This window comes from Mauremys mutica, chromosome 25 (genome assembly GCF_020497125.1).
Source record: "Mauremys mutica isolate MM-2020 ecotype Southern chromosome 25, ASM2049712v1, whole genome shotgun sequence".
Classification (NCBI taxonomy): Eukaryota; Metazoa; Chordata; order Testudines; family Geoemydidae; genus Mauremys; species Mauremys mutica.
Genome location: NC_059096.1, coordinates 13,255,325 through 13,309,351, shown reverse-complemented (window position 1 = coordinate 13,309,351; position 54,027 = coordinate 13,255,325). Strand labels below are relative to the sequence as shown.

General features: G+C 46.2%; 1 protein-coding gene across 4 annotated transcripts; it reads left to right on the top strand.

Moving 5' to 3' along the window:
- The first annotated feature begins 19,860 nt into the window (after positions 1 to 19,860).
- Positions 19,861 to 48,733, top strand: GJC1 (gap junction protein gamma 1). Of its 4 annotated transcripts, none has more exons than XM_044999161.1 (3): positions 19,861 to 19,997; positions 46,990 to 47,065; positions 47,195 to 48,733. In XM_044999161.1, exon 3 carries the CDS (start codon positions 47,214 to 47,216, stop codon positions 48,393 to 48,395), a length of 1,182 nt encoding a protein of 393 aa, XP_044855096.1. In that variant the 5' UTR covers positions 19,861 to 19,997; positions 46,990 to 47,065; positions 47,195 to 47,213; the 3' UTR covers positions 48,396 to 48,733. The 4 variants fall into 4 exon arrangements, with proteins under 4 accessions (XP_044855096.1, XP_044855097.1, XP_044855099.1 ...); XM_044999162.1 differs by lacking the exon at positions 19,861 to 19,997 and adding an exon at positions 22,451 to 23,059; XM_044999164.1 differs by lacking the exon at positions 19,861 to 19,997 and adding an exon at positions 24,931 to 25,112.
- The last annotated feature ends 5,294 nt before the right edge of the window (positions 48,734 to 54,027 follow it).

The window sequence follows — 54,027 nt, the reverse complement described above, 5'->3', positions numbered from 1 at the left end:
CAATATGGCGATTGACATTTTACAGATGGGGAAACTGAGGCACAGAGCGGGGCAGAGACTTGGGAAGCATCAGGGATAGGCTGTGCTTTGCCCTCATTCCAGGTAGGAGGGGCTGGGTGAAGAGCTTGGCACCTCTAGCATTGAGACTGCCATTTTCAAAGGGCTGATGGAAGCTAGCCATTCCGAGCCCATCGGAGTTGGTGCCTGAGCCTGAAGGTATTTAGGTGCCTGACTCCCACTGGGGAATCTGTGCCTGACTCCCTGAGCTGAGGGAGCGAATGGTTCTGTGACCAGACCCAGGGCCCCTCTGACCCCCTTACTCGCTGACTGGAGCCAGGCTGGGGTGGCTCTGGGAGGTCGCACCAGGCCCCGGATACTCTGCCCTGTTTCCAGAGAGGCTGTGAGATTCCCCCAGCGCTGAGCCCGCAATGCAAAGCAATGCAAAGGGAGGAGCGAGGCTTCGGAAGTTAACGGGGTGTCAGGAAGCCTTAAGATTAGCTGCCAAGCCTGGTTAGGATGCGGCATCGCAGGGACGGGGAAGGAGAGCGGAGGTCAAACCCTAGGACGCAGAGCCATTGTTAGACTCGAAGAAACCCAAAATGGTGACATGTCACTAACAAGGTCCAACGAGCATTTGTGTCATGCAGCCCGCAGGCTGCATTCATTACTGCTAATAAACCACCCTCGGAGCAGGGAGACGCTCTGAACAAAACGAGGAGGCGCCGAGGAAACTTGAAATCCCTCCAGCTTCCCCAAAGTGAGCCCGACAAGGCGCTAATGAGGGGACTGGGACACTGAAGTTAACAGGAGCGGAGCGTGAATTCACCTTGAACACAGAGCCTGTGTCCTTGGCGCTAGCTAGTGCTGCTGGATTTGTGCGAGATTCTTTGCTAACACCTGCTTGGATCCTGACCCACAGCCGTGCCCCTGGGAACCCAGCCTTACAAACGTCTGAAGGGGGAATGGCCGTTCATTGTCTGACACTCCCCTTTGAGTGGAGACAGCAGGATTTGGGGGGTGAAGAAGAATGGTCATTGGTGGCTATTCGCCTGATTTAAAAAGTCCCATCCACCCAATCAGAAAGCTGACGTGATACCAAGTGACACGTGACACACCGCAAACGGCCAAGGGTTCAGCCGAACAGCTCCAGGGATGGGAGCAGCTTGACGCCGGCCAAAGAAGGGAGCCGCCTGCAGAGCTCAGGGTGGATTTGTCAGCAGAAAGAAAAAGGCCACTGCGAGCACTAGTGCAGACCTGCCTGCGGCCCAGGCCGGCTCCACAACCACGGGGGCTGATCAGCGTTTGTCCAAGTGGAGGTTGGAGAATCGAGAACCCCCGTCACCCGACCAGCCTTCCCTCTTGTGCGGGTAAGAACTCGCTGAGGGCACCAGGATTGCTAGGTTGGGCTGCGCACTCACCACGCTGTAGATTCACAGAATTGAAGGCCGGGTGGATCCATTAGATCACCTGGTCAGAACTCCGGTAAATCACAATTCAGAGTTTCCCCCCATTACTGAGTCCGATAGCTTGTTTGGCCAAAGCATCTTCCCTAAAGCCTCCAGCCTGGCTCTGAAGACTCCCTTGGTGTTTGGCCCAGCAGTTGTTACTGGTGCCATTCTCAGCATCTGACTTGGGGCTCTGCCTGGCTATTCACCTTGAATATGACGGGGGTTGTTGCTACCTCAAGGTCACCCACGTGAGCCAGTGCAGAGCCCAGCTCCTGACCTGCGCTCCTACCGGCTGGTCTCAGCTCTGCCCGGGGCAGGCAGAATCGTTTGGAGCCCAGGATCTGGGCTGCTCCAGCCCCACACTCGGCCCATCTGCGTGATCCCAGGGCAGCAGTAGTGTTGCCTGGTGTCCGGTTTTCGACTGGCACAGAAGTGGCCAGTGGGTCCTGCTCCTAGATGGGGGCCACAGGTCTCCACAGGTCTCCACGCGCTGCTCCCACCCCGAGCACCGGCTCCACACTCCCATTGGCCGGGAACCACAGCCAATGGGAGCAGGGGAGGCGGAGCCTGTGGGCGAGAGCAGTACGCAGAGCCTCCTGTCCCCGCCCCCCCCAAGAGCGGGACCTGCCAGACTCTTCCAGGGCACAGTGCAGTGCCAGGACAAGTAGGGACTAGCCTGCCTTAGCCCTGCAGCTGCTGACCAGGAGCCGCCTGTGACGAGGCGGTTCTGGCGGGACCCAACTGAGAGTGCCAATTCAGGACCAATTGCTCATACAGGGCAGTCACAGCCCTAGGCTGGGGTTTTTCCACCTCTAAGGCAAACCAAACCAGCCAGACAAAAAGGACTTTGGTTTCACCCCACTGGCTAACCGCAAGTCACACAAGCAATTCCCTTAGACACTCCAGTCTCCCAGTATCACCACCAGTCCCACTCGTCCTGGGGATAAACGGTTATGAAAACCAACACCCCAGTAAAAGAAAACGGTTCTCTCGATCCCAAAGAATCAAGCCCCAGACCCAGGTCAATATACACATCAGATCTTACCCACAAATCACGCTGTTGCCAATCCTTTAGAATCTAAAATCTAAAGGTTTATTTACAAAGGGAAAAAGGTAGAGATGAGAGGTAGAATTGGTTAAATGGAATCAATTACATACAGTAATGGCAAAGTTCTTAGTTCAGGCTTGCAGCAGTGCTGGAGTAAACTGCAGGTTCAAATCAAGTCTCTGGAACATCCCCCGCTGGGATGGGTCATTCAGTCCTTTGTGCAGAGCTTCAGTTTCTAGCAAAGTCCCTCCAGAGGTCAGAAGCAGGATTGAAGACAAGATGGAGATGATGCATCAGCCTTATATAGGCTTTTCCAGGTGTAAGAACCTCTTTTTCCCCACTGTGGAAAATTACAGCAAAATGGAGTATGGAGTCACATGGGCCAGTCCCTGCATACTTCGCTGAGTCATAAGGCGTGCCTGCCTTCTCTCCATGGGTCAATTGTGTAGCTGATGGTCCTTAATGGGCCATCAAGCAGGCTAAGCAGAGCTAACACCAACTTGTCTGGGATATCACCCAGAAGCACATCACCAACTTGAAATACAGACAGTATAGAGCCAATATACATAACTTCAATTAAAAATGATACATGCACACAGACAGCATAATCATAACCAGCAACCCAGAACCTGGTCTTAGACACCTTAGATGACCCCCTTTACCTAAGATTTGGTGCCACTACAGGACCTTGGTTGCAACCCATGTTCTATATGGTCCCAATTTATATCAATAACGTCACACCGCCCGAGGTAAGCCCGCGCCCCACCCCTGAGCCCCAATCCCCTGCCCCAGCCCTGTGCCCCCTCCAAATCCAGAGCCCCCTCCTGCACCCCAAACCCCTCATCCCTGGCCCCATTCCAGAGCCCGCACCCCCAGCCCAGAGCCCGTACCTCTCCTGCACCCCAACCCCCTGCCTAAACCTGCAGCCCCCCCTCCTGCACCCCAAACCCCTCATCCCCGGCCAAATGCCAGAGCCCGCACCCCCAGGCCAGAGCCTGTACCCCTCCTGCACCCCAAACCCCTCATCCCCGGCCCCACCCCAGGGCCCACACCCCCAGCCGGAGCCCTCACCCTCTCCGGCACCCCAACTCCCTGCCCCAGCCCAGAGCCCCACTCTGAACCCCTCGTTTCTGGCCCCACCCCAGAGCCCGTACCCCCAGTTAGAGCCCTCACCCTCTCCCGCACCCCAACAACCTGCCCCAGCCCAGTGGAAGTGAGTGAGGGTGGGGGAGAGCAAGTCACTGAGGGAGGGGGAATGTAGTGGGCGGGCCTCGGGGAAGGGGCGGGGCCTCGGGGAAGGGGCGGGGCTAAGGTGTTCGGATTTGTGCCATTAGAAAGTTCCTAGGCAGCAGTAGGGCAAATGGTGCTGGGCCAAGGCACAGATTCCCGTCCCCAGATGGTCCCAGCGTGAGGGTCGTACTCATACCACTCCGTACGCTAGGGAACAAACCCCGCGGGGCCTGGGGTCATCCCGCTGGGGGTGTGAGGCGGGGCGGGGTTTAAGGACGGCAGGGCAGGCATTGGCCAGCATTCATCGAGATGCTGTGGGGAGTCCCCAGAGTAATGTGGACGCAGCTGTGAGGTGGATGGAGACAAAGGGAGAGGCCGGGCTGAAACCTGGGGCAGGAGGGGTAACATTTTACCCCAGTCCGGTCCCAGGCCAGAGCTGTGGCACAGACCCACGGGGCCCAGCCGCTGCAAGGATGGGCTCCTGGCTAAGGCAGAGGGTCTGTTCCCCTTCCTGTGTGACTGTGGGCAGGCCCCTCTGTGACCCACCTGCTATGCAGGGCAGGGCGTGAGCCTTGATGCATCAGGGCTTCCAAGGGCCAGGGAGATTCCCGGATGGAGAGTGCGGCATTGTGACCGTTACTGCGCTGGCTGGGTCAGTGTGTGGCACAGCCACGGCCAGTCCCTCCAGGTGTGGCTCTCCCTGGAGGGGAAGGGAAGGGCCCCTGGCCCAGGCCATGCCCCGAGAGGAAGCAGGGGGGAAGGTGCTTCCTGCCCGGAGACAGGGACAGTGTTTTGGTGTCAGCCCCGTGCGGGGAGCTGGCTCAGTCCCTCTGCCAGTAACAAACGCAGGTTGTGCTGTTTCTGTGTCGTCACGCAAGGGACTCTGCCCACATCTGCCAGCCCACCGTGAGGTCGCCCACGCTGTGGGTGTGAGGAAGCAGGGAGGCCGTCCCAGGAACCTCGGAGCCTTGATCTTCCAGCCCGGGCTGCGGGGAGGAGAATTAGGGCTTCCAGAGTCCAGGGAGCGGGAGCCTCGCACCCTGTGCCGCCTTCAGTCCCACAAAGGTGCACCTGCCAGGGCCCAGCGTGGTGTCCCTTCCCCTCGGAGCCAGCGCCGGGGCTATGGCCGGAGCCTGGCACTGCTGCAGGGAAGGGGTGCAGGGGGTGCTGCCTTTAGGGGCTGAGGGAGGGTGCCAGCCCTTGAGTGCACATTGCTCTGGATCAGAGCTTCCTTGTGGCCTCCACAGAAACCTTCCTCCGGCAATGAGCAAGGTCCTGGCGTCCCTGGCTCGGCTCTGCCGCCGCCCTGTGTTTCCACTCAGCACCTTGCACAAGACCCTGTGGCTGCAACTTCGGAGCCTCTGTCAGTGTCTCACTTTCAGCCAGTGACACCGGAAAGCAAGAGACCTGAGATGTGATCAGCAGCTGGGCAGGGGCGGGGCCTGTGGAGAGCAGGTGGCATCCTGGGGATTTTCTCTCTGGCCTGTGGGCAAGGGGCACGTAGATGGCCATCACCCACGAGAGGAAAGAAGAGTCGGGAGAGGCCAGGGCCCTTACACGTCTCTCCCTTGCCTCACTGCACTCAGTCGTGCAGCAGCTCACAGCTGGAGCATTGTGATCGTGGCAGGGAATCACCTCCGGGTTGGGAGCGTGTGTGACAGGGAGCTTTGCCTTGTTTGAGAATCCCCCTCCCAGCAATGCAGAGCGGGACGAGAGAAGACACAGATGCAAAAACTTATGCAATGGAGACACCAGCAGTGAGTCCTGACATGATGCCGCTGTCGGAGGAAGCCGAGCTGTGGGCCTTGCATCCAGGCCGCCTCTCCAACAGCCGCACCCTGGGCACAGACACACGCAGATGAGGAGCAGTGCCCATGTCCCCTCGCTAAACCTGCCCCCCCGCCAAGGATTTAATTGATTCCTTTTTGCTTTTGTTTTATTTAACAACTGGCTCTCCAGGCCATGCTGTCAGCTGGGAGTGTTCATGGCTGACCCTGCGTCTGCAGCCTGGCTGGAGCAATGGAAGCAGAGCTGATGGCAGCCTGGAGCTGGCAGCGCAAGCTGTGGCGCTGTGCTATATATAGACGGCTCGGAAATCACAGCCGAGGATGTAAAGACAGTGCTGTGTGTGTGTGTCATGGCGGCCGGCACTGCGCTTTTCCGTCGCTAGGCCTCCAGAGGGGCCTTCCTCCCCACACACCCTCATCAGCCTCACTCAGCGGACATGGAGATGCAGCTAAACCTGGCTGGGCTAGTCACACCTGCCTGTGGCTTTCTTCAGGGAGGGGAGTGTGGTCTAGAGCAGAAGTGGGCAAACTACGGCCCGCGGGCCACATCCGGCCTGCGGGACCGTCCTGCCCGGCCCTTGAGCTAGTCCCCGGCCCCTCCCCTGCAGCCTCAGCTCGCCAGCGCTCTGGGCAGCGGGGCTGTGAGCTCCGTCCGGGCGGCGCGGCGGCCAGACATGCTGCTCTGAGCGGCATGGTAAGGGGGCGAGGAGTGAGGGGGTTGGACAAGGGGCAGGGGTCTGGGGGGGCAGTCAGGGGACAGGGAGCAGGGGCGGTTGGATGGGCCAGAGGTTCTGGGGGGGCGCTCAGGGGACGGGGAACAAGGCGGGTTGGATATGTGTGGGAGTCCCGGGAGGGCTGTCAGGGGGCGGGGGTGTGGATAGGAGTTGGGGCAGTCAGGGGACAGGGAGCAGGGGGCGGTTGGAGGGGGCAGAGGTTCTGGGGGGGCGCTCAGGGGTCGGGGAACAAGGCGGGTTGGATATGGATGGGAATCCCGGGAGGGCTGTCAGGGGGCGGGGGTGTGGATAGGAGTTGGGGCAGTCTGGGGATAGGGAGCAGGGGCGGTTGAATAGGGGGTGAGGTCCCAGGGGGGCGGTTAGGGGCGGGTGGTCCCGGGAGGGGGTGGTCAGGGGACAAGGAGCAGGGGGGTTGGATGGGTCGAGAGTTCTTAGGGGGGCAGTCAGGTGCGGGAAGTGGGAAGGGGTGGATAAAGGGCGGGGGCCAGGCTGTTTGGGGAGGCACAGCCTTCCCTACCCAGCCCTCCATACAGTTTTGGAATCACGATGTGGCCCTTGGGCGAAAAAGTTTGCCCACCCAGGTCTGGAGCCAGTCAGGGAAGACAGGACTCAGGTTATAGTCCCAGTCTGGAGCAATGTGATCTCAGCAGGGCCTGGGGCTCCGGATTCCTGGGTTCTATTGCTGGGGAATAGGGAATGGTCTAATCGAGTGGTTACCGGTCTCAGGGTACCTCGGTTCTGTTGCTGGTTCTGGGAAGTATGGGAGAAACGTGGTCTATTACTTAGATCAGGGGACACGTTAGCATAAATGGTCCTGTTCTGCAGTTGGGGAAAAGCCAGATGACACGGTCACATCACATGGTGATGATGAAAAACTTTCCATTCCAGCAGTAATTTGGGAAGATGTTAAACAGCAGCTATTAAAGTTAGACATTTTTAAATCATCAGGTTTGGATAACTTGCAACCAAGAATTGTAAAAGAGCTGGCGTAGGAGCTTTCTGAACCATGAATGCTGATTTTCTACAATCCCGGAGCTGCGATTGCAGGGAGGGTCCCGCTAAGCCCCGGGCTGGGGCAGGCCCAGTGGGGATGGAATATTCGGGGAACTTAGCTGTTAAAATCTAAGAAGTCTCTGCTGAGCATTCGCTAACTGCTATTGTTCAAAGACTGATAACTTGCCCAAATCTGGGCAGATTTTCAAAGTGAGAGCGAAAAGCTCATCCCTGACACTAAAGCCAAATTACAAAGCCGCTACTCCAAAGCATGTGGGAACCAGAGGTTCTCAAAGGAAAGGCTGCCAGAATAGTTTTATACGCAATGTCTTTTTCCCTAGTCTTGTTCTTGGAAACAAACCCTTTTGGCTGAAATTTTCCAGAAACATTCTGTCCGAGCCAGACACCTGACATGGAAATTTTCAGCCCAAATGGTTAACGTTTGGCAATGTTATAAGCAACTGAAAACTGGGATTTAAAATGGTAAGTATCAGACAACCTTCATAATAGCCAGGGCTACAAGCTCCACCTATAGTAATTATCCTTATTTTACAGATGGGAAAACTGAGGCACTCTCCAGGGGAATGTGGTCTAGATCAAATCACTAAATGGGTTAAAAACGTTACTCCACACAGTTAATATTAACAACAAGGGGGAAGGAAGGCAAGCCAGAACAGGGGCAGAACAGGTTAAAGAATATTTAGATAAGTTGGATGTATCAAAGTCGTCAGGGCCTGATGAAATTTATCCTAGGAACTAGCTGAAGAAATCATGGAACGGTTAGCAGTTCTCTTTGAGAACTCATGGAGGCCAGGTGAGGTCCCAGAGGGCTGGAGACGGGAAAACACAGAACCTATCTTTAAGAGGAGGAACAAAGAGGACCAATCAGCTTAACTTGGATACCGAGAAAGATACTGGGGAAAATGATTAAACAATCAGTTTGTGAGCACCTAGAGGATTATTGGTTATAAGGAATAGCCAGCATGGATTTGTCAATAACAAATCAGGCCAAACCAACCTAATTTCCTTCTTTAACAGGGTTACTGGCCTAGTGGATAAGGAGGAACCAGTGGGCGTCATATATCTTGATTTTAGTCAGGCTTTGGACACAGTTCCACATGACATTCTCATTAGCAAACTAGGAGCACGTTGTCTAGAGGAAATCACTATAAGGTGGGTGCATAACCAGTTGAAAGTCTGTACTCAAAGAGTAGTTATCACTGGTTCGCTATGAAACTGGGAGGATGTATCTAGTGGGTTGCCAGAGGGGTCAGTCCTCAGGCCAGTAATATTCAGTGTTTTCATTAGTGACCTGGATAACGGAATGGAGAATATATTTATAAAATTTGCAAATGACACCGAGCTGACAGAGGATGCACACACTTTGGAGGACAGGATTAAAATTCAAAACAACCCTGACATATTGGAGGATTGGTCTAAAATCAACAAGATGAAATTCAATAGAGATAAGTGCAAAGTAGAATCATAGGACTGGAAGGGATCTCAGCGGGTCATCTACTCCAGTCCCCTGCACACAAAGCAGGACTATGTAATAACTAGGCCATTCCTGACAGATGTTTGTATAACCTGTTCTTAAAAACTTCCAATGATGGAGATTGTACCACCTCCCCAGGGAATTTGTTCAAGTACTTAAGTACTCTGACAGTAAGGAAGATTTTCCAAGCGTCCAACCTAAACCTCCCTTGCTGTAATTTAAACCCATTTCTTCTTGTCTGATCCTCCGAAGTTAATAAGAATAATTTACCGTACCTCCCGCATCCTTGTAATACTTTTTTGTGTACTGGACTCCTCATTTTGTGTTTTTAAACTGTTATGTCCCCACTCAGTCTTCTCTTCTCCTGACTAAACAAATCCATTTTTTTCCAATCTTCCCTCAGAGGCCATGTTTTCTAGACCTTTAATCATTGTTGTTGCTCTTCTCTGGACTTTCTTCAATTTGTCCACATCTTTCCTGAAATGTAGCACCCAGAACTGGACACAATACTCCAGTTGAGGCCTAATCAGTGCGGAGTAGAGCGGAAGAACTACTCCTTGTGTCTTACTTACAACATTCCTGCTGATAGGCACCAACTTCTCCAGGCGCCAGTGGGTGCTCGTGCCCCCCACCCCCAGGAGCGGCGCCAGGGTTTCTGGCGCCCTAGGCAGAATTCGGGAGGCAGCATTTTGTGCGCTCCCCACGGGGCGCGCGGGAGCTTCCGGTTCCACTCCCATCGCGCCGCCGAAGAAGGACCCTCCGCTGAAATGCCGCAGGCAACAGCGGCCGTCATTGAGCTGCTCAATTGCCTGCCGCTGTTTTCTGCGGCACGTCGGCAGAAGGTCCTTCTTCGGCGGCGCGACGGGAGCGGAACTGGAAGCTCCCGTGCGCCCCATGGAGAGCGCACAAAATGCCGCCCCCCAAATCCTGGTGCCCTAGGCGACCGCCTAGGGTTGCCTAATGGAAATGCTGGGCCTGCCCACCACCAGCTCTGCCCCGACTCCACCCCCGCCCTGCCCCATTCCAACCTTTCCCCCAAATACCCTGCCCCAGCTCCGCCCCCTCCCTGCCCCTATTGGACTCCTTCCCCCAGCCCCGTCTCCTCCCCTGTGTGTGCCGCGTTCCCGCTCCTCCCCCCTCCCTCCCACAGCTTGTTACGCTGCAAACAAACGCTAACCCCAAATGCTTTTTGTTTTGCTTGTAACCTTTAAGCTGGACCTCAAGAACGTTATTCCTGATGTTTAATTTTTGTAAGTGAGTTTTTTAAATCTAGCAAAAGCCGAAGTTCCAGATGTATTTTCTTGCTTTTTGCTTTTAATAAAATTTACCTTTTTTAAGAACAGGATTGGATTTTCGGTGTCCTAAGAGGTTTGTACATATGTTGTTTAATTAGCTGGGGGCAACAGCTAATTTCTTTTGTTTTCTTTTTCGTGTGTGTGTGTGTGTGTGTGTGTGTGTGTGTGTGTGTGTGTTGAGGGTAACCCATAGGAAGGAATTTGAAGTGCGCCTTCCTGGATTCCAAGGGGTTTTGCATTTGGGTGGTGGCAGCATCTGCCCATCCAAGGTCAGGGAAAAGCTGTAACCTTGGGAGTTAAATACCAGCCTGGAGTGACCAGTATTAATTTTTAGAATCCTTGCGGGCCCCACCTTCTGCACTCGGAGTGCCAGAGTGGGGAATCAGCCTTGACAGGTACTGAAGTTCAGCTGACTGGTCTGTAATTCTTCAGATTGTCCTTATTCCCCTTTTTATAGATGGACACGATATTTGTCCTCTTCCATCCTCTGGAATCTCTCCCGTCTTCCATGACTTTCTGCAGATAATCACTAATGGCATCTTTCCAGTCAGCTCCTTGGGTATTTAGGATGTATTTCATCAGGCCCTAGTGACTTGAAGACATCTAACTTATCTAAGTAATTTTTAACTTGTTATTTCCCTATTTTAGCCTCTGATCCTACCTCATTTTCACTGGGGTTCACTATGTAAAATGTCTGATCACTACTAATCTTTTTGGTGAAAACTGAAACAAAAAAATCATTTAGCACTTCGGCCATTTCCACATTTTCTGTTATTGTCTTTCCTCCCTCATTGAGTAACGGGCCTACTCTGTCCTTGGTCTTCCTCTTGCTTCTTAGGAAGGAAAAACTGAATGCACAACTACAAACTGGGGAACAACTGGTGAGGTGATCGTACTGCTGGAAAGGATCTGGGGGTTATATTGGATCACAAATTAAATATAAGCCAACAATTTGATGCCGTTGCAAAAAGGCAAATATCATTGACAGGGGTGTCATATGTAAGACGGGAAGTAACCAATGTTCCCTCTAATTTTTTCCATCCATGTGCGGAATGAATTTTGTTATGTGCACCGATATCGAGGTGATGTGCGGATGTGCGCCACCCGTAGAAACAAAAAACCTAGATATAAATCACCCTCACATATTATAGAGTATAGTTTGGCCCAACTGGTTTTTTTCATTCAGGGTAAGGCAGCAATTTAAACTAGGGCCAAAGTCTGTGCTCCTCACTTGAGCAGAAAGCCCCTTTGGGCTTTGCTTAATTACCGATGGCAGAATTTGGCTCTGGAGATGAATACACCTCTACCCCGATATAACGCTGTCCTGGGGAGCCAAAAAATCTTATCGTGTTATAGGTGAAACCGCGTTATATCGAATTTGCTTTGATCCGCCGGAGTGCGCAGTCCTGCCCCCCCCTCCCCCCCGAGCACTGCTTTACTGCATTGTATCCGAATTCGTGTTAGATCGGGTCACATTATATCGAGGTAGAGGTGTACTTTCAAAAATCTACAATCAGCAGCATATTTAAACCTGGATTGTCACCTTCAAATTCAACACATTTAAAAATTCAGTCACCCGCTGTCTGGCAACATCAAATGTTCAATCTGTCAGTTTGAAAACAAAACATCTGGCATATAATTGTGCAGTGAAGTATTTGGACACGGTATTCTACTAATGCGAAATCTGAAAACAAAATTCAAATCTTTATGTACAAGCTTCCTAGCTGCGACCTGCTAGCAATGCGTGCAAGCTGAACATTAGAATCCCTGTTAGTGTTCTTCAAAGCGAGTGCCACACACAGAGCATCCGTTTGAAAGGTAATTACTCCAGTACAGGACTAACAGCAGTACATGCACTGTTAATGTGTTCTCTTCATATTAAAAAATACATAGTACCCTTATAATCCAAAGGAGAAAATTACCTGATTCTAACACGGTGGATTGTGAAACTACATGGAGCGTATAGAAACATAGTATTGATTGTTACATTAGCTCAGTGGGTTGCTATTTCTACATATTAAGCTGATGGTCAATATTTGCCAACGTATTCAGCATATCAGAGCTCATGGGAGTTTTTGCAACAGGAGCAGGAGTTAGCATACAATGAAGACCCAAATAGATTAATACCAAACCCATTTATTTAGGAAGTGTTTTGAGCAAAGTTTAAAGAGTCAAAATCAAACAACGTACGTACCACAAAGATCCAGCTTTCCCTGCAAAAATTCAGAAGAAGCCACTTTCTTTGGATGTGCAAGTTGTTTATCTAGACCAGGGGCGGCCAAACTCTGGCTCATGAGTCCTTTTTCAGTTGAAGTGTGGCTCTCTGAGCTCCCCATGTCCCCCCCACCACGATTCTCTGCCTACCAGACAGTTTTGGGGAGCTCAGGAGCAAGGGGGGGCTAGGGGCTTCAGCCTGAGACCTCCCAACCCAGCAGAAGCCCCTAACCCCGCCACAGGGCTGAAGCCCCGAGCCCTGGCAGGCGTGGGCCGGCTCTCGAACTTCTGAAGATTGTTGTATGTGGCTCAGAGGGTCAGTACGTTTGGCCACCCCTGCTCTAGACTCTTGAAGATTATCTTCAGGTAGCCCTTAGCTAGCTTCCCAGGGGAAACTTGCAGCTATACAGAAAAGGGCACCTTCCCTTTCTTTTGTTTCATTTAATTCTTCATCTTTTTTTTTGTAAACCCTAGTTACATGATTTTTAAAAAGCACAGACTTGAATCCTTCTTTTTTTTTTAGACTATGTTGCAGGCGAATTCCTGATAGAGTGGATTGATTGATTGATTTATAGCAACTTTTTTTTAAAGTACTTGATAACTACTCTCTAAGGAATTGCATGAGCTTTAACAGAAAGAAAGAAAGAAAGAAAGAAAGAAAGAAAGAAAGAAAGAAAGAAAGAAAGAAAGAAAGAAAGAGGTAGGGGGTCGAGGGAGCAAAGCAATGTCCAGAGATGAAGAGCAATTAAAATTTTGCTTTAAAAAAAATCATCCCCAGCTGTTTCAGTCCCCTCCCTCCACTTCTGCAGAGTGCAAACAGCATTGGTAGCCCAGAATCAGACCCACGGCTTTGTGCCCAGAGAAGTCGCCCACTCTCTCCCCAGATCCAATATCCCCAAGCCCAGGATTCCCAGTTCGGGTTCCCTCGTATGTCCCAATCACGTGCCTGGACGGTGTTTTGAAGCAGACCCAGAAGTCGCTGGTGCTACTTGTGACATTCTATCCCTTGGGGGAGACGGAGTCCTGGAACCCCATATTCCTCATTTTTGTATAATCATGATCTCAGATATAAAGCAGGCCTTGTAAGGTGTCAGGGGAAAGGTTATGACCCGCTGAAAGTCATTTCTCTATCCATAGAAGTGTATCATTAATGCATGTGATAATATGAGAATTGTGTTGTATGGTGGTCAGTAAAACATGCTGGAAGTTGTGGAATCAGCCAGACATTAGCTCTCCACAGGCAATAGCAAGGAAAGTAACCAACGCCCGGGCGGGTGTCAAACAACCATCACCAGCCATTGTCCAGCAAGGGAGCTATGATGCAGCGACTCACCTGCATGAGGCCACACCAGGGGAATTGCTCAACCTTGTCCGGAGACTCAGCAATGCCCCCCGGACATGCCTGGATTTGTGTTTACCAAGCACATGAACTGAGGGTATAAAACAGACACAATGGCCACATGCTGGGCCTTTCTCCTTCACCCACTACGCTGCAAGCAACAAGGACACTCTGAAGCCAACTGAGGGGACTGGCCCAGATTTCAAGGGTGAAATCTGTATACTATGGACTGCAACATCCAATGGGGTGAGAAAAACTGCTTAGTCTAGATGTTGCCCAGTCTAATAGGGTTGAGAGTTTAGACTGTGGGCTTATATTTTATTCTTTTGGTAACTAACTCTGACTTTTTGCCTATCACTTAATATCTCTCTTTTGTAGTCAATACCTTTGTTTTACTGTTTATCTTCACCAGTGAGCTTATATGAAGTGTGTGGCAAATCTGTCCAGGTTTTGCAAAGGCTGGTGTATCCACTTTCCATTGATGATGTGGTGAACCAATTAAAAAATCTGCATTGCTCGTCTTGAGCAGTGCACGATGGTATATTCCTGAGGTACAAGGCTGGGAGCTGGAGGGGATTTGGCTCTGGTGACTTTCTCTGTGAGATTCATGAGTGGGTCTGGGAGCATTCATGCAACAGAACTGGGTGTGGGGCTCCGCATGCTGTGGTGCTGAGCAGGGGCTTGCCTGCGGGAGGTCCCCGGTCCCGCGGATTCAGCGGCAAGCCTGCGGGAGGTCCGCCGAAGCTGCGGGACCAGCAGACCCTCCGCAGGCATGCCGCCGAAGACAACCTGCCTGCCGCCCTCATGGCGACTGGCAGAGCGCCCCCCGTGGCTTGCCGCCCCAGGCACGCGCTTGGCCTGGTGCTGAGTGATCACCGCACCTGGAGGGGGTTGCTGCTTGTCACTAGCAAAACAGAGACAGCCCAGGCTGGAGGGTTAAGGGGGCACTGTGTTCCCACAGTCCCAGGCTGCACCCCAGGGATCCCATCACACCTAACCCACTTGGGGTTGCAGCTGCGCTAAGCACGGCCCGGGCAGCTCAGCCGCTTGTCTCCTGGTCCCTCTGTTACTACCCTGAACTCCCAGCCACTTCGCAGCCATTCACAACTTCAAGCCTCTGCTCTCGCTGGTTCCTTCTCAGCGAGGGGGCCGGGAGAGATCATACCCATCCCGGCAATGCAGCACCGCCCGGGTGAGGAGGATGGGAGGATGTTATGCAAAAATCAGAGGGCAGGGTGCGGTGCAGCGGCCCCGCGAGTCCTGGGGTGGGGTGGGAGGGGGGCCTGCCTGGGGCTGAGCCCTACCTGCTGCGGAGAGAGGTGCCCCACCGCTGCCACCTCGCCATGAGCTGGGGTGGTCGGTGCTCCCCGCCGCGCAGTTCCCCTCCAGATGCTCAGCCCCGGCTGGCCCCCTACCGCCCCCTCCACGGCAGCTGTTCTCCGGTCCTGCCCCGCTCCCGCCATCGCTGAGGATATGCACTTTAGGAAAGATGTGGACAAATCGGAGAGATTCCAGAGAAGAGCAACAAAACCGCTAAAAGGTTTGGAAATCCTGAGCTATGAGGAAAGTAAAAAATTGGACATGTGTTTTCTTGAGAAAAGAAGACAGGGGAGCTGATAACAGTCTTCAGATACGCTAAGGGCTGATATAAAGTGGACGAGGATCAAGTCATCGCTGAAGGTAGGACAAAAAGTAATAGGCTTAATCTACAGCAAGGGAGATTTAGGTTAAATATTAGGAAAAGCTTTCTGACTATTAGGGTAGCTAAGCCCTGGAATAGGCTGTTACCTGGAGTGCCTGGGGCAGCCCTGGCTGAAAATACGAAAGTCAGCGCAGGCTGCAAAAGGGAGAGCAGACACTTCCAGAACTGGTGGTTAACAGTAAAGATAAACTCACCGATCAGTCACAAACTGTGCTCCTGACTCCCCACACTGGTTATCAAGGAGCTGGAAAAGGAATCCTACAGCCCCCTACGTGGCATTCCCGTTCTCTGGCTCCCAATTAGCACATGGGTCCGGTAAAGTAAGTTGTTATTTAAAACTCTGTTCACTTATACAAAATGTTCATTACCAGGTCAGTATTAGTTTGGATCTTACCCAAAATACCACGCTGGCAGCTGGTCCTTAAATGATAAAGTGCTCAGATACATACAGAGACTTCAGAGTCCACATAGCAGGTTCTGAGCAGTACTGGTGAGTTTGCTGACTTGAAAGTCCCTCTGGAACAGATCCCCAGCTTGGATGGGTCGTTCAGTCCTTTGTTCAGAGCTTCGTTTGTAGAAAAGTTACTCCAGAGGGAAGAAGCAGGAATGGAGACAAAATGGAGAAGATGCAGCTGCCCTTTATATTCCTTTTGCCATGCGGCGGGTACTTCCTTTGTCCCAAACACAAGCTGCCCAGCACGTGGCATGGAAAAGCCTTAGAGTTCTCTGTCCACCAGCCTGCCCCACGTGCCTTGCTGGCTCCTAAGCTGTATCCCCTAGTTCCTTTCAATGGGGTCACTGTCGGGCTGATGACCCGTGATGGGCCATCGAACAGGCTCGGCAGTGCTGATGCCAGTCTGTCTGGGGGTGTCACCCAGAACCACAGCACAAGTCTGGAAATACAGATACACCCTACAGACCTATAACGCACAGTACAAAGGCGATACAAACATATAAACAAGATTATCATACTTGACAAATCCTAACATTTTCACAGATACCTTACATGGCCTATCTGGTCAGATTCCCTGCAGTTTTATAATATCAGTATCACTAATATTATAAATGGTCTCCCCTCTTCCATACAGCGTCACATAGGCTTCCAAGGGAGGTATCTGTATATCCGATCTTTGGGTTACACCAATACCTGTCTGGGATGGTCTTAGTTTACTTGGTCCTGCCTTGGTGCAGGTGGCTGCACTCGATGACCTCTTGAGGCCTCTTCCAGCCCAACGTTTCTATGATTCCGTCTTTCACAGAATTAGAGCTGAGAACTGAACCCCAGAGTCCTGCCACCAGAAGTCCTAATTTAAACACAAGAGGTGACATCCTGGCCCCATTGAAGTTTTGTCTCCCGATGGGAGTTTTGTCTCTGGGTTCAATGGAGCCGGGAATTCACCAAGAAAGCACTGCACCTTCTTATACATCACCATACATTGATTAAAATGTCATGTTATTTATTTGAGGGAACAGTTCCGGGATATGACAAATGCTTATTTATAGATGTGAGGACAGATCCTCAGCTGGTGTAAACTGTCCTAACTCCACTGAAGTCAATGGACCTGTGAAAATGTACGCCTGTGGAGGATCTGCTTGTTCCCTGTATTGTAAAGCATTGCAAGGAATGCTACTTAAGAGCAGAATGGGGAATACGAAATGTGGATTCTATTTCCAACTCAGATCCTGACTCCCTGTGAGATGTTGTGCCTCAGGTTCTTCATCTGTGAAATGGGATTAATGATACTCCCCTACCTTTGTAAAGTGCTTTAAGATCCTCGGATAAGGATCTTTCTAGATGCATAATTTTTAATATTACAAATTGACTGACTATTTAAAAATTGCCTTGAAATTAATTTGAAATGAACGAGACTGACTTTATAAATGAGACTTGTATCTTATACTGATGTAATAAGCATTTTGAAAAAAGTGGGTACCAATATTACTCTGGTGTTCTGGCAGAATTCTGACGTAGGTCCTACATTCTGCCCTCTCACACTGTGCCTGTAATTTCAATTGGATATAGAATTCTTCTGCATTTCCTGCCCTGAAGTGTGGTATTCTCTGCTCAACAGCTGCCTCCGTCCTCTGCAGAAATGGCTGTATTTCTGTGTGGGCATGCTTCCAGATGAAAGGAACTATACATAAGGTACTAGTCCTGGTTTTTTTATTATTATTGCTGTTTCATATACGGTTTTCAAAATGGCATAAGTAGAAAGATGCAGTGTAGTTGTAGCCATGGGGGTCCCAGGATCTTAGAGAGCTAAGATGGGGGTGATAATATCTCTTATTGGATCAACTTCTGTTGGTGAGAGAGACAAGCTGTGTGTGGCTGGAAAACTAGTATCTCTCACTAACAGAAGTTGGTCCAATAAAAGATATTACCTCCCCACACCTTGTCTCTCTGATAAGTAGAGAGGAGTAGTATAGAATAATTACTTTTTAAAATGTTTTATATCATTTGGAGCGGGGGAACCCATTATTTTAAAATGTTGTTTTAAATAAATTGCTTTCAGGAGAAGATCTGGGATGCCAGGATTGCCAGCATCTAACCAGAAATGAATGTTCAAAGCAGAACAGACCCTGTTGCATTCAGTTCTGAGCCCTTATTACCAGAAAGATATTGACAAACTGGATGGAGTTGGGAGAAGAGTAATTCAGAAGTAGCCAGGGAGCTGGGGAAAATGATTTAGAACAGTGGTTTTCTGGTCCACACACTATGTCTAAGATTTCCAAAGGGGTCCACATCTCCATTTAAAATTTTTTAGGAGTCTGAAAATGAAAATAAAGTTGAAAACCATTGATTTAGAAGATCGAAAGAGCTAACTATGTATAGCTTGGTGAAGGGATGACTAAGGGAATGTGATACATGTCTCAGCATCGAGAAAGGATGTTTTGGACACCCTTCAAGGCTGGGGAATAGCTGTAATGGGGTGTGCCAGGGGTATAAGAGAAACGGGATGAAATTAACAGAGAGAAACACCTTACAATCTAACTAGCATCAGGCAAACAACTTGCAATATGCAGCTGGTATCAGTGTGTAACTGGCGTCAGCCAGGAGCTTACAATGTGCAGATGACCCATATACCAGGGGTAGGCAACCTATGGCACGGGTGCCGAAGGCGGCACGTGAGCTGATTTTCAGTGGCACTCTCACTCCCCGGGTCCTGGCCACTGGTCCGGGGGGCTCAGCATTTTAATTTAATTTTAAATGAAGCTTCTTAAACATTTTAAAAACCTTATTTACTTTACATACAATAGTTTAGTTATATATTATAGACTTATATAAAGAGACCTTCTGAAAAGGTTAAAATGTATTACTGGCACGCGAAACCTTACATTAGAGCAAATAAATGAAGATTCGGCACAGCACTGCTGAAAGGTTGCCAACCCCTGCCATATACAAAAACACATGCGTCAGGCATCCTGTATGCAACCACCCTGTGGTATGCAACTGGCATTGTGTGTGCAAACACCTTGCACTGTGTGTGCAAATGACACTGCATGTGCAAACGCCACCTTGCCCAGGGCCACTTGCATCGCATTTGCAATCGCCCTGCACTGGGCAACTGGCATCGCATGAGCAAACGCCTTGTGCTGTGCGTTCAAATGACATTGCGTGTGCACACACCACCTTACACTGTGCAACCGGCATTGCGTGTGCACACACCACCTTACACTGTGCAACCGGCATCGCGTGTGCACACACCACCTTACACTGTACAACTGGCATCGCGTGTGCAAACACCACCTTACACTGTGCAACCGGCATCGCGTGTGCAAACACCGCCTTACACTGTACAACTGGCATCGTGTGTGCACACACCGCCTTATACTGTGCAACTGGCATCGCGTGTGCACACACCGCCTTACACTGTACAACTGGCATTGCGTGTGCACACACCACCTTACACTGTGCAACCGGCATCGCATGTGCACACACCACCTTACACTGTACAACTGGCATCGCGTGTGCAAACACCACTTTACACTGTACAACCGGCATCGCGTGTGCACACACCACCTTACACTGTGCAACCGGCATCGCATGTGCAAACACCACCTTACACTGTACAACTGGCATAGTGTGTGCACACACCGCCTTACACTGTACAACTGGCATTGCGTGTGCACACACCGCCTTACACTGTGCAACCGGCATCGCGTGTGCAAACACCACCTTACACTGTACAACTGGCATAGTGTGTGCACACACCGCCTTACACTGTACAACTGGCATTGCGTGTGCACACACCACCTTACACTGTGCAACCGGCATTGCGTGTGCACACACCACCTCACACCGTGCAACCGGCATCGCGTGTGCAAACACCACCTCACACCGTGCAACCGGCATCGCGTGTGCCAACGCCTTGCACTGTGTGCAAATGACATCGCGCGTGCCAACACCACCTAGCACAGGGCAACCGGCACCGCGTGTGCAAGCCACTGCACCCGGCCACCGCTGCGCGCCCCGCGCCGTGCACCGCCCGCGTGTGCCCGGAGCGCAGCCCGCCCCCCCGCAGACCGAAGCGGCCGGTGGGGAGCTGCGCATGCGCCCCGCTGCCCTCGCCTGGCGGGGGGCGGCCCCGGGAGGCTCCGAGCGCTGGGTCCGGCCGGCCGAGGGCAGCGATGCGGGGCGGCTCCCGGCCCCCTCCCCGGGCACGGACCGGCCAGAGACCCCGCCCGGGCCGCGCCCTGGAGCCGCCGGCCGAGTGAGTGAGCGAGCGGGGGACCCCGCCGGGGCCGGCTGGGGGGCAGTGGGGCTGGTAGCGGTAGTGGGGGTGCGGGGGCTGGTGGGGGTAGTGGGGGCACTGGGGCTGGCAGGGTTGGGGGGCAGTGGGGTGGGGGGGGTTGGCTGGGGCAGTGGGGCTGGCAGGGTTGGGGGGCAGTGGGGTGGGGGGGGTTGGCTGGGGCAGTGGGGCTGGCAGGGTTGGGGGGCAGTGGGGTGGGGGGGGTTGGCTGGGGCAGTGGGGCTGGCAGGGTTGGGGGGCAGTGGGGTGGGGGGGGGTTGGCTGGGGCAGTGGGGGTGGCAGACGGTTGGGAGTACTGGGGCTGGCAGGGTTGGCTGGGGCAGTGGGGCTGGTGGGGGTACTGGGAGCACTGGGGGGGGAAGGGTTGGGTGGCAGTGGGGCTGGCAGGGTTGGCTGGGGTAGTGGGGCTGGGGGGGTTGGCTGGGGCAGTGGGGCTGGCAGACGGTTGGGGGTACTGGGGCTGGCAGCGTTGGCTGGGGCAGTGGGGCTGGCAGGGTTGGGGGGGTTGGCTGGGGCAGTGAGGCTGACAGATGGTTTGGGGTACTGGGGCTGGCAGGGTTGGGGAGCACTGGGGCTGGCAGGGTTGGCTGGGGCAGTGGGGCTGGCAGACAGTTGGGGGTACTGGGGCTGGCAGGGTTGGCTGGGGCAGTGGGGCTGGCAGACAGTTGGGGGTACTGGGGCTGGCAGGGTTGGGGGGCAGTGGGTCTGGTTGGGTGGCAGTGGGGCTGGCAGGGTTGGGGGGGTTGGCTGGGACAGTGGGGCTGGCAGACGGTTGGGGGTACTGGGGCTGGCAGGGTTGGGGGGCAGTGGGTCTGGTTGGGGAGCACTGGGGCTGGCAGGGTTGGGTGGCAGTGGGGCTGGTTGGGTGGCAGTGGGGCTGGCAGGGTTGGGGGGGTTGGCTGGGGCAGTGGGGCTGGCAGGGTTGGCTGGGGCAGTGGGGTTGGGGGGGTTGGCTGGGGCAGTGGGGGTGGCAGACGGTTGGGGGTACTGGGGCTGGCAGGGTTGGGGGGCAGTGGGGGTAGTGGGGGTACTGGGGCTGGCAGGGTTGGGGGGTAGTGGGGGTACTGGGGCTGGCAGGGTTGGCTGGGGCAGTGAAACTGGTGGGGGTGGGGAGGGGACATCAAGTGTGTGTCAGGGACTCTGGGTGGTTTACAAGCTGCCTCCGTCCTGTGAGTTTTGAAGCATTAAACTTCCCAGCGGTTCCCTGGTCGCTGCGGGTCCAGTGGGGATGCGGCTCAGCAGGGCCAGTGCCAGGCGGGAGCAGACCAGGCAAGTGCCTGCGTCCCCATTAACTATTAGTCTGTTTTATTGGGGGGAGGAAATATTCCTGTTTACGCCCCCCAGTGGGCTAGTGCTGTCACTGCAGTTACAGGGTGGACAGAGACCCCCAGGTGACCGCAGGGGTAGGGCCCTGTATGGCATGGAAATACCCTGCTGACCATAGGGATGAGCTTCATGCAGGGAGTTGGCCCTTGTCAGAGACAGAACTGAAGAGAGGGAGGGAAAAGAGGGGACCCTCTTGTCTCTTATAAATGTGTATAGTTTGGAAACGAGCCCAAATCCAACACAGTTCCAAACCTTTTCAGAGCATTTCTTAGGAACCCTATAGCAACCGAGGGTTATAGGTAAAGTGTAGGGCTACGAACAGTCTTCAGCTAGTTAATGCAAAAGAGGGGGAAGGAATGTAAGGCTATGTCTACACCAGCAACTGAACGAGAAAATTTTTGTCTTTCAGGGGTGTTAAAACACACACACACACACACTCTCCCGAAAGACAAAAGTTTTGCCGATGACACGCGCTGGTGTGAAAAGCTCTTTTGTTGGCAGGAGCACTCTAACGCTAACAGCACTCGTTGGCGGTGGAAGTTTTAGGAGAGATGACAAACAGCGACTACACCGCGCTGCTTTTAGTGACACCGCTGTAGCGACATAACCCTGTCGCTAAAAGCGGCGTTGTGTAGACAAAGCCAAAGTAGCAAATTTGGAAGAACTTTCTGAGAGCAGTAGAGAGCCAAGCTGGAGTTAGTGTATCCAGAATGAGCATGGCAGAAGTACAGATGATGTGATGATGGAGCAAGCCATCTCCTTAGGAAACCAGTTTTTCCTTGTGGGTACTCCCCATTATTTTCTGGGGTTCACAATCAGTCCTTTCAGCTAGGATCCTGTCCCCCTTTTGTTTTCACGCTCAAGCCCCAGTGAGACCAGGTGAAGTGAGTGCAAGTTTGTTTTGGTTTCTTTTTTTGTTTTGGTTGCTTTTAGGATAATAAAAATGTTAACGATTTAAATTCTTGTTTGAATTGGAGAGGAGGGATTGTGCTTAAAAGAAACCTATCAAGCCACCTGCAGTTGCAAAGAGATTGTGCTTTTGGGTGAGGGTTGAATTTGTTAGGGTGTGGTGGTGCTGGTGGGTTGGCGTGGTTTGGTGATAGATCGGCAGTATTTTTTTCAACGGCTTTGTTTCAGTGTCTCTGCCATGGTTGCATTTTGCTTCCCAGTAGCTATGCCTGCACACATGGAGTCTGAGATATCTGCCATAATTAGAGGGGAGGGAAAAGATTAATGAAATATTATTGCCTAAACTACTTCGCTGAAATAATTGGCTGGGAGAGGATAGAGCTAGAAAGAGACTGGAGTTTGCGTTTCTCATCATTACTGATTATTGTCATAAAGGTTTTCAGGCTCCAGTATGAGAGGAAAACCCATGGTATCCCCCTGGAGTTGTTCTGACTTGCATTGCAATTTGTCTGCACAATATAGGGGGAGGAGGAAGGGGGCTGTGCTAGGAGGTTCTCAAACAATAACAGTGTTGGAAAATGACTTTCTTGTGTTTCAGCTTCTTCTGTCAATTTTTTTTTCAAGAGCACTTTAATATTCACCCTAGCTGAAATAGATGCTTACAGATTATTATTTCTCCACATTCAACAATATAATTTTGAGTATCTTGTCTTTGTCCTTTTGGTACAACACTTGACGTCTCCTCGCATTGAGTCTAATATTTTTTCCACTAGGAACCAGTGAACCATGTGAGTAAATTTTAGCAATAATTCTGTGCTGCTTCTGTCTTTCCCCTCTTTCTGTTAAAAAATCCAATCCGCTTTTCTTACTTTGTGAAATTTTGGTTTCAAGTGTGCTGCAATTTCAACAACAGCCTATTGTGATCACAGAGGTAAAAGGGAAGCTTTAATGATATGTATCTAGTGAAATCAGCCCTGTCAAAGCTATTTTTTATAGATCATGCTCTTTTGTAGCAGAGTTCAAAAGGCAGGCTGGAATTTGCTGTTTTGAATTTGTTCTTCATAATTATTATTTAAAAGGAAGTTTTAAAAGTAACCTTAGCTGATGAGTGTGGGCCAGATACAATACTACAATAGTTTTTCTAGTTTGAAAACTTTCCAAAGTGAACCAAAGAGCCCTACTTAGCTGTTGTTGATGTAACTTGATCATTTGAATTGTCAACAACTTAGAGGTTATTTTACCAAATTAATTCTCTGGGCTATTAAAAATTAACTATTAACATTTACAAAAAATTGGAAGTTGCAGGGGGTAACGAATAATGTATACTAGATTTAGGGAAGATTTCAGAGGCACCTAACCAGTGAAAATCAATAGGAATTAAGTGGCTAACTGCCATTTGAAAATCTTTCCTTTAGGTTTTAAACATGAAAAAGGCTTGCTTAGTGAGCAGAGAGAAAGGATTGCATGGAAAACCTAAGCAGCTGACACACATTAAGACTAAACGTGGATATATTCCTGAGCCAAAAAGTGCAGGAGTCTAGAAAATTTAATTGTGAAATGTCTTTTGTTATCAGAGCTGTTTTTTACTAAGAACCAAGACTGTAAATCTTTCCAAGTAGCTATTCCATAGATGTGGGCTGTTTTTGTTGTGCAAAGCTATAGTTTTATAGATGAAAAAGGATTTTAGATATTCTTTTTTAAACTAAATAGGATATTTGGCCATCATGGGAGGTGAAACTTCTGTATTAGCATTAAGTATTTGTATCCGATTATGGGGGGGCAGTGGATTGGTGCTCGGGATGTGTCCCCCATAATTACTCAGCTGCAGTTTGTATGGGGAAGCAGACAATCCAACTAGCAGTGCATAGGCCAAAAAATATCAGATTATGGGCATATAGACTTTAAGCCTTGAATATCTCTGAATTGGTTGTAATGCAATCTCTTCCTTTTCTAAGTAGAACAACATTTACTTACATAGATATGTTTTGACATTGGAGGGAATATGTTATATCCTGGTAGTGTAAGGATTGGGTAATATTAACACAGCCTTCAGCATTAGCACTTGCTTTTTTGCTTGGTAGAGAATATTGGCCCCAAATCACAGGGTTACTTTCTCTTGGTTTCAAGACGTACCAAGAAGTCTATAATGTCCATCGGAACAGTGATAAGCAGACGGACCTTTAATACTCTTTCATGCAAGGATGCACTTCTACAAGCACATCTGTGTTGCTTCTCCCCATCCCCACCTCTGCCCTCCAAAATAGCCTGCAAGCATTTGGTGCAAATACAGATCCCAGTGTGGGAACTTGATCTCATGATCTTTTGGCCCCAAATTTTAAAATTCTACCAACAGCACCAAAATCAGGTTGCAAATAGCTACCTTAAATCACCTTATCTTACTACATTTATGTAAAACTGTTAAAATGGTGATAGGCTAAGATAGTGGTTCTCAAACGTTTGTACTGGTGTCCCCTTTCCCATAGCACGCCTCTGAGTGTGACCCCCCCCCTTATACATTAAAAACACTTTTTATATATTTAACACCGTTATAAATGCTGGAGGCAAAGCGGGGTTTGGGGTGGAGGCTCACGACCCCCCACGTAATAACCTTGTAACCCCCTGAAGGGTCCCGACCCGCAGGTTGAGAACCCCTGTTCTAAGAAGAGAAGAGACTATTCCCAACCTGGGTTTAGCCACAGAGGCGCCGTCTGACTTCTCTGTGTGCCTAGACAGGAAATGTGGAAGTACACAGCTGCGTACTCTCTGCTCTGAGATGCAACCTCCTGAAGGACTGGTGTACGTACAGTCTGTCCTGTTCTCCCCAAAATGCATTGAACTGAGGTAGGTATTTGATCTGACTTGTATAAAGCTTAGTGGAGTAATTTAAAATGCAAGCTGGGAAAAGTTGTGTTTCTGTATATATAGCACATAGGGGGCTGGCCAGGCGGTGTAGATTTGGGGTGAACAACTTTTTTTTTGGTTTCCTTGTAATGAAGCTATGTGCTGTACCCATGAGAGCTATGTATTCTGTGGTCCAGTTGCAAGGATGGGTGTGTGTGTCGGGGGGAGATGAAAGAAGGATATAAATATGCTAGCAGCTATTTTAAGACTTTGAAACATCACTAGCAGCAAGTTTTGCTTGGGCAGATCAGAATGGGTTTAAGCCAGCTATGGCCTGACAGTCTTTGGAACTGAGTGCTAAAGGCTCTAAAGTCGTGGTTCTCAATCAGGGGTATGCAGGAGACAGCAAAGGTGCAGGTGCTGTTCATGAACCAAGTCAGCTGTACATTCAGACTGATCACCATTTTAGAGCCTTTTGGCTGAATTACATCAAGATTAGGAATGTGTCTTTTACAAATATATCTACAACTCCTGTGAAAGGAATTTTTTTCAGTTTTCAGTATCTCTCTTTTCTATTTGAGTAGCTGTAATTTGACTGTAACATTTTGCTCTGAATTGAAATGTCGCATGCAAAGTCTTGGTCCAACAATGAACTTCTTTTGATAGGTTTGGGAAGTTTTTTTATTTGATTATAGAGAAATCTGTTTTAAGAGACCATCAAAGATTCCAAACATGTTGCATGTAATTTTGATACTAGATCTACTTCTGCTAAGCCACCCGTTTCTGTCAGTCTTGTGAGTGGTCTCTTAGGATGGTTTTCGCTGTGTTTCAAACCAATCCAACTTTTCAAAACTTATGAAGAGGAATTCTTTCTTGGACAAAGACTGTGTATGCCTGATAAGGATTGAATTATTGCACAAGTGTTGCTAAGTTGTGGTGTGTGTTCTGGGTGGGGGCTAGAGAGCATGTGGATCTAGGTGAGAGTTTGTCTTTTTGACTTTCAGAAGTCTTTTGAGGTTCAGAAAAACATTAAATGAATCATGAAATCAGCTATTGCAAATACTCTAAATTTAATCACAAAATGAAAAATAAGGGCAAAGGACCACAAAGTCTTTATGAACTATTTTAAATTACCATGCTGCCAAGTGTGTGTTGGTAATAGAGCACAGTGACATTCTAATGAAGTGATATTTTCAGAAGTAAAACTTTTTGGAGGGAGGATTATGTGTGCAATTTAAAGTTCAGAGCTTTTCTGCAGCAAGATACAATACTTACCATTGCACAGTAGCAAAAAAATCAACTGCATTTTACCTGCTGAAAATGTATATTGCTTAGTTAAAGGCTAGTTATAAAACATATTGGACTATGGACTATTTTTTAAGTAGTGGTGATGTTTAAATTAACATCTCAGGATTTATGTGATAAAATGAATTAGAAGCTTCTTTTTTAACCCTATAAATAAAAAGATCTTTTTGAAATAATGAATAGTGTATTTATGGTCATAGCTGTATTAAGGGAAATTCAATGAAAAATTTGAGTTAGCTGAGCTGATGTTTGAGGCATTTCCCTATGGAATCATTGGATTGAAAAATGTTTTATATGCTTAAACTTGAACAGATGCTTCTCAAAACAGACACACAATCTAGTCCAGGGCAAGTTTAACATTAGCAGTTCCATTTACACGACTGGGATTAACTTGTGAATACTTCCATTTTCGATACCTATTTTCAGTGCCTTTTAGTTCACCTCCAAGGCCCAAAGTCAGAAAGGTCTTTAAGCACGTGTCTAGCTAATTAGTCCAATTGATGTCGGTAGCTTAAAGTTAGGCATGTGCTTAAGTGACTTGCTGAATTGGGATCTAAATTTCCACACAGGAAATGAGGATAAATCCTGCATTCCTTTCTTAACAGAAGTTTTGCCTAAATAAGGACATGGGATTGGTCTTCAACTATAACAGAAATTAGTTCCACCTTTTTAGATACAGGTTTGTCAGACAACCGAATTATAACAGCAGCTTATGGTACTTGTCTGGGCTCCAGTACTCAAAAGGAAATGTAAACTTCATAACAGGCAATCAGCAAGTCTTACACACCAAACTCTTTTATGCAAACACCACATATTTGGTGCTGCTGAACAGATGATACATTGCATGTTATTGTTCACCTTTGCCCCAAGTCTCACCTGTACTCTAAACACTAATCCTTGCCCCCTAGGACTATTTTAAAACTTCTCAACAGCTTCAAACAGTTGCCATTTCTCATTCAAGAAACAGCCTATTGGGGAGTAAAGAAGACTCAATACTCCAAGTGTGGAAATTTGTACTGGTAAGAGGAGCAGAACTGGTGACATTCAGTGATAGGGTCTAACTTGATCGCCATATTTGGGGTTGGGAAGGAATTTCTCCCTGGGTCAGATTGGCCAACACACTAGGGGATTTTCGCCTTCCTCTGCAGCATAGAATCATAGAATATCAGGGTTGGAAGGGACCTCAGGAGGTATCTAGTCCAACCCCCTGCTCAAAGCAGGACCAATTCCCAACTAAATCATCCCAGACAGGGCTTTGTCAAGCCTGACCTTAAAAACCTCTAAGGAAGGAGATTCCACCACCTCTCTACGTAATAGATATAATGAGTCATGAGTCAAGCATAGGTCATGAGTCATGTTTAAACTAAAAGCAGCAAAGAATCCTGTGGCACCTTATAGACTAACAGACGTTTTGCAGCATGAGCTTTCGTGGGTGAATACCCACTTCGTCGGATGTAAGCATCCGACGAAGTGGGTATTCACCCACGAAAGCTCATGCTGCAAAACATCCGACGAAGTGGGTATTCACCCACGAAAGTTCATGCTGCAAAACGTCTGTTAGTCTATAAGGTGCCACAGGATTCTTTGCTGCTTTTACAGAACCAGACTAACACGGCTACCCCTCTGATGTTTAAACTAGTATAGGTGGTGAATTATGATTTGAGGATTTCAGTAACTCAGCCAGAGGTTATGGGCCTGTTTCAGGAATGGGTGAGGTTTGGTGGCCTACAATATGCAGGAGATCAGACTAGATGGTCACCGATGGTCCCTTCTGACCTTAAAGTCCATGAGTCTAATATAGTTCAATGGCTGATGAAGGGCTGGACTTGGGCACTTATTTGAAAGGTTCCTGGAAACTCCTGAGACATTAGACTTTAGTAGTATGATACTATGTTAGGAAGATCAATTTTAGGTCGCCTTTTTAGAGGATTCTTAAATTTATTACATGTCTTTTCCCTCTGTCTGGCAGTTGGATTGATGTTACTAAAAGACCTGGGCTTTACAGGTGAAGGGATGTGAAAAATAATTATGCTTTTTTTTAAAAGAAAAATTAAACTGTGAAGTATTTCTAAAATATGGGGCATCTACAGAATACATGATAGTACCGTTTGGCGTAATGGCTTTATTGGCACTCATTTGGGGAGCTCTGAATAACTCACCCATGACTTGGCCACTTGTGAATAATGTGGCCATTGCTGACTCGTTGATGAAGCATCTGTGTATCTAATCACCATTTATAAAGTGCTTTACATCACACCACCCTGCATTCTCATTCCCTCTCTTACCGTAACTCATGGTATGTATTTATATAACAGTGTGCCATCCAAAGGACCTGAATGATGCATTGAATTTCTGGTGTGTGTGTACTTTTTATTTTAAGGGTTAATGGTGACTCCTGAAAACCTTACTCGTGCAAGTAGTCAGCACTATTCAGGTGAGTAAGGATAGTAGGATCAGGCCATTTAATTGGAAGAGGCACTTTTAAGAGGTCAGGGTGACGATGCCACTCCCTCCCCAGTTAAACAGTTGTATTAGTTTGAAAGGATGAGTACAAAGTTAACACTGACCAGGGTTTACAGACATGGAATACATTTGTCTTCAGGGCTGTGCTCTCTTGTATAAAACAACTTCCTTTTTGATTGTATTAAAGTAAAAATAATCTCCCAGTTCTCACTTCAAACATTTTTCAAGTATTTTTAAAAATACGTGTACACATTTGGTTAAAAGCAGACATCTATTTAAAACAGATACCCAGGCTAATGCAAAGATACTGAGGTTAAAACACGTTCAGAAGTGGAAATACTCTTACAACTGAAAACTTCAACAGAACCCAAATAAAAATACTTTATTAAAAAATAAATTCAAGTGTACAAAAAAACTGTGTGCAAGTATCTTCACTTTCACTCCATCAGTCTAAAAATTATCTTCCCTAGTCCTGCTCCCAAATCAAGTCTTTTTCCATGTTCCTGCTGCTCCCTTCGCTGGAACTTTCCATCTCTTCAGCTCAACATTTCCGTGCTGCAATTCAGCTTGTTTTACGGAATGGCCTGATCCTACTCCCGTTGCAGTCCATGGCAGAATTCTTACTGACCTCAGTGTCAGCAAAATGTGGCTATTTTCACTGACGTTCAGGGCTGTGTATATATTACCTTGAACGAATCCCTGTGCTACATTCTGGAAGAGGAGGGAAGTGAAATTCAGCCGCTAAGCAAACTAATCCAATAAGTGTGACTCGTCTACCAGTGGCACGATTGTTTTTAACTTTATTATTGTCTTACTCCAGCTGATTGGTTTGCGTATGTTGTTTTTATGTCTAGCACATGCATACTGAGGAGGTGCTGTCTTTTGTGATCTACTTGTGACTTGTCCCATGTGCACTAGGAAATTAACCCATTGCTGATCATGGTTATCAGCAAGGGGTCCCCCTGAAATGGTGGTCAAAACAGCTGCCCTGGTAGCAGAGATGAAGTGATGGGAAGGAGCCTGTTTTCAGCACCCTTATACAATTGAGACCTGATTCCACCAAGTCAGGCAAGGGGAAATTTCCTAGTGTAGATGGTGCCTTAGAGATGATAAACCAACAGATGATCAGTGCTTCCTTGTTCCCACATCCTGCTGGCAGCCATTATGGATGAAGAGCTCTCGTCTGTCTTCTCTTTCAGAGTGAATGAGGCAGAAAATGTGGCCGGGGCTCAGATCGTCTTTGTATTAAGCAGGGTTGCTGATGTCTCAATCAGAAAACAGTTACATCAGTTTGGACAGACCAATGCTGCTCCTCTTCCAAATTATTGTGTTACTGTACTGTGTTACAACAAATAGCATGGATAGATATTGAAGCATTTAGAACAAAAACTAGCTTGTCTAGAATGTTTTAACATTTTTCTCTATCTTTACAATCTCCTCTTAAATTTTTATTGTTGTAAAGCAAGTGGGAGATTATTGGGATCCATATTTCATAGTGTAAACCTGCCCAGTCTTGGAAAGAAGTGTCTGGTCTGACTGAGGACAACCTGGATCTCAAACTTGGTTGTCTGACAAGAGAATGTACGTTTGCCACTATTTTTTTAAATATCCAAATTGAGTTTTTAAAAGATTTCCCTGTGTTCTGGGTTGTGTGTTTGTGAAGTCCCTCTTGTAAGGACAAACTGCTAATCTGATCTGGCCAGCAGTTAAAATTCTGTGTCCCTGACTCCACAGTGTGTCTGTGCTGAGGCTGAAGTTGGATAATAATCTTACTAAGCAGTAATTCTGTTCCATGTGGCGTTGAAGTATAGTGTATATAGACAAGCAAAAACTTAATTTAGGGAGTGTTAAGCTTGTATCCGGATACACCCTACTCACCCAAAATCTTGAAAGCATGGAAATAAGAAATTAAAGAAGTCTCTTGGCTTCCGTGACATTTTCACATTACCTACAGTGCTGTTGGGAACACACTCCGGCATAAAGCATTCACTTCCCTCTCCTAAAAGCAATGTGTCCCCCAGCTTGCACTGTGCTGCAAAACCTTAGCAGTGACTTCATATGCTCTTGTATCAGCAAATCAATGCATCTAACTGTCTCACATTCTGTGCAGTTGGGAAGTTAATATGCTTTAAGGTTTTGGAGGTTGCTGGTAGGTTTCATGGCCTTACTTAATAATAAGGTTGGTGAAATACATGGCAATATAAACAGCAGTTAATAGAGGCAAGGTTTGAACTCACACAATCTAGGCTCCTACCTTACTGTAGTTTTCTCCAGGCTACAAGGTATGGTCCATGAAGGTCTTTTTCCTTCTTCCCGTTCTAACTACAACTGATTACCCTGTGGCGCATTTCTTTTCAGCTATTTTAAAAAGTGAAAAATCATTAGATGAACAAATACAGCCAAAGCAAAACCGATATTGTAGTAATTAGCACACGAAGAACAATATATGGTGTAGAGCTTAGGATTTCAGATTTGTTGTAAAAGGGGTCCAGAAAAGATCAGATGCTCAATCAGATTTTTAGAAAGTGGTAATTTTGAAATTTTTGTTCTTAGTCTCCACCCATTTTTCATCAACCTACCATAAAAATTCAAATATTACTCAATGCTTGCATTCCATATTTGTGGGTTTTTTGAGTATTTTTAGAAAATGAAGGTTTTAAAATTCCTGTTAAATTGAAATGTGTGTCCCAGCATTGACTATACTCCAGCAACAGCTCCAGCTTACTATATTTGCTTTTCCCAAAACAAAGCAAGTGGAGGTGAAGTGTCAGTTAATTCTAGTATTTAATAGCATTTACTTGGAAACTGAGGTAGCAGGCTAATATTTTTGCAGAAGGAATGGATGATTTGCTTGCCCAACCTGCTGTTTTGCTAACCCCATCTTGTTCCACTAAATTATTTGCACCTGTACTGAACTTTGGAAAGGGTGCCCAATCCATGGCTAAACACACGTTGTCCATATAGTGCTGTATGGCCTCCACCGGTTATGTGTGCAGGATACAGTGTGGTTTAGAAAACTCTGCTGATGGTTTGGTAGGACAGCGTAGTCATCTTTTACCCTTGAGCACAGATGACCCCTCCCTTCAAATGCTGCTCATAAGTCATTTTGATATACAAACAACCTGCAGGCGATGAAGCAGTTGTGAAGAAGGCCATTCAGCTCCTCTCACTGGTGGCAGCCATCCTGCTCAGAGTTCAGTGCTTGCTGTAGAAGGAGTCTTGCAGTCCTGTGCTGTGCTAGAGGTGTCAAAAGTTTTCCTTTCCTGCAAAGTCTAGACCAGCAGGGATTTCAAAGTGCTGGGTAGCCTGTTAAATCCAGGCTGGCTGCTCAGATGCAGTCAAACTTCTCTACTAAAATTTGCAGGTAAATTGCACCTTTTTAGCACCCGATTGGCTGTCTTTGTGGGAGCGGGATCTGCTGTAGGAGCATCAGTGATCTGTATGCTCTGTATAACCTGTATGCTCAAAAGGTCTGTTACACTCCCCTCTCCCCCTGCCCCGTCTCCTCTCCCTCTCTGAATACCTGTGAAGTGGCTTCCCTCTCCCCCTCCCTCCTGCAATGCTTGTGGGATGGATGGGCTGGTTGAACAGCTGGAAGATCAGAAGAGCTCCTAGTTAGACAAGATGTCTGGGACTCTAATTAGGCAGCACTCACACACCCAGTGCATGGACACTGCCCGAGGTGGAGTGTGATCAACCAGATGCGGCCAAGTCATCTCTAGTCGCAGGCCATGAGGAGCAGGTCCTTAAAAAGGGGAAGGGGCCATGTGCTCAGGAGTGCACTCACAAGCTTGTACTTCCCGTGAAGGCCCTTCGCCCGGACTGCCTGGCCAGTGGTTTGCTGCGTTGCATTCCATCGTGCCTCGGGAAGACTTACCTTCATCGCACCGTCCATCGCTGTGCTGTGGGACACTTATTTTGAAGGATCCTGACATCTCCAGTGCCGTGCCTGTCCTGGGAGCATGAGTATGCGAGTGTGAAGGTGACTCCCCTCCCTTCTTTTGAGCTTCGCTATCAGTATAATAAACGTGTTGCTTTCTGCCAAACTCTGGTGGGTTATTAGTCCTCCCTAAGCTCACTAGCTGGCCCGATTTTGGGTAACAGGATCAGGCTAAGAAAGCACTCGTATGTCAAAGCAATGAGTGTGGTATAAATGCTGCAACCTGATAGAAGCCTTGTGTGACGAGTTGGATCACAGAAACCCCCTTGGGAACTGCCAACTGATGTGCCAAGACTACTTCCGCCCATGCTTTCCCTGCCAGCCTGGGACCCCAGCACCTGGTCTTGTTGAGCCAGGGTCTGAACCATGTGCCCCAAAGCTGCAAACTTAACTGAAAGCAACTTACAGAAATGTTCCTGTCTTTAACACTCAGATGCCCAACTCCCAATGGGGTCCAACCCCCAAATAAATCCATTTTATCCTGTATAAACTTTATACAGGGTAAACTCATCAATTGTTCGCCCTCTATAACACTGATAGATATGCACAGCTGTGTGCTCCCCCCCCCCCCAGGTATTAATACACACACTGAGTTAATAAGTAAAAAGTGATTTTATTACATACAGAAAGTAGGAGTTAAGTGGTTCCAAGTAGTGACAGACAGAACAAAGTGAATTAGCAAGTAAAATAAAACACACCAGTCTGTATCTAAGAAAACTGAATACAAATAAAGACTCACCAGTTCCAGTGAGCTTCCTTTTACAGACGAGTCTCCTGCTAGTCTGGGTCCAGCAATCACTCACACCCCCTGTAGTTACTGTCCTTTGTTCCAGTTTCTTTCAGGTATCCTTGGGGGTGCAGAGGCTCTCTCATTAGCCAGCTGAAGACAAAATGGAGGGGTCTCCCATGGGTTTAAATAGACTTTCTCTTGTGTGTGGGGGGGACCCCCTTCTTTCTCCTATGCAAAGTCCAGCTCCAAGATGGAGTATTGGAGTTACATGGGCAAGTCACGTGTCCATCATGAATGAGTTTCTTACCAGCCAAGCCACATTCCTGGGAAAGCTCCGATGTGGATTGGTGTCTTCGAGTTCATTGTTGGCTTAAGTGGTTCTTGATTGGGCATTTCATTTGCATATTCCTTTTTCAATAGAAATTCAGCAAGTATACAGCCAGTATTCCTAACTTCAAGTGCAAAAATGATACATGCATACAAATAGGAGGAATATATTCCGTAGATCATAACCTTTACATAGATATGTTACATGGCATATGTAGCAGAAAACATATTCCAGTTAGATCATATATATAGTCATAAGTATATTCCCATGAAGACTTATGGGGTACACCATCACACCTTGTGCTTCATGGCCGGAGGGATATGGGGTCTACAACTCATGGATATTCATACAGAGGGTATCTGCTTCCCTCACCTGAGCAATCCCAAGGGCTCTGCTCAGGGAATCACTGCTTGAATTTGGCAGTTCTGTCACTTATCTGTCAGGTGTTCCCTTTGTGGGGAAGGTGGTTGAGAACAGTGTGGTGAAGCAGCTCTGGTCTCTTGATTTTTCTCAACACACCATTCTTGCCAATCAGGCTTCAGGCCTGTGTGTGGTTCATAGACTGATTTATTTGACCATTGTAAACTGGTGAGAGATGGGTCAGGTTTCATGGCAATTGAGTCTTCTCTACAGTTGACCATGAGGTGCTGGTGACTTGTCTGCCGATTGGCAAGAATGGACAGAGTTGCTCTTCTGCGGCTTCTTTCCCTCTAGTGAAATGTCCCTGGGGGTGATATTTGGCTCAGCTGCCTCGTGGGGTGGATTTCTGCAGGCCTGTATCATCACCCGTACTTAACACACAGGAGGGTCCCCTTTGGGGAGATAATGAGAGGGGCTTGGGGCTGCAGTGCACTCGGTGTGCTGCGGTCATTGGGCTCTGTCTTTCATCACATCCAGCCCGTGCAGTCTCCTTTTCCTGGTGCATGACTGAGACAGGGCATGGGTGCAGGTTAGCTGACTCAAGCTTACTCTGGGGAGATGGAGATGAAGCTGCTGGGGAGGAGGAAGCCTTTGGTGGATTTCTCAGGTGCTCTCAGTTCTCTCTGCTGAGAGCATGTGGCCGTCAGAGAGATTTACAGTCTAGGCATTCTTTTGAACTCTTCTCCCCTCCTCGATTGCCAGGTAGCAGAGCTTTTTCCTGTTTTTGCTTGGCTGGAAGAATTTAACTTTTTCGGGTGCAGATGTCACCATGGTTCTCTGTGCCTCTGCCACCTCTAGACTGGACTGTGGCAACTTGCGATCCTTGCATCTACCCTCAAAGACCACCCAGAAGGTTCAGCTAATACACAACTCTGCAAGCTGTTTTCTGAGTGTGCAGACTTTTTTCTGAGTTCATGACAGTTGTGCTTCACTGGCTCGCTGTTCACTTCTGAATGCAATTGGCGGTGGCTTGTATAAAGCCTGACGACTTAAATGATATCACCTTTTGTCCCTGTGTAACTTCTGACGTTTGGGATCTTCTATGGTGCTGACAACTGTTTTGGAGACTGGAGGCAGGGGGTTGTCCATGTAGGTTCCTTCAGATTGGAACTTGCATGCTTTGTCGGTTAGTGGGAGCTGCTTGCTGACTAGCAGGCATCTTCCTGAGATGTTCTGGATGTGAAGAACTTGTTGCTAAGAGCTTGGTTGGGGACATTCATCCAAATGTGTCCAGAGACTGCGCTGTGAGCTCATGTTGCCACAATCAAAATACGAATGAATGAATGAATAAAGTAAATTACTGTGGGATAGCAATTACAAGGAAACTGAGGGGAAAGATCACCTTCTGTTTTCTGCCTCAAGTCAGATTTGCCAGATAGACAGTAAATATACCCAGAAGTTTTAGGTGCTGGCAGGCACCAATACTTCATCTTCACCATGGGTTTTCTTCTCCCAAGCTGCTGGAGAATTGGATTCTTCCTAGCTTAATAGCTAGATGTGAACAGGTTTCTGTAGAGCTTGTTCCTGTGCTGTTGAAATGTGCTTGTTGTGTGGGTCTGTTTTGGGAAACTTGGATTCTGTGTGTGTGTGTGTATAGCCCTGTGATAGGCACCTTAGAGAGCGGGAGTGGGGGGTTTCTTCTCATGTGGGGAGCCCACAGCGGTTAGATTGGGTGGAGGAACAAAAAGAACTGATTCTCTCTCTCTCTCTCTCTCTCTCTCTCTCTCACACACACACACACACACACACACACACACACACACACACACACACACACACACACACACACACACACACACACACACACACAATCAGAATTAATTGCATCATGATGGACAGGAGTCTTAGATATTCAATTTCTTTTTGTTACTGGGAGTTGTTATTCTTCCTCACACATTGCACTGGAAACCACCTTTTTGGACATAATGAAGTAGGTAATGCTTCCATGTGAACTGTGTTACCTGAGCTATAGGGGAGCATTCCTAAATTGAAGACCATTTTTTCATCCATGTTAGTTCACTTATAGGGCACAGCAGGCTACTTGGAGGTTCATTCCGTAGCTGTAAATGTAGGTTTGTGTTCTAATCTGATTTATATAATGTGGATTGTTCAAAAAGGAAAGACGTGTTCTCGACCTTTATTTTTTTGACATTACAAGTATTTCATGGTTCTATCTAGGCCTGGCAGAATTCGATATTTACTTATTTTTTTAAAAGTTTTGACAGATAATATAGATGTTTATTGTAAAGCATTTTTCCCTATTTTTTGTCAATTTACATTGTCACAGTTGCAGCAAATTATGGAGGGTCAGACACTGTGGAGAGTCAGACAGTTATTGAATGACAGTAGAGAGTAGCCAAGTGAAAAGTTTTAGAAAAGTTAAAGCAGAAATTGTCACCATCACATGTCAAAATATACAAAGTAAATATGCTTAAATCAAACTCTGATAAGTTCTCAATCAACATTTTTCTGTCTGTCTTTAAATTTCCATTATTATTGTTGGAAATATTTTTTATCTCTTGGTGCATGTACAGTGAAATTGAGGTTTACAAACATTTATTCATAAAAAGCTATTCCTTGCAAAACCCATTTATATCCCATTTTAAAGTCTTATGGGATGGGATCTAAGGTCTCATAATTTAACATACAACTTTAAACTGTGGGGAAATGATGTAGGGAATCAACAGAACCTTGTTAAAATGCCCCAAATATGAGGGCAGAATAAGTCTAGTTGTCAAATGTTTGTTCAGGAATCTTCTCCAAATAGACATTGACAGTGTGGCTTTTTCTGAACCCTTTTCTGTTTTTTGCATGTCACATGAGACTTGCAAGATAGACTGAATAGCCCAGCTATTTGAAAAACAGGGTTGTTTTCTTTAAAAAAGTAGCTGAATCCTCTGTCAGAAATGTTATATAAGCACACAGAAACAAAGAATTTTTTTCCACTGGTTTAGCAACTGGTTTTACATTAATCTATTTCAGCTGTGTAAAATCATAAACTTTAATTAACAACTCTGGGATAGGTGGCGCCAGGGATTATGGAGAGTTGGGATCAAATCCCATTTCATGTCACAAGTTTCACTAGGAGGGTGGTGAAGCACTGGAATGGGTTACCTAGGGAGGTGGTGGAATCTCCTTCCTTAGAGGTTTTTAAGGCCCAGCTTGACAAAGCCCTGGCTGGGATGATTTAGTTGGGGATTGGTCCTGCTTTGAGCAGGGGGTTGGACTAGATGACCTCCTGAGGTCCCTTCCAACCCTAATAGTCTCTGATTTTAAGTGAAGGAAGCTTAATAATATTACATTGTCTCATCCCTGTCTCCGTTTGTCAGCATTGCAAAACTCCTACACAGTTCCGCTTGTCTAATTCAGGAGGGACCCAGCACTGAATTGCAGGTCAAGATAGATGCCTGTTGGCCGCGCTGTGTTGGGGAAGCTTGCACCGTGCCTGTATTGTGTTCAGCACAAGCCAATGACTTTTATTCCCTCTCTTCATGAGCAATAAGATCTTACTAATTTTTAAATGAAAGAAAAGGAAGCTACTTCCCTTCCTCTCAAGCACTTGTACATCTTGTGATCTCTGATGTTTGAATAGAAATGAGATTTGAATGAATAGTCATGATTAGTCATTTTAATTGGCCTTTGGGGGCAATTAGATTTCATTCTGCATTTCTTGGAAGCTCAATTGGTTACCAATGAACTTACCAAATGTTAACTCCCACGTTCTTCTCAGCACACAGCTGCTAAATTGTTTGAAAGCAAAATGAAGTGAATATGATTTGAAGAACATGAATGGACCTAATTTAATTGGAGAAGATGTGATAAGATGTGGGTGATGAAGGAATCCCCTTAGTTGAGTGCCTTCCTCCTAAATGATTGCTTGTTCGCGATGCAAATGAGCACACACCCATACTTACTATTTAAGGCTGAACTTTTCAAAGTAGTACAGAGAGTTAAGTGCTCATATTCTATTAAAATTCAGTGGGAGTTGGCAGCCGAACTCCCTTAGGCTCCTCTGGAAAGTCCAGCCATAATACACAGGGAGATCCACCAGCCCTTTTGGTCAGGTAGGCCTCTTGGTCACATATGGCTTAGAAATCAGGGGACGGGAGGCTGGATCTGGTGAGGTCCACACGAGGGCCATACCTGTGTCTGCCCAGGTCCATGGGCCTTCTGTACTCCATATACAGGGAAGATATAACCGTATAGGTCTGTTGGCTGGACTCCGTACATAGGGGCATGCGTGGAGCAGCTCTGCTTCTACTCCATAGCCTGGGAACTGGGTCGATTCCATTCCCTGCCCAGTTGCTGCAGGACTCCTTTGTTCCAAGCCCATTTAGTCAGGCTTGGGCAGGGCCGTGGATTTGACCCATAGAGTGTTGACTCCTGACCAATTTCTCCAAGATCCTACTTCTTCAGCAAACTCTGTGAATAATGGAGCCAATGTTATACATCACTGCAAACAGCCAATGAGTGTTACAGTAATTCATCCCATGACCTGAGCCAGTGTTTATGCCAAGTCCATTTTTCAGTTCCTCTTTAGAGTGCCATCTGAAAGCAGGTAGGCAAAATTTGATTAATAAAGGTGTGGTCAGGACCAACGTGCAGCCAGAGAAAAAGATTGTGCTGTTTGTATCGTCTACTCTGCTGCTCTGCGCAGCTCTAAGTGGTGTTATGAACTTATGACAAATATAAGGAGTGAAGGTCTCTCTCAAATGCCTTGCGTGGCATGACGTAAATTAGTTGAAATTGCTGACAATTTGCCTTTTTCAGATGGGTGTCACTGTCCATAAGTCTTTGTTTCAAACAATAGAGAATTATTAAGTTAAATGTTCCCAGAACAGCAAATCTGGGAAGTATTAAGTGTACATTGTGTATGTGAAGGTTACTGTTATAGCTGAGTCCTGCAGTATACATATTGTAAAGGCAGAGACATGTATTCTGTAGCTGCAGCCAGTTTCATAAGGCTATTAAAGGAGACTGTCAACTTAAAAATCACATTTCTATTTGTAATTTTTTTCATCTCTTGTTGTTTGTCACAACTATGATCACTGTATTTGACAGATCATAGAGAGAGAGAAATTTTCATTGTGCTTACATTTAAAAGCACTGTGTGCAATTAGTCTGTTTCCCATGTTATTTATGTTTTGGCACACAGCAAGATGAGAATTTTTTTTTAAAATGTGTTGTAAAATCACAAAAAAAATTGGCTGTGGGGTAGTAAAAGCAACTGAAGGGACTTTTAACTAACATAAACTTGCTAGATTTCACGACAAATGTCTTCTAAAACTAATGATCCAATTTCCTCTGTTATACTGTTAGCTGGTCTGTTTTAAAAGTTGGCTTCTCTGTTTTCAGCTCTTGGGAACTTGGAATGAACATTGATGCAGTCTGGAAATTAAGGGCCAAATTCTGCTTGTACTCCACATTTACACTGGTGTAGCTTCATTGAATTCATTTCAGATGTATATTGTGGCTACTTAAAGTAAATTTAGGGCCAAATTTTGCTCTGAGTTGAGATGTCATCAATTTAAAAAAAAAAAAAAAGCAAGTACATTTTGTGGCTCACTGGCCAACTACCAAGATACTAACTAGCATCATACATGGTCCGTCTGTACAGTCAGAATTCTCAGGTAACTAGATTTGTATGGTTTAAAGCCAGAAGGGACAATTAGATCATCTACTCTGGCCTCCTGCATGTCCCGAGCCATTACATTTCAGTGTTACCCTGTGTTGAGCCCAATAACTAGTTTTTGACTAAAGCATATCTTCCAGATAGGCCTCTAGTCTTGATTTGAAGACATTAAGAGATGGATAATTCAGCACTTCCCTTGGTAATTTGTTCCAGTGGTTAATCACCCTCACTGTTATAAAACTGTGCCTTATTTCTAATTTGAATTTGTGTGGCTTCAGCTTTCAGCCACTGGTTCTTGTTATGCTCTTCTCTGCTAGATTAAAGAGCTCTTTGGTAAGCCTGTATTTTCTCCCCATTTACTGCATATTCATTGTAATCAAGTCACCTCTCAGTCTTCTTTTTGCGAGTCTAAATAGATTGAGCTCTTTGAAGTTTCTCGGTTGTAAGACATTTTCTCCAACCCTTAAACCATTTGTTTGGCTTTTTTTCTGCACTCTCGCCAACTTTTCAGCAGTGTCATATGCAGAGGTAAAATCTCCTCTGTAATCCTCCTCATTGGTCCTCTGTATATACATCCCAGGATTGCTGTAGCCCTGTTTGCCACAGCATTGCACTGGGACCTGCTGTTGAGTTGCTCGCCTGCTATAACCTCTAAATCCTTTACAGAGTTCCTGCTTTCCAGGATACAGTCCCCCACTCTGTAGGTGTAGCCTGCATTTCTTGCGCCTACATGTAGAGCTTTGCATTTGGCTATATTAAAGCTAGAACTGGGTGAACATATTTTGAGAAACGGTAAATTTGCCCCAAAAATGCATTCGCAGATTCAGATCAGATTTGGAAATAAAAAAAGGAAAAAACATTTTGAAAAAGTTGAAATGGTTCATTTTGACCATTTCAAAACTAAATGTTTTGACTTTGCATTTTGAAGTGTTTGTTTTTGACTATTTTGAAATGAAATGGGGTTTCATTTTGAAATATAGCTGATTAAACAAGGGTAAAAAAACACCTGAAAACTACCTGAAAAAAAAATATATAGTTTTGTGTCAAATGATGCATTCTGTTTGACCCGAAACAGAATTTTTCCGTTTGTTTGTCTGTTTCAGAAAAGGGGGGGGGGGCAGGGAATCCATTTTGGTCAAAGCCGATTTGAGAGGTTGGAGGAGAGGTTAGGCTTGGCCCCTGAACCAAAAAATCAATTATTCACTCTAATTAAAATGTATTTTGTTTGAATGGACCCACTGACCATGCGATCCATGCCCTGTCCTCATCATTATTTACTCTTCTGCCAATCTTTGTGTCATCTGCAAATTTTAATTTGATGAAAATGTTGAAAAGCATAGTACTGATTCCAGTGGAACCCAATTAGAAACACCCCAGTTGATGAAGATTCCCCATTGGTGACTGCGTTTTGAGATCTGTTACTTAGCCAGTTCTTAATCCATCTAACATGCACTCTCTTGGTGTTGTATAGTGCTAATATTTTAACCATAATGCCATGCAGTATAAAGTCAAATGCCTTACAGATGTCTTAAGTATATTCCATCTACACAGTTACCTTTATCAACCAAACTTGAAATTTCAACAAAGAATGAAATTAGGTTTGTCTGACCTGACCTTTTCCCATAAAACCATATTGACTAGCATTAATTATATTCATATCTTTTAATTATTTATGAGTTGCATCCTGTATCAATTTTTTCCATTATTTTGCCCAGGATTTGTGTCAGACTAGCTGGTCTCCAGTTACCTGGGTCATCAGCTTGTCCTATTTGAATATTGGCAGAACATTATCATTCTTTCAGTCTCCTGGAATTTCCCCAGTATTTCAAGATTTATTAAAAATTAACATCAGCAGGGCAGAGATCTCCTCAGTCAACACTTGTAGGACTTTTGGGTGCGGATTATATGGGTCTGCTAATTTAAATGTGTTTATTCTCAATAGATGTAGTTTAACATCCTTGGTTATCTAAAGAATAGTTCTGTGTAGCTTGATGAAAGCTTGTCTCTTACACCAACAGAAATTGGTCCAGTAAAAGATATTACCTCACCCAGCTTATCTCTGGAAATACTTTGTCATCCTTGTGATGTGAGTCTGTTATCCTGCTGCTTTCCAAATGCAGAACAGAAATATTTATTGAACACTTTGACCTTTTCTGCATCATTTCTCCATGCATCTGAAGAAGTGGGGTTTTACGCACGAAAGCTTATGCCCAAATACATCTGTTAGTCTTTAAGACTCCTCGTTGTTTTTGTGGATACAGACTAACACCACTACCCCTCTGATGCTACTTCATCATCGTTAACGGTTTTATCATCTCTACCTAGTAATGGGCCCGTACCATTGTTAGGATTTCTTTTGTTCCTAAAATACTTTACAAATTTAGTAATTTCTACTGACTGCTATTGATTTCCCTTTTCCCTATTTGTTACATTTTTCCTTTTTTTCCCCCTAGCTAGCACTGCCTATTAATCTCATGGTGACTCCTATCAGAGTAGGCACTTCTTAGGTATCTTTTGTGCAATGAATGGAAAATGTTACACTTACGTTAGCCTCACTAGGAGCCTAATTCAAAATCCACTGAAGTCAATAGAAAGACTCCCATTGACTTTATTAGGCTTGGGAATAAGGCCTTGGAATAAAATCCTCCTTGAGGAAAAGGTGCAGTTGTGTTTCTGCTACATTTTCTTGTCTGTAAGGATGTTGTTACTAGCGTTATTCAGCTTTCTCTGTACTGTATTTTTCACAATTCAAGGGCAAAATGGGTGGATTTTGTTAAATCTTTTTTTTAAAATGCAAGTGTACAAGAGAGTTGATGAAATGTTTTAGTGAGAGTACACATTGAGTTCTGGATACTCAATTCCCATTACATTTCAGCATAATTGGGCTTTCATATCCCATAGGTTGCTATGAGAATCTCAACCTAAACGTGTAAACAGTCAGAGTCTAATCAATTGAGATGAGCTATCGTTAGCAGGAGGAAAAAAAACTTTTTGAAGTGATAATTAAGATGGCCCATAGAAGGTGTGAGGAGAACTTAACATAGGGAAATAGATTCAATTGGTGTAATGACCCAACCATTCCCAGTCTTTATTTAGACCACAGTTAATGGTATCTAGTTTGCATATTAATTCAAGTTCAGCAGTCTCTCTTTGGAGTCTGTTTTTGAAGTTTTTTTGTTGCAAAATTGCCACCTTCAAGTCTGTCACTGAGTGGTTAGGAAGGTTGAAGTGTTCTCCCACTGGTTTTTGAATGTTATGATTCCTGATGTCAGATTTGTGTCCATTTATTCTTTTGCGTAGAGACTGTCCGGTTTGGCCAATGTACATGGCAGAGGGGCATTGCTGGCACATGATGGCATATATCACGTTGGTAGATGTGCAGGTGTACGAGCCCCTGATGGTGTGTCTGATGTGATTAGGTCCTGTGATGGTGTCACTTGAATGGATATGTGGACAGAGCTGGCATCGGGCTTTATTGCAAGGATAGGTTCCTGGGTTAGTGTTTATGTTGTATGGTGTGCGGTTGCTGGTGAGTATTTGCTTCAGGTTGGGAGGCTGTCTATAAGCAAGGACTGGCCTGTCTCCCAAGATCTGTGAGAGTGAGGGATCATCTTTAAGGATAGGTTGTAAATCTTTGATGATGCGCTGGAGAGGTTTTAGTTGGGGGCTGTAGGTGATGGCTAGTGGTGTTCTGTTATTTTCTTTTTTAGGCCTGTCCTGTAGTAGGTGGCTTCTGGGTACTCTTCTGGCTCTGTCAATCTGTTTTTTCACTTCAGCAGGTGGGTATTGTAGGTTTAAGAATGCTTGATAGAGATCTTGTAGGTGTTTATCTCTGTCCGAGGGATTGGAGCAAATACGGTTGTATCTTAGAGCTTGGCTGTAGACAATGGATCGTGTGGTGTGTCCGGGATGGAAGCTGGAGGCATGTAAGTAAGTATAGCGGTCAGTGGGTTTCCGGTATAGGGTGGTATTTATGTGACCATCGTTTATTAGCACAGTAGTGTCTAGGAAATGGACCGCTTGTGTGGATTGGTCTAGGCTGAGGTTGATGGTGGGATGGAAATTGTTAAAATCTCGGTGGAATTCTTCGAGGGCTTCTTTTCCATGAGTCCAGATGATGAAGATGTCATCAATGTAGCGCAAGTAGAGTAGGGGCGTTAGGGAACGAGAGTTAAGGAAGCGTTGTTCTAAGTCAGCCATAAAGATGTTGGCATACTGAGGGGCCATGCGGGTACCCATAGCAGTGCCACTGACTTGAAGATATATATTGTCCCCAAATGTGAAATAGTTGTGGGTGAGGACAAAGTCACAAAGTTCAGCCACCAGGTTAGCCGTGATATTATCGGGGATACTGTTCCTGATGGCTTGTAGTCCATCTTCGTGTGGAATGTTAGTGTAGAGGGCTTCCACATCCATAGTGGCCAGAATGGTGTTTTCTGGAAGATCATTGATGGATTGTAGTTTCCTCAGGAAGTCAGTGGTGTCTCGAAGATAGCTGGGAGTGCTGGTAGCATAGGGCCTGAGGAGAGAGTCCACATAGCCAGACAATCCTGCTGTTAAAGTACCAATGCTTGAGATGATGGGGCATCCAGGATTTCCAGGTTTATGGATCTTGGGTAGCAAATAGAATACACCTGGTCGGGGTTCCAGGCATGTGTCTGTATAGATCTGTTCCTGTGCTTTCTCAGGGAGTTTTTTGAGCAGATGGTGTAGTTTCTTTTGGTAATCATCAGTGGGATCAGAGGGTAATGGCTTGTAGAATGTGGAGTTAGAGAGTTGTCTGGCAGCCTCTTGTTCATATTCCGACCTATTCATGATGACGACAGCACCTCCTTTGTCAGCCTGTTTGATTATGATGTCAGAGTTGTTCTTGAGGTTGTTGATGGCATTGTGTTCAGCACGGCTTAGGTTATGGGGCAAGTGATGTTGATTACCAAAAGAAACTACACCATCTGCTCAAAAAACTCCCTGAGAAAGCACAGGAACAGATCTATACAGACACATGCCTGGAACCCCGACCAGGTGTATTCTATTTGCTACCCAAGATCCATAAACCTGGAAATCCTGGACGCCCCATCATCTCAAGCATTGGTACTTTAACAGCAGGATTGTCTGGCTATGTGGACTCTCTCCTCAGGCCCTATGCTACCAGCACTCCCAGCTATCTTCGAGACACCACTGACTTTCTGAGGAAACTACAATCCATCAATGATCTTCCAGAAAACACCATTCTGGCCACTATGGATGTGGAAGCCCTCTACACTAACATTCCACACGAAGATGGACTACAAGCCATCAGGAACAGTATCCCCGATAATATCACGGCTAACCTGGTGGCTGAACTTTGTGACTTTGTCCTCACCCACAACTATTTCACATTTGGGGACAATATATATCTTCAAGTCAGTGGCACTGCTATGGGTACCCGCATGGCCCCTCAGTATGCCAACATCTTTATGGCTGACTTAGAACAACGCTTCCTTAACTCTCGTTCCCTAACACCCCTACTCTACTTGCGCTACATTGATGACATCTTCATCATCTGGACTCATGGAAAAGAAGCCCTCGAAGAATTCCACCGAGATTTTAACAATTTCCATCCCACCATCAACCTCAGCCTAGACCAATCCACACAAGCGGTCCATTTCCTAGACACTACTGTGCTAATAAACGATGGTCACATAAATACCACCCTATACCGGAAACCCACTGACCGCTATACTTACTTACATGCCTCCAGCTTCCATCCCGGACACACCACACGATCCATTGTCTACAGCCAAGCTCTAAGATACAACCGTATTTGCTCCAATCCCTCGGACAGAGATAAACACCTACAAGATCTCTATCAAGCATTCTTAAACCTACAATACCCACCTGCTGAAGTGAAAAAACAGATTGACAGAGCCAGAAGAGTACCCAGAAGCCACCTACTACAGGACAGGCCTAAAAAAGAAAATAACAGAACACCACTAGCCATCACCTACAGCCCCCAACTAAAACCTCTCCAGCGCATCATCAAAGATTTACAACCTATCCTTAAAGATGATCCCTCACTCTCACAGATCTTGGGAGACAGGCCAGTCCTTGCTTATAGACAGCCTCCCAACCTGAAGCAAATACTCACCAGCAACCGCACACCATACAACATAAACACTAACCCAGGAACCTATCCTTGCAATAAAGCCCGATGCCAGCTCTGTCCACATATCCATTCAAGTGACACCATCACAGGACCTAATCACATCAGACACACCATCAGGGGCTCGTACACCTGCACATCTACCAACGTGATATATGCCATCATGTGCCAGCAATGCCCCTCTGCCATGTACATTGGCCAAATCGGACAGTCTCTACGCAAAAGAATAAATGGACACAAATCTGACATCAGGAATCATAACATTCAAAAACCAGTGGGAGAACACTTCAACCTTCCTAACCACTCAGTGACAGACTTGAAGGTGGCAATTTTGCAACAAAAAAACTTCAAAAACAGACTCCAAAGAGAGACTGCTGAACTTGAATTAATATGCAAACTAGATACCATTAACTGTGGTCTAAATAAAGACTGGGAATGGTTGGGTCATTACACCAATTGAATCTATTTCCCTATGTTAAGTTCTCCTCACACCTTCTATGGGCCATCTTAATTATCACTTCAAAAAGTTTTTTTTCCTCCTGCTAACGATAGCTCATCTCAATTGATTAGACTCTGCCTGTTGGTATGCATACTTCCACCTTTTCATGTTCTCTGTATGTATAAATATCTCCTGTCTGTGTGTTCCATTCTATGCATCCGAAGAAGTGAGCTTTAGCTCACGAAAGCTCATGCTACAATAAATTTGTTAGTCTTTAAGGTGCCACAAGTACTCCTGTTTTTTTTGCGGATACAGACTAACACGGCTGCTACTCTGAAACCTGTGTAAACAGTCGTTTTTATTCAAATTTGAGGTACAGAAGCATCAGCATGTTTATCCCACCTTTTTCTAATAACCTGTGAAACAGTTGTTTGTGGATTGAGACTTAAGAACTTTTTTTCTTCTTCTCTATTTGTAGTGGCATTCTTGAAAACCTAAAAAGGAAACTTAGATTCTTCAGGCAAATTTTGGCTGGTAGAGATTCTGGATAACAGGTGAGACAGCAAAAGAGTTCAGATGTAGAATTTTTGTATGGATGATAAAATTTCCTTGCTCTCTTGATTAAATGTTGGCAGTATTGGGGCTGAGTGTTTTAAACTCTTAATATGTGTCTCTTTTTTAAGATAAAACGATCTGACCACCATGAGTTGGAGTTTCTTGACCCGTCTGTTAGAGGAAATCCACAATCATTCAACATTTGTTGGCAAAATCTGGCTGACAGTTTTGATTGTCTTTCGGATTGTCCTTACTGCTGTGGGAGGGGAATCCATCTATTATGATGAACAAAGCAAGTTTGTGTGCAACACGGAACAACCAGGATGTGAGAATGTTTGCTATGATGCTTTTGCTCCTCTTTCGCATGTGAGATTTTGGGTGTTTCAAATCATTCTTGTAGCCACTCCATCGGTGATGTATTTAGGCTATGCCATTCATAAAATTGCCAGAATGGTGGAACATAACGAACCTGACAAAAGAACCAGGAGCAAAACCTTTTCAATGCGCTGGAAACAACACCGTGGCTTGGAGGAGACAGAGGATGACCACGAAGAAGATCCAATGATGTACCCAGAAATAGAGCTAGAAAGTGAGCGGGAGAACAAGGAGCAGCCAGCCCTCACTAAAGCTAAACACGATGGCAGGCGGCGAATTCGCGAGGATGGGCTCATGAAAATCTATGTGCTGCAGCTGCTGTCTAGGACTATGTTCGAAGTTGGCTTTCTTGTTGGTCAATATTTTTTGTATGGGTTCGAAGTCAGCCCCACATTTGTATGTAGCAGGAAACCATGCCCACACAAGATAGATTGTTTCATTTCAAGGCCTACCGAAAAGACCATTTTCCTTTTAATAATGTATGGCGTAAGCTGCCTGTGTTTACTTTTGAATGTCTGGGAGATGCTCCATTTGGGATTTGGTACAATCCGAGACACATTAAACAGTAAAAGAAAAGAGCTGGAAGACTCCGGTACCTATAACTACCCTTTTACTTGGAATACTCCATCTGCTCCTCCTGGCTATAACATTGCAGTCAAGCCAGATCAAATCCAATATACTGAATTGTCCAATGCCAAAATGGCCTACAAGCAAAACAAAGCTAATATAGCTCAGGAGCAGCAGTATGGGAGCAACGAAGAAAACATTCCAGCCGACCTAGAAAATCTGCAGAGGGAGATTAAAGTGGCTCAGGAACGTCTGGACCTTGCAATCCAGGCCTATAATAACCAAAACAATCCCAGCAGTTCCAGAGAGAAGAAATCCAAAGCAGGCTCAAACAAAAGTAGTGCCAGTAGCAAATCAGGGGATGGAAAGACCTCTGTGTGGATTTAACGTTCGCTGAACTTGTATTTTTTTCCTTAGTTAATGATAACCAGCAATTCACTGAATAATTACTTTCATTAAGTAAACATTTGACTCTGTTTATCTTCAGGGATACTGTTGGCTAGCGATCCAAGCTCTCAGAAAGTTTATGCACATGCCCTAGAGTTACAGAATTTTATTCTTGTGTCTTCCAGGTCAGGAGAAGTACAGGTATATTTAAATCATTCTTGTTGAACGGTTTACACTGTATGTACAGTATTATGGTGCATTTATTCTGCACAATTTTTTGTATTTGTACGTTGGACCTCTGCAGTTATACTTTTTATATTAAAGAAAAGAAAACAATACAGGTAACGCTTAGCATTTTGCTAGTTCGGTTACTGTGGTCAGCAGACTTATTTTTGTCTTTTTTTGTTTTAAATGTGAAGTTGTCTGTGCTGCATTTCAGAAGTGCCTTGTACATGCGCACAAGACAGAGAGGATACTTCAGTTACCTAGGGAGCCTATTTAGTGTTGACTGCTTATCAGCAGAGCAGTCCAGGGTTTGGAGGATATTTAATGGTGCCACTGGTTGCATCTTTATACAGTTATGTGCAGCTCACAAAATGAAAGTATCATATATTAACCAGAATGTGCCAGAATGTTGCACCTTGTGGTTTAAATTATTTAGACAAACATATGTAGGTTGTAAGGTATCAGTTCAAAGCAAGAATGCCATAGCTAATTGGGGAGGGCAGGGTTTTGTAAGCTTTATCCAACAGGGGAAAGTGAAACTTAGAACTACTATAAAATGTTCTTAAAAAAAATGGGTAGAAATTACTGTGTATTCAATAATTCCATGACATTTATGTGAAATGCACAATAAGGTATTTGTTTCGTAAGGTCTTACTATAATGCAAAAACCTGTGAGGGCATTAAATTGTTACAGTAACTTCAGGATAACTGATTTTGTTTATATTTTTTTTAACAAAATGATCTGACTTTGTGTAGTCATTGTAAGCTGTATTTGTTGTGCATTACATTAGAAGGAAGCTTGTGATAGTCCCCTCCCCACCCCTCCAAAAAAAAACATAACAAAAACTTTGTTTATAGGAATATATTGAAAACTTGACAAAGATGCCTCACCCCCAAGCCATCTTTCTTCCATTGTGTCCTAGGAACTCAGCTCACACAGAGCAATATGTAAATATTAGATTTCTGCTTGAGAGACTAGTTGGATGTAGCATTCTGAGGGTTTGGCATTAAAGTTAAATTTATAATTAGAAAAAGGAGACTGCAGTATTACTGCCTTTGGCAGTGTCTTTCTGGCAAGGGGAAGCATTAATGTTTGAGAGATGCTGATGAGTTGTATATGCTTTTAGCTACTATTTATAATATAGTCAAGGCCATGCTCTGTTTTCTCTTCTGTGAAATTTTAGTCCATTTAATAGATTTTGGGGGAAAGTATTAAGGGGAAACTCCTGTTCTGTCATGAGGCTCCCTCATTCCCACACCGCCCTGGATACAGTTAATCCGGAGCACATTTCCAGAGGTGAGAGAGGGAATCATTAAGAAAGCGATAGATAATACAACAGAAAATATCATATTGCCTCTATATAAATCCATGGTACAGAGCATGCAGATGTGGTCGCCCCGTCTCAAAAAAGATACGTTGGAATTGGAAAAAGTTCAGAAAAGGGCAGAAAAAATGATTAGGGGTATGGAACAGCTTCCGTATGAGGAGAGATTAATAAGACACAGACTTTTCAGCTTGGAAAGGAGATGACAAGGGGGGATATGATTGAGGTCTATACAATCATGACTGGTGTGGAGAAAGTAAATAAGGAAGCGTTATGAGAAGGAGTAAATAACACAAGAACTAGGGGTCACCAAATGAAATTAATGGGCAGCAGGTTTAAAACAAACAAAAGGAAGTTTTTCTTCATACAGCGCATGGTCAACCTGTGGAACTCCTTGCCAGAGGATGTTGTGAAGGCCAAGACTACAACGGTTCAAAAAAGAACTAGATACATTCATGGAGGACAGGTCCATCAATGGCTATTAGCCAGGATGGGCAGGGGTGGTGTCCCTGGTTTCTGTTTGCCAGAAGCTTGGAATGGGCCACAGGGGATGGATCACTTGATGATTCCCTGTTCTGTTCATTCCCACTGTGGCACCTGGCATTGACCGCTGTCGGCAGACAGGACACTGCGCTAGATGGACCTTTGGTCTGACTCAGTCTGGCCGTTCTGACGAGGCAGTAAGGGAGCTCAGCCCCAGTGCAGCAGAATACTTAAGTATAAGTTCATTCCTGTTCCCAAAGCACCTAAGCACCTGCTTCACGTTAAAAATAAATTAATGGGACATACGCATCTGCTTACGTGCTTTGCTAAGGGATGATTTGCTGAATTGAGCCCTGAAAGTACCAGTTTCATGGAAAGCCACACTGTTCCCCCTTTAATTCCCTTCTGAGCATTATTAATTTTAGGGTATGTCTGTACGTCAAAAAAAGACCCACAGCAGAGAGTCTCAGAACCAGGTCAACTGACTCGGGCACATGCTGCCGCTGCGGGGCTAAAAATAGCAGTATAGCCATTCCCACTTAGGCTGGAGCCTGGACTTTGAAACCCAGCGAGGCGGGGGAGGGTCTCAGAGCCTGGGCTCCAGCTGGAGTCTGAACATCTTTGCTGCTATTTTTGTCTCTGCAGCACGAGCCCCATGAGCCCAAGTCGGTTGACCCAGACTCCAAGGCTTGGTGGGCTTTTTGTCTGTCTGTTTTTTGCTGCGTAGCTGTACCTGCAGGGCCCAGTCCTGCTCTCCTTGAAGTCAGCGGCAAAAGCAGCGTTCATTTAAATGGGAACAGGATAGAGACCTTCTTCCAAAGAGCAGCCCAAGCCAGTGCAGACTCCTTTAGATGCACATTGGCAGGCTGCTCCAGTCCACTTCAGGCAGCAGGATGTTCCATGCTACAGGTATAAATCTTGCTTTCCCGCTTCTTCTCTTGCAATACATCATCCCCTGTTAGTCTGAGAAGTGAGCGTCTGACGTCTGTATTTTAGCACTTAATCCCTACATGTTGAGTTCTTGGGGATGGTCTATTTTATTTGAAGTGAAGAATAGACCAGGTTATGTTGTCATCTTTAAAACAGCAAGTGAAATTCCAGACCATCTGGCCAGCGAGAAGCGAGAAATGGGTTTGTGTCACTAACTTTGTGTTGGTGAGACAGAAGATCGGTGATTGTCTAGTTAAGAAGCAGACGTCTGAAGGGAAGTATACTGAGATGGAGGGTGGACAGACGGGATTAGCCAGAGGGAAGATATGAGAGTGATGGGAAGGCTGGGCGAAAAGCAGTGATGTCTGAAAGAACCGTGGAAAAGACATTTGGAGCCTGAAGATAAACATTATCCACAAATGCTGCAGCTTGGTTGTTCTCTCCAGCTTCCCAAGAGGGTTATATTGTTCTTAACCCCTTCTAGTTTCTTTGAATGCTGTTCAATAAGCAGGACTGCAGTAATTTAAAATCCTTTGCCCCTGGCTGTTGTTTACATCTCCTGTACCAGTGTACCACACCTGTAGTTTAAAATTACCTGATAGTCGGTTACTGCCAGCTGCTCCATATGCTTTCTGTATCTGTCATTACTGCTTGCTTTTTGGGTGCAAGTCATCCTTCCATTTGACCCTAAACAATTACCTGTTTAAAACCACTAGCTCACGTTAATCCTGTGAGATTTCCTTCGAAAACAGGAAAGAATTCCATTACTGTACAGCTATATTTTGTTTAGAATATGCATAATTATTCCGCTGTGTGCACTGAACTCATTCCAGAAATGCAAAGTAACTGAGCTCAGATTTTTGTAGCTATTTTGTATTCATTTCAATTGTGTAAAAAGTGCACATTTTACTTTGAAACTGAGTCTTTGCTACTCACTAGGTGGATGTCTTTTAAAGCTGTAAATTTTCATGTTTATGATGATCAGTTTCAAAGTGCATTTTAGTTTTCCCTTTGAAGAATTTTCACATGCATTGCTTTAAAATGGTGTCCTCTTCGGAAGAGAGGAGGCGGCTTTGGGTTAAATCTGGGCCATCTGAAATAAATATTCAGAAGAGACTTTAAACAAAAAATTGAATATAACTTAGATTTTTGTTGGCATTAACAGTTTTTTTCTATTTTTGGACACTTTTTTGAAAGAAACTACCTAGCATTGTGATGAGTTACAGTCTGTGGGTATATGGATGTGCATGTGTGCCGCGATGCTTTGTCTTACAGCTTGTAGACCCAGATCTTGGAATTTTTCATAAACCTGACCTGGGGTTATTTAAAGTCACGTAGACTGCGCATTAGAAACTAACAATGCCTCTTTGCAAATGACTCACTCTTCAGTGACCAGTGGAACAATAGCACATTTAAAAAAAAAAAAAGGCAAACTGTGTGAGGGCATGTCTACACTAGAAACTTAAGTCGACCCATGTTAGCTAATTACTGCAGTGGTTGATGTGCACTACCAATAGAAGGAGCATAGGGTAGACATCATAGAATCATAGAAGATTAGGGTTGCAAGAGACCTCATCTAGTCCAACCCCCTGCTCAAAGCAGGACCAATCCCCAATTAAATCATCCCAGCCAGGGCTCTGTCAAGCCTGACCTTAAAAACCTCTAAGGAAAGAGATTCCACCACCTCCCTAAGGAACCTGTTCCAGTGCTTCACCACCCTCCTAGTGAAATAGTGTTTCCTAATATCCAACCTAAACCTCCCCCACTGCAATTTGAGACCATTGCTCCTTGTTCTGTCATCTGCCACCCCTGAGAACAGCCAAGCACCATCCTCTTTGGAACCTCCCTTCAGGTAGTTGAAGGCTGCTATCAAATCCCCACTCACTCTTCTGCAGACTAAATAACACCAGTTCCCTCAGCCTCTCCTCGTAAATCATGTGCCCCAGACCCCTGATCATTTTCATTGCCTTCCGCTGGACTCTCTCCAATTTGTCCACATCCTTTCTGTAGTGAAGGGACCAAAACTGGACGCAGTACTCCAGATGTGGCCTCACCAGTGCCGAATAGAGGGTAATAATCACTTCCCTCGATCCGCCAGCAACGCTCCTAGTAACGCATCCTCACCAGGAGCACTTCCACCAACTTAAGAGGGGCAGGGGGGAGGATCTCAGCTCTGCACGCAGTCCTTGACTGGAGCCCAGGTGCCTCCCTCCAGGGATCTTGGCTTCCCACCGCTGGGAGCCTGGCTGTACCCCTGGGCTACCCTCAGAGAGCCAGGACCCAGGGGCAGCTGAGCTCTGAGTGGGGCAGGTGCAGCCCGGGTGGAAGCAGGGAGCTAGGATTCGGGGGACAGCCAGGTGGGGAGTGGGGTGGGTGCAGCCTGGCTGGGAGCAAGGAGCACAGACACGAGGGGCAGCTGGGCTCTAGTTGGAGCCTTCTGTCACCCCAGTGACAGCCCAGCTTTCTTGTAAATTTGAATCCTTTCTGGAGACAAGAATGACAGCAAACAGCCAATGTAAGGAACGCAGCATCGACACAGACACTGCATCACCCTAACTACACCGAAATAAGCCCTGTGCCTCTTGTGGAGGTGGAGCTGTGATGTCGGTGTAGCAGGGCACTTACATTGGCAGGAGCAAGGCTGTAGTGTGTACACTGACATAAGCTGC

Excerpts from the sequence above, each read along its gene's own strand:
- GJC1 (XM_044999161.1), top strand. The coding sequence starts at position 47,214 with ATGAGTTGGAGTTTCTTGACCCGTCTGTTAGAGGAAATCCACAATCAT.